This window comes from Beta vulgaris, chromosome 4 (assembly GCF_026745355.1).
Source record: "Beta vulgaris subsp. vulgaris cultivar EL10 chromosome 4, EL10.2, whole genome shotgun sequence".
NCBI lineage: Eukaryota > Viridiplantae > Streptophyta > Magnoliopsida > Caryophyllales > Amaranthaceae > Beta > Beta vulgaris.
Genome location: NC_079205.1, coordinates 51,169,126 through 51,241,214, shown reverse-complemented (window position 1 = coordinate 51,241,214; position 72,089 = coordinate 51,169,126). Strand labels below are relative to the sequence as shown.

At 38.3% G+C, this 72,089-nt stretch overlaps 3 protein-coding genes across 4 annotated transcripts; all 3 read left to right on the top strand.

Moving 5' to 3' along the window:
• The first annotated feature begins 8,166 nt into the window (after positions 1 to 8,166).
• Positions 8,167 to 17,727, top strand: LOC104891040 (receptor-like cytosolic serine/threonine-protein kinase RBK2). Of its 2 annotated transcripts, none has more exons than XM_010676682.4 (9): positions 8,167 to 8,557; positions 10,538 to 10,629; positions 10,728 to 11,084; positions 11,244 to 11,495; positions 11,574 to 11,731; positions 11,916 to 11,995; positions 12,067 to 12,202; positions 12,314 to 12,463; positions 17,323 to 17,727. In XM_010676682.4, exons 1-9 carry the CDS (start codon positions 8,529 to 8,531, stop codon positions 17,497 to 17,499), a joined length of 1,431 nt encoding a protein of 476 aa, XP_010674984.2. In that variant the 5' UTR covers positions 8,167 to 8,528; the 3' UTR covers positions 17,500 to 17,727. The 2 variants fall into 2 exon arrangements, with proteins under 2 accessions (XP_010674984.2, XP_010674985.2); XM_010676683.4 differs by having other exon boundaries at positions 8,168 to 8,557; positions 11,577 to 11,731.
• A 32,950-nt stretch (positions 17,728 to 50,677) lies between these two features.
• On the top strand, positions 50,678 to 60,716 carry LOC104891039 (autophagy-related protein 18h). The gene is made up of 9 exons (XM_010676681.4): positions 50,678 to 51,379; positions 53,636 to 54,094; positions 54,596 to 55,036; positions 55,138 to 55,383; positions 55,723 to 56,514; positions 56,619 to 56,797; positions 59,246 to 59,358; positions 59,436 to 59,969; positions 60,301 to 60,716. The coding sequence occupies exons 1-9, from the start codon at positions 51,215 to 51,217 to the stop codon at positions 60,303 to 60,305; spliced, it is 2,934 nt and encodes a 977-aa protein (XP_010674983.2). The 5' UTR covers positions 50,678 to 51,214; the 3' UTR covers positions 60,306 to 60,716.
• Positions 60,717 to 62,968: 2,252 nt separating this feature from the next.
• Positions 62,969 to 66,636, top strand: LOC104891038 (histidine-containing phosphotransfer protein 1). Its single transcript, XM_048643294.1, has 6 exons — positions 62,969 to 63,422; positions 63,512 to 63,642; positions 63,735 to 63,803; positions 65,749 to 65,820; positions 65,920 to 65,992; positions 66,179 to 66,636. Exons 1-6 carry the CDS (start codon positions 63,357 to 63,359, stop codon positions 66,239 to 66,241), a joined length of 474 nt encoding a protein of 157 aa, XP_048499251.1. The 5' UTR covers positions 62,969 to 63,356; the 3' UTR covers positions 66,242 to 66,636.
• Positions 66,637 to 72,089: the final 5,453 nt, after the last annotated feature.

Genomic DNA, 72,089 nt, shown 5'->3' with positions numbered 1-72,089 from the left:
AGCATAGAGGTAGGATTATAGGAACATGAAACCCAAAAAAGGCTCGAAATGGCTTAGTTTCTCTCATTTTCATTGGCTAAGTGTCTTAAACTTGCTTAGAATCATACAACCAAGTAGTAAAAAGTTTAAATGAGTATTCTAGGACTTGCATGATCCATTAGAACTTGAAATAGGCATAGAGGTAGGATTATAGGAACATGAAACCCAATAAACGGCTCGAAATGGCTTAGTTTCTCTCATTTTCATTGGCTAAGTGTCTTAAACTTGCTTAGAATCATACAACCAAGTAGTAGAAAGTTTAAATGAGTATTCTAGGACTTGCATGAGCCATTAGAACTTGTAATAGGCATAGAGGTATGATTATAGGAACATGAAACCCAAAAAAGTGCTCGAAATGGCTTAGTTTTTCTCATTTTCAATTGCTAAGTGTAGTAAACTTGCTTAATCCATTCTTGTAGGAAAGTTATGACTGAATGTGAAGAAAGAGGTGAAACCAAGGCCCCGAACCAGATTTTCTTTGAGACTGTTGGTGGCAGAAAGAAAGGGTGGGTTCCTGTTTTGGGGACGAGTGCAGACCTCTATTTTGAGAGGTCTTCGAGGGGAGGAGGTAGTTCGCCCTCCAGTTGCACTCCTTCCATGTTTTCTCAGTTGTCTGCGAAGTTCGAGGAAGAGAGAGCCGAGATGCAAAGAGAACGTGAGCAGATGCAGAAGGAGAGAGAAGAGGAACGCATCGCCAGGCAAAAGGAGAGAGAGGAGGATCGCAGGGTGTATGATGAGTATCTGGCGCAGATGAGGGCGACTATGGAGACATACAGCCAGATGATGAGCCAGTGTGGTGGTTCACTCCCTTCTACCGGGCCTAGAGACCCCCCACCGGCGGTGGTGATGCGTGTGCGACTTAGGATCCTACATTAGCTTACACTATCTATCTTGTTTATATTTCGGGACGTGAAAACATATAATTTAGTTAAAACCGTTAACTTATGTTTATGTATGAATGAATTTATATTAGTGTATTTATGAATTTATATTTAATGCAAACAGGTCATTAGTGCAGAATTCGGCGCATTAGCGGACAGCTTGAGTATATATTTTGTTGGAAACAAATAGGTTAAAAACTATTCAAATACAATTAGCATTGTAATTAAAAAAAAAAGGAAATTAGCGTCCGCCTATGAAGTTAACGTCCGCTAAAAGTAATTTGAACCATGAAAAGGTCGAGGAATTAGCGACCGATTTTTACAATTAGCGTCCGAAGAGACAGACGCCAACTAGCGTCCGTTTTGTGGGTGGACGCTAGTTAGCGTCCGCCATCAAAACGGATGCTAGTTGGCGTCAGGCGGCGGAGCAGACGCTAACTTTGTAAAGGCGGTCGCTATTGTTTAGCGTCCGTCAAGCAGACGCTAATCCAACCTTTAGCGACCAGGGGTTTTGCATCAGCTATTTAGCGTCCGTCCCCGCGTTTTTACTGTCCGATTTTGTCGGACGCTACACCTAACATTCTTGTTGTGTTTTGCGCCAATCTTATGTTCTTAACACGTGGCTTTTAATTTTCTATTATTTAATAACAACAAAATAACTTAAAATAATGATAGCAATGACGTTTAAAATGATAACAACGAGATTAATAATAATTATCAATATTAATAATTAATAAGTACAACAGAAACAATAATAATCCTTTTGAATAAATGTACTAATAAATAATAGTATTAATAGTAATAATGAGTTTTAAATATAAGCATGATCTGATCTGAACTGATCTGATGTGAACTTATTTTTTCTGATCTGATCTGATCTGAAACAAGCAAAAATAAGGTGAACTAAACATAGCCTTACTAGGTAAACTATCCATTAGAGATATGCTTTAATAACTAGTGGAGTCTAACTTAACATAATTATTTATTTTTTAATTATCTATTTCTAGTTGGTAGTCTACCCAGTGGGTAGATGTATCGATCTCCGATATAGAAGTTTTTACACAGGTTGTCGTTCGGTCGAAAATAACTGCACAGCGGACCACATTCACAGAAGTGTGGAAAAATCGGTGTTGTCTATAGAGGTCGGGTTAGTAAATAGGCATTTGTGTGGGGAGGGGGGGAGCAATGTGAGTTAGTGATGTTCTTATTGCGATGACAAAGTCCTTTGCCTCGTGTTATCCTAACATTTAAGCAAGTCGTATTTTCCTTGATGCTTAGGAGGTAGAGGATGTTCTTCAAAAATCAATCTCTATATGATAGGACATGGAGATCTTTCATGATTTTGATAATAATCCAAGTACATCAATCAAGAAATATTTTAATGCTAGTAAGATCATATTTATGAAACTAATTATATATTGACTTCTTTTTACATTGGTGAATCGTACAACTAAATTGAACATAAAGCAAGAAAACACAACTACGAGCTCTTTTGGCTCTTACAGGATTCTTACTTGGTTGCAAGGAAAAAATGATAGAGATAACTTTTGCTTATCACCTACCCAAACTTTGGAAGCAGATTAGTAAGACGATTTGTAGTAGAGCATCTTCTGCTTCATCATTGTTGGGTTAAACTTTCCAGGGGTTAGCATTCTCGGCAAAAAGAGTATTCGGCTCTACGAGCTTGAATAAAATTCAAAGGAGGCACCAATAGAGGACTGCTCCACCTAGTATTTTTAAGCATCCATGATTAACATTCCTAACATCACTTTTGTTTACTTCAACATCCATATTTTTATGGAATTCCAAGTCACTCTTCTCAATGTTTTGTTCCTCCGCAGTCCACACTATCCATTTAATCAACGACCATTTCCTTTGAGAATTTAAAATCATCATCATTATTATCATTTTTTTATGAACATTTCCTCTTTTATGGGTGGTGTTGCTATAACAACACCTTCAAGCACACAATTCATGTGACTCATTGTCCTAGATGAACTATACTCGTGATTATTAACTTCACCCTTTGGAGTCACAAGACTTATAGACATCTAAGCATATTCTTTTAGTTTATGAACCTTAACTGTTGGACCCCGTTTTTACAAAGTGGCGGTATTTGTTAATTTCTAATTTGAAAGAGGAAGATAAGAGGCTTGACTTATCCTAAGCATGTGATGTGTGTGTTGGGCCCTTGGCTTAAACTGCTTGAGGGAATAAAGGTGAGTTAGTTGAAAAGGAGGCGTGGAGATCCTACTTCTAATGGCACTATTAACGGCTATGAAAGTTACTTTTAGGAGATATATATTTGAGATGTCACTTAATTAATGCTCTCTCTCTAGCTACCTTGTACTTCCGTTACTCTTTTATACAGTCATATTCTCTCTCCATTAAGACTCTGCAAAGTGGTGTTGATAATCATTGTACTTGAACGCTGATATTGACGACGGCATCGTTATAGTGGGCTGGTGGTCAAGAGCATCACCCGCGGTTTTTGCCATCGTTTGAGTTTTCCGCGTCAACAATTGTTTGTCTCTTATTTCTTTCATTTATGTTTTTATTTAAAGTTAGTCATTATTCGTTGATTTCGGTATATTGTTCTTGTTGTTGGCTTCCCAATACCTTTTGCGTACTTGGTACAAAATCGGCATAACAATTTGGCACCCACAATGGGCCCTCAACAAGATCTTTGTACGTCTTTTAACGCTTTTTTTTTCTACTAGTTCGTCTGTGTCCTTTTCTTTTTTCTGTGTTTGAAACGGCAAGAGAATGGGTAACCACTCAAGAAGTGATCGATGAACTTAACCGTATCAAGGTTGCTATGGCCACGCTGAAGGAAAGCTACGTCGCGTCATGCATGGAGAATCATAGCCTAAAATCCGCCCCACAACACTCCAAAGGAGCCAGGCCTCGTAACATCGGCGGTACCCCTAAGATTCCCTATCTGGAAGGAGAAGGGTTCAAGATTCCACTGAACCGCCACGTTCCCAAGAACGGCAACGATTCGAACAATGATGCTGAGGGCGACGATGATGCCAACGTCAATCTCTAGGGAGGCCAAGCCCAGGCGCAACCACACACTTGCTCTGATGATCCCATCCAATAGTGCCTACAACAGCTAGAAGACATGATCGCTCGGATTCCTAACGTCCCTCTCCCCGTAGAGAAAGCGATGCCGAACAGCTACGCAGATTCACCTATTGCTGATCCTATCACCATGATCAAAGTGCCAAAGCGGTGTTCCATACCAACCATGAAGCTGTATGACGACACCAAAGATCCAAACGACCATGTCGCTCAATACAAGGAGAGGATGATCACCATCTCCATCCCTAAAAGTATGCATGAGACCTGCATGTGCAAAGGTTTCGGTTCAATGCTAACAGGGCCAACTCTGGAATGGTTTATCAATCTTGGTAACGACACTATCTCTTCCTTTGCACAATTAGTTACTGCTTTTAATTTGCAGTTGGCTAGTAGCCGTAAAATAGAAAAGCAGGCTAGTGACTTACATAGAATTGTGCAAAAATCTGATAAATCCTTGAAAGAATTTGTCAACAGGTTTACCATTGAAAAGGTCTCAATCCCGAATTGCGACGCCAAGACGCCCATTGAAGCCTTTCGGCGAGGGTTGGATGAAGAATCTGACCTATACAAGGAGCTCACCAAATACCCTTGTCCGACGTTCGAGGACGCTCAAGCAAAAGCCTTGGCCCAGAGCAGGTTGGAAGAATACATGCAGTCAAGGAAAGCATACAACAATGCCGACGGTAGAAAATCTGGGCTGGCCAAACAAAGTTTGTGGCGTCCAAAGCCTTACGATTGTCCACAATAGGTTCATAGTGTCCGTCATTCCGAATCTGCCATTGATTGGAAGAGTGACCCTAGTCTGCCGCCTAAGCTCACTGAATATGGATTCAGTGTCAGCGCCTTAAGTATCGTTAACACTTTACATTCTTTAGGTGATGTTGTCAAATGGCCATTTAGGAATGATAAAGCAGCACCCATGTGACGACACAAATCCAAGTGGTGCGAGTTCCACGGAGACCATGGACATGACACCGATGAGTGTGTTGCACTAAGGCGCGAAGTGGCGCACCTCCTCAAACAAGGTCACTTAAAAGATATGATGACTGAAAGAGGGAAAGAAATGTCCTCCAAATACGACAGACGACGGTAACCTCTCATGTAGGAATGGCAACGGGTCGGACTTGGACCGGATTATGCATAATCCGACTCCGACCCTACAGAAAGTCGGATTTTAAATCCTAGTCCGACTCCGACTCTGAGATCCGACTTTGAAAATCCGAATCCGACCCGACCTAAAATCCGAACATCCGACTCCGAGATCCGACCCGACTTAAAAGCCGGACATTCGACTTAAAATCCGAACATCCGACTCCGAACCTGATCCGACTTATTTTTCTTCCAATTTTTTAATTATTTTTTCTGTGGGAAAAGCCTATATAATACAACTGGCTAAAAGTCGAAGTTAGATTATACATAAATAATACATTACATAAATAAGAAAAAATGATTGATTGACTCAAAGTCGGAGTCGGATTCGGATGTCGGATTATTTTATGAGATCCGACTCCGACCCTCCTCCGACTCGGAGTCGGATTTTTTAAACGGAGTCGGAGTCGGATTACTTTTTTGTCGGAGTCAACTCGGATTTTTTCCTTCGGATCGGAGCGGACTAGGGTCGGATTCGGATTGGATTGCCATCCCTACTCTCATGCGTCGTTACATGTCAAGGTAATCAATGTCATTAGTGGTGGATCAGATATTTGTGGACTAACTTATTATGCAGCTAAACATCACGCGAGAGACGTCCCATATCAAGACATCGTCCCTAAAGATTTTCGTCATCCACGTGACTCTGAACTCGAAGCTATGACCATAACGTTCGATGACGACGATCTCGGTGACGAGCAAGACATTCATCATAACGGTCTGATAATTTATCTTACTGTTAGTAATTGTTTACTAAAACGTGTGCTAGTGGATAATGGCAACTCAGCCAACGTTATGAAAGACGCAGTAGAAGACATGGGCATTGACATGCGCGATATCATTTGGAAACCTACTGTCCTTATCGGATTCATTGGAGAAGCCAAACACACCATGGGAGAAGTGACGCTGCCCACCTATGCCAAAGGAGTGAACATGCCCACCAAGTTCTACGTCGTGGATTGTCCATCTTCATATAACGTGATCTTGGGCAGACCTTGGATCCAAAGCGTGAAGGATGTCTCGTCGTCATATCATCAATCACTGAAGTTACCTACCAAGTGGGGAGTGCAAGAGATCAAAAGGGACAGACGGATTGCCAAGGAGTGCTACAAAAAGTCTCTCAAGCCTCGCAAGGTGGAAGCATAGCAATTACAGATGCAGACGTTGGGGGAACAAGACTTCGATGAAGAACAAGTGGCTGAAATCATACCTGACGCCGGCAAACCAGAACAAATTGTCAAAATAGGAGCGTCATTAGCCCCCAACGTCCGAGAACAGGTAATCAAATTTCTTACAACTAACGTCGATTATTTTGCATGGTCGCATGAGGATGTAACAGGTATTTACCTTGATGTCATAACGCACAAACTCAACGTCGACCCTCACTACAAAACAGTAAAGCAAAGAAGACGCAAGTTTGCGGATGATCATCAGGAGATTTCTCAGTAGCGACTTTCATGAAACTAGCAGGCCTAACATGCGACTTAATCATATCGCGAGCGAAAACCTTTGCCGCTAGACTAAAGCCGCTAATGGGTCGGTGGCCCTCACGGTAATGAATAAACTCATGATTATGCATGTCACTTACCCCTGGATCTGCTTTGATCACCCATCCCGTTTGAACAGGGTAATTCAAAAACATTATCTTAATTCTCGCTCTACATCCACATGTTTTTGTTTTCGTAGCTACACGTTCTGCTACGCTAAGATCCATGCCTTCACCCCGGTTACATCTCATATACACATACTCTCGACCACTAGACTCGAGTATATGATTTGACGAAATTACCATCACAAACCAATTTCACGTGTCCTAGATTTAACCCAAGCTTGTACTTCCTTTTTCTCAGCCCAAATTGTTTCATATGTGATTAAAATCTATATAATCACCCCCAAAATCTGGCAAATAAACCTAAAATATTTAAACATTTAACTATTTAGACAACATATAATCACTATTGACATGTAATGATCATTAACTAAATTTTTTCACGCCGATTATAATTAATTCATACAGTACGAAAATATATTCATTTTGAATTTATAATTATACAACATTAACATATTTTCACAAAAAAAATCATAAAAACTTTTATTAATTATATTTTAGATAAGCGATTTACAATAATAAGTCTTTCATCTTGTTAAAGTGGGGGAGCATATAGCAGTTCAAAATAGCGTAGTAATAGGTGGGGAGCATAGCAGTTCAGCGTACTAACACACACCGAAACGAAAAAACACTTCGTTACCATGGTAAGAAGTGAAATTTCATTTCCTCCATGGAGGAAATGAAATTTCGTTTCGTTTTCTCCATGGAGGAAACGGAACAGATCTTCGTTTTCTCCATGGAGGAAACGGAAAATCACTTCGTTACCATGGTAACGAAGTGTTTTTTGGTTGGCAACGAAGTGTTTTTTGGTTGGAGGAAACCAAAAAAAAGTTTGTTTCCTCCACCGAGGAAACGGAATAGATCTACGTTTCCTCGGTGGAGGAAACAAACTTTTAAAATGTGACCATGCGTTGGAATTTAAAGACTAACCACATTACATCCCGATGATGCTGGCGGCTTTGACGGTTCTTCGCCGGACATTGTCATAGTGGTGGTTGGTCGCCAGTGATGGTGGTTCCGGTGATGGTGAAGTTGATCGCCGGTGGTGGTGGTGCTCAAGCTGGCCCCCTATGATGGTGGTGCTCTAGTTGGCCCTCGGTCGTGGTGGAGCTCAAGTCGATCCAGGTAATGGTGGTGGTGCTCAAGTTGGTGGTGGCTCTCAAGTTGGTGGTGGTGCTCAAGTTGGTCGCCGATGGTGGTGGTGGTCGGGCAAGTGAGAAATGGGTCACAAAGTAAGAGTGAGCGAGAGTAGATGAGAAGTGAGAGAGTAAGAGTGGACTGAAAGGGGAAGGGTATGGGGGAATATAAAGAGAAAAATACGGGCGATTTTTTAATAAATACGGACGGCAAATAACGATAGGATTACCAAAAGATATAGGGTACTTAAAAGAAAAAACCATTTGAAACGTCCTCCCTCCAGGCTCCACATGTCAGCCCCCCGGCTGCTTTGCGTCTCTGTTTGAGCTAAAGAGAGAGAAAAATAGGGGTTGTACTATGTTTTAATCGGATGAATAAGGGGATTAATGCCCAAAATTTCCAATTAAGGCAATGGATTCATCTTCAACCCTAACAATATTATTCATAATCACCCAATTTTGGAGCCAAAAAAATTGTGGGCAAATGCGTGAAATTTCTGGGTTTTTTCAACAACTCTTAAAAACAACAAACAAAATTGCATTAAAAGCACAAACGCCTTTGTCTTTCCCACTTCCTCTTTTTCTTCCTTTTCGTCTTCTTCTCATTCTTTGTTTTTCTTGTTGCTTTTAATGGAGGCTTCTAAAAATGCACATTCTGGGTATGTTTTTTTGACATTCTTATATCTATTTGTTCGTTTTGTTTGATGTTGTTGCAAATTTTGTGAATGATTTTGCTGAATTTCTGGATATAGTAGATTAAGGTTTCAGCTTTGCAGATTAATGGAGTTATCATCTGAATTTCTTGTTAGATTCTATAAAATGAGTGTTGTTTAGGTTAGCTTTCTATGGGGACTTAGTACATTTCTAATATATGTATATGTACATATGCAGAAGCGTAAGAGGTATCATCATTTTAATGACATGCACTGATGTTACATTTCTAAGATTTTTGCATATGTTGGTTGTTTAAGAAATCAGCTATGATCATCAATATCCATTATAAACTAGTCATGTGGGTCTTATTATATTCGTCTTATATGAATTTTCAAGACACCAACATTTTACTAATAGATAAGTAGAAATATTGATTTTAACAATTGTACATTAGAAAATGTGAAACCTCATATGATGCAAAACAGAGGTAGTGTTAATTAATATTAATCTCAAGTGAAATAGCTTCTTAAGGGTGGTTAGAGACTTAGCATTGTGTTGGGCTGATGCAAGGCTCTTACGAGAGGCATACTTTTGATGTGTGAGGCCTAGCAAATTATGGTTTCAAAATTGTTCCCACCAAACTCATGAGACGAAATTTAGCTAGCCGAATGGTCTCACTGTTGGCTGAGTTACAGTCTAGACATGGATGAGAGTATGAGACATATTGGTGGGGTTCTTAAATCATGACATGGTTGTTTCGACTATTAAGAGTACGTTCTCTTCACCTTGAAAAAATAAGTTTTAGGACTAATAATAAGTTCAGTTAAGTTTTAACCCCTTATAAAATGAACTTCAATAAATTCAAATCAATTCAGATTAGCTTATAAATTGATTTCAGATCCACTATGGTTTTGGTGGAGAGAACGCACCCTACATCATCATTCTTTTTCTTTGTTCCCTTTTTAAATTTAGAGCATGTGATTAGCTGAGAAGTTTCTTGATGTTGGTATCTGCTGGGCACTTGGAAGGGCACATACATGTGTTTTCTATTTGTCCCTACTGAGTATTACATAGTAAGCAGGTAATTGTAAATAAGTGTTAAGCTATGCTCTATTTACGTACCCGCTTTATGTTGTGAGAGGAGCAGCTCTTCATTCATCAATTTAGCGAAGCTCTTTGATCGAGAGAATTGATGTGGATTTATTATAAATTGTTAACTTTGTTTGGTGACCATTGCTTCATAGGGGTCAATATTGGTGAAAATCAGATTTTACTCTTACCTATTCTTTCTGATTGCAGGATGTGATTCTTGGACAAGTTTTCTTCTTCTTAACCCAGTTTGGTTAACAAATAGTCTAAATGGAAATTTTCATGAATTTCTTTTCTTGGCTGTAACTTGCTTTGAATGTCATTACGCCCAATCTATCACTTTGATGAAATCTTTGCAGCAGATAGTAGTTTGCGTCGGTAGTCATGTGCTAGTGAGTTCTGTTAGCCTGACTTCTACTAGCACATTTTGTGAATGTAGTTAGTAGACCACTCCCACCTTCTGATTTTGTCGAGTATGCAGGTAGACGAAAGGTGAACTTAGGAGTTACTTAGTTCAGTATTTGACCTTAGGTTCAGGGTACTTCTGTTTTGTTTTATTATGTTTATTTTAGTTCCCATTCTGCAATCTAGCTTAGGCTGTTTAATTGCTTACAATTTCTTATAATGTCAAATTTTCCAAATTCCAATACAACCTTCAACCTTGTCCTCTAAGATTCCAGGTTTTATACAGCACTTAACTTCACCTGTCCTTCGCAGATCTTAGATTCTTGTCTCTGAATCCATGTCACACAGCTTAGTCATTTGGGTTTATGCTATTGGATTTCATGTTTGCACTCTTTTATTTTTCCTCCTTGATCTATGTCTAAGAAGTTTGCAAGATTACCTTCTTGATTATTAATTGCTCTCTTCTCATCTTATATATTCGACATGTTTAGTTTGGCTGACAAGTTTGCTAGGAAAATACCAGCAGTGAAGCCTATAGTAAGAAGTAGGACCTTTGGATCCTTGTTTTCTTTAACTGCTCAAGGTAGCATCTATTCTTGCTTCTAATCTTCACATGATTTTTCTACTTCGTAAAATTCATATGTAATATCTTGTTGAATGTGGCTTTACTTTCAATTACAGACTTCCGATCCTTAAATATACAAAAGCATGTAAATGACAATAACTCGTCAAGAGGAGTAGCGGAAGTTTGCGGGAAACATGTAAATTCACAAAAAGAATCACAAGCAAAGGCTGCAACTATTTGTATTCCTTCCAAAACTCATTTTCGATGGAGAAAACTTTACAAAACATGGAAAAAGAAATCACTTAAACACCTATCAAGTTCAAGTTCTGTAAAAAAGATATGCAGTAAAGTGCTTCGAAGGGAAGATAATGTGCCGACCCCACATGTCGATGCTGGTTTGTGCCAAATGAAGGCTTCTTGGAAGATCTTCTCCTTTTCTGACCTTCAAAAGGCAACCAACAATTTTAGTGAAGGTTTTTGCCTTGTCCAAAACTTGAAATTCAATTTCAAAAAAAAAACACTTGGAAACTATTATTATTATTATAAAAGAAGTCTTGAGTTATAATACTTTGAGCAAGAAAAGCACTCGGAGCTAAATGTGTATTCCCTTGCATGTTCTTCCTACCATGCAGAGAACTTGATTGGAAAAGGTGGCTTTGCAGAAGTTCATAAAGGGTGTTTAAAAGGAGGACAGCTGGTGGCTGTCAAGCGCCTAACTATAGAAACACATGAAGAAAGGGCTACTAGCTTTCTTTCGGAGCTCGGTATCATTGCGCATGTAGATCATCCTAATACAGCTAAATTAATTGGCTATGGTGTAGAGAGGGGACTCTACATTGTTTTGGAATTGTCGTCTCTTGGGAGTCTGGGCACTCTTCTGAATGGTTTGTTGAGATTTTTTCTTTTCCAAAACGCAGTAATATAATATGGATTTCTCTACCTAGTTTCCTTTATTGATTTAGCAGGTTCAAAGGAAAACTTACAGTGGGGAATTAGGTATAAAATTGCATTAGGGACTGCTGATGGTCTCATGTATCTTCATGAGGAGTGTCAAAGGAGAATTATCCACAGAGACATCAAAGCTGATAATATATTGCTTACTGAGAACTATGAGCCTCAGGTATACTTGGGACTTCAAAGCTGAGATAAATGGTTGACATTATAGGCTTTACAGCCCCACTAATTTTCATCACCCCTTGCACTCAAATATGCTAATACTCCTTAGAGTTTATTGCATATTATTCTCTTTGTATTTGTAAAGATCAGTAAATGGATATATAAATGTATCATACACTTTTATCCAGATATGTGACTTTGGACTTGCAAAATGGTTACCAAGACAATGGACTCATCACAATATAACCAAATTTGAAGGCACTTTTGGGTATGTGAGATGATCAAGATCCTATATAACAATGTACATTTTTCACTTCTGATATATTCCTCTGATGGCAGTTATTTTGCTCCGGAGTACTTCATGCACGGCATAGTGGATGAGAAAACTGATGTCTATTCTTTTGGGGTGCTGCTTTTGGAGCTTATTACAGGACGCAGAGCTTTCAGCAATGAAAATCAAAGCATTCTGCTATGGGTTTGTTTCCCCTTTGCAACTTCTTTAGTCAATGCTTCATACCTTGTTAATTGTTATTGTGTTTTGTACTGTGGCGTATTTAACTTGGATGTTACAACTCTTTGTGATCAGGCCAAACCTTTTCTTGATGAACATGACCTGAAGCAGCTTGTTGATCCCATGCTTGGTGATGACTATGATGAAGAGGAGTTGGATCGCATGGTCTTGACTGCCGCCCTGTGTACACAACAAACTTCAGTTTTACGGCCCCGAATGAATCAGGTGAGTAATTTTTCCTCTAACTGCCTGGTGAACTGTGAAACGAGTGACTTGCGATCAGCGCGAGTGGTGCGCCCGCACCAAGTAAAGGTGTGCCCGCACCAGGTCAGGTGCGCCCGCACCAAGGAGGGGTGCGCCCGCACACTCGTCACGACGGATTTTCAGTTGTTGAGGCAGAAGCAAATGGTGCGCCCGCACATTTGTCTGGTGCGCCCGCACCAGAAGCCGGTGCGCCCGCACCAAAAGGTGGTGCGCCCGCACCTATCGGGAATTCGGCTTATTCCCGGTTTTCTGTTTCTCGTTTAATGAAGGGTATAAATAGTGCCCTAATTGTACGCTTAGAAAACAACCACAAATTAGAGAGAGAGATTAGAGAGAAACACAATAGAGGAGATTAGAGAGAGTCTTTGAGATTCAATTGAATTGAATCTTGCCTATTGTACTTGTAATCATCTCGTTCATAGTGAAACAATCTTTTCCCCTGCCTTGAGGACGTAGCTATCAAATTGATAGTGAACCTCGTTAAATCTTGTGTGTTCTTTATTCGCTTTCTTGAGTTTATTGCTTTGTTAATCGCTTCCGTTGCAACAAACTTGGTATCAGAGCTTGAGATTAAAATCAGCGTTAGGGTTTTGGGAAGATGAATACGTTGAACTCAAAGATTGATAAGTTTACGGGGAGGAACAGTTTTGGGCTATGGCAGATAAAGATGCGTGCTTTGTTGAAGCAACAAGGCATCTGGAAACCTCTTGTCAAGAGTGACAAGAGTGGAGCGGCTGGAGGCCCTAGCGAGGCCGAATTAGAGGCGATGGAGGAGAAGGCTCACTCCACGATTTTGCTGTGCTTGGCAGACGATGTGATCACAGAAGTTGCAGATGAGATCACTGCGGGCAGTCTGTGGGCGAAGTTGGAGAGTCTCTACATGACGAAGTCACTCACCAACAAGTTGCTTTTGAAGCAACGGCTGTTTGCCTTGCGTATGCAAGGAGGTACGTCTCTAAGAGATCATTTAGATCAACTTAATACTATTTTACTTGATTTGCGTAATATAGATGTTAAGATTGAGGATGAAGATGCTGCTTTGATTTTGCTTGTTTCACTTCCACATTCATATGAGAACTTTGTTGAGTCATTTGTTGTTGGGAGAGAGACTGTGACCCTAGAGGAGGTGAAGTCAGCACTTTTTACTAGGGAGTTGCGCCAGAAGGCGGCAACGACTGAGAGTGGTGGAGATTCAGGGGCTGGGTTGGTGGTGAACTCGGCTAAGGGGAAGGGTCCTAAGAAGAAGAAAAATTCTAAGGGTAAAGAGACCAATCCTAGGAATGTCTGTCACTATTGTAAAGAACCTGGCCATTGGAAGAATAAGTGTCCCAAGAATCCTAAAGCTTCCAATGCTAACATTGCACAACAGGATACGAAATATGACTCCGAAGAGGACCTAGCATTAGCTGCTGTTGATATGCCTAGTCCGTCTGATCGTTGGATTTTAGATTCGGGGTGTTCTTACCATATGTGTCCAAATCGTGATTGGTTTACTTCTTATGAGTCCTGTGATGGTGGTAATGTTACTATGGGTAATGATGCTGCTTGTAAGGTTGTAGGAAGGGGTTCCATCAAGATAAAGACTTTGGGGGTGAGATTCGTACATTGATGAATGTTAGACATGTTCCACAGTTAAAGAAAAATCTGATTTCTCTAGGTGTCTTAGATGAAGGAGGGTTTACTTTTTCTGGCTCGGATGGGGAACTATGTGTGTGGAAAGGTTCGAAGGTGGTGCTTAAGAGCACTAAGTTGGGTACTCTGTATGTTTACAAGGTACTACTCTGACTGGTTCTGCTAATGTTGCATCTACAAGTTCTGAGGAGATGACTAAGTTGTGGCATAGACGACTTGGGCATATGGGTGAGCGAGGGATGCAGATATTATCCAAGATGAACCTTCTTTGTGGCCACAAGGTGAAGAACCTGGAGTTTTGTGAGCACTGTGTGTTGGGTAAGCAACACAGGACTAAGTTTGGTAAGGGGCTGCACATAACTAAGGCGACGCTGGATTATATTCACTCAGATTGCTGGGGGCCTGCTCGGGTAGAAGGTATAGGAGGATTCAGTTATTTTGTGACTTTTATTGATGATTTCTCCAGGTACTGTTGGCTTTATTGTTTAAAGCATAAGGGAGAGGCCTTTAAGACTTTTGTGCAATGGAAAGTCTTAGTGGAAAATCAGACAGGAAAGAAGGTTAAGAGGCTACGTACGGATAATGGTTTAGAATTTGTTAATGATGAGTTCAATGAGCTTTGCAGGGACACAGGGATAGTGAGACATCGCACTGTCAGGAAAACACCACAGCAGAATGGTGTTGCAGAGCGCATGAACCAGACTTTGCTAGAGAGAGTTCGATGCATGCTTTCTAATGCAGGGTTGACTAGGAAGTACTGGAGTGAAGCCGTGAAAACGGCATGTTATCTGATAAACCGTGGTCCTCATACAGGTATTGACTGCAAGGTACCTTATGAGGTATGGTCTGGGAGAAGTGCTGAGTATTCTGGTTTGCGTGTTTTTGGTTGTATGGTCTATTATCATGTGAATGAGGGTAAACTTGAACCAAGGGCTAAGAAGGGTTGTTTTTTGGGATATGGAGATGGTGTGAAGGGTTACAGGATTTGGTCCCCATCAGAAGGGCGTATTATACTTAGTAGAGATGTTACTTTTGATGAAAACACTATGTTTGTATCTGCTAACAAACCTGCAGGTGATACTGATGAGAGCACAGATAAAGGATCTGAGCAAGTAGTTGCTCCAGATCCTACTCCACAGGTTCGAACTCAGGGGAAGGATAATGAGGCTCCAGTGAGTTCTCCCATTGTGGAGACTAGTCAGAGGGATGTAGCTGTTGTTGATGAAACAGCTGATGTTGAGTCTGATCATGAGGAAACTGTTGTTGAAGGTCAGAAACGACCTAGGAAAAAGCCGCAGAGACTGATTGAACAGATAGAGGGCAGGAATGTTCCTGGCCGAAACTGCTGTGTAGAGGAGATGATTGGTTATGCATTACATGTAGCTGAAGATATTGAGTCTCATTTATGGGAATGATACTGAGTGTTTGGTGACCGGATATTCTGATTCGGACTATGCGGGTGATATAGACACTAGAAGATCGATGACTGGGTATGTATACACTCTAGGAGGTTCTGTGGTTAGTTGGAAGGCTACTTTGCAGTCTTCAGTGACTTTGTCTACTACGGAGGCTGAGTACATGGCTTTGACTGCTGCAGCAAAGGAGGGTATATGGTTACGTGGTCTGGTTAGTGATCTGGGTCTTCACCATGATCGTGCTACTGTGTATTGTGATAGCTTGAGTGCTATTTGTCTTGCTAAGGATCAGGTGCACCATGATAGGACTAAACACATTGATGTAAGGTACCATTTCTGAGGAGTGAGAAGAGGATAGTGGTGAAGAAAGTTGGGACTGCAGACAATCCAGCTGATATGTTCACCAAGCCAGTTCCAGTTCGCAAGTTCAAACATTGCTTGGACTTGTTGAACGTTGATAGTCACATTTGATCTTGTGAGAGGTTGTGCCTCAAGGTGGAGGCAATCCCGGCCCCGGGATAAAGTGGGCAAGCCCGGCATCGGGTTAAAGATGCAATTGCAGGAGGGGAAAGAGTATCTCGAGTACTGTTGAAGAGATACATGTTTTGGTTGATTGTTTTGAGGTGGAGTTGTGTGGCAGATGCAAGTCAAGGTGGAGATTTGTGAAACGAGTGACTTGCGATCAGCGCGAGTGGTGCGCCCGCACCAAGTAAAGGTGTGCCCGCACCAGGTCAGGTGCGCCCGCACCAAGGAGGGGTGCGCCCGCACACTCGTCACGACGGATTTTCAGTTGTTGAGGCAGAAGCAAATGGTGCGCCCGCACATTTGTCTGGTGCGCCCGCACCAGAAGCCGGTGCGCCCGCACCAAAAGGTGGTGCGCCCGCACCTATCGGGAATTCGGCTTATTCCGGTTTTCTGTTCTCGTTTAATGAAGGGTATAAATAGTGCCCTAATTGTACGCTTAGAAAACAACCACAAATTAGAGAGAGAGATTAGAGAGAAACACAATAGAGGAGATTAGAGAGAGTCTTTGAGATTCAATTGAATTGAATCTTGCCTATTGTACTTGTAATCATCTCGTTCATAGTGAAACAATCTTTTCCCCTGCCTTGAGGACGTAGCTATCAAATTGATAGTGAACCTCGTTAAATCTTGTGTGTTCTTTATTCGCTTTCTTGAGTTTATTGCTTTGTTAATCGCTTCCGTTGCAACATGAACCATCACATTGGTTTGATATCCTTAACAGACCACAATCACCTAATGGGTATGTAGGACTATAACTAATTCAGGTATATATCACAAAGGACAAATTCACACCACCATGAAATTTCAACAATTCCCAATCTTCTTTAAATAGTTTCAACTATGGAATAACTCATAATAGTTCCTATTTATTATGAGTGTTTCCCATAGCATTGCGATATGATTTATAACTTATTGAACAGGTAAAAACATCTTTAATTTAGAGGATTATTGCTCCTCCCTCTCCTTTTTGGCTATCACTCCCTTTTTTTCCCTTATTCAACTAGTTATAAATCATGCGAGACTGTTTTAGGAAGGCATCCTCCAAAGTTGGAACTGTTCCATGTTAACCAATAGCTGACTTGGTTAAAAGAATAGAAGTAATAGCTTGGACTGATCATGTCAATTTTTCTTTTTGACAAATTACCTGCTCTTGTGCTGAAGATATCGGTTTAATGACAGCAGATGTGAGCTTGGCGTGTGTGGTTCTTCTGTCTTGGGCTGGCTCTCTAATATTTTCATTGAATGCAGGTCGTTATTCTGCTCAGAGGTGACGATCATGATCCCAAGAATGCGAACAGAACCCAAATCCAGAATCTTCGTAGAACATACTCAGAAGAGCTCTTGGATGCCAAAGAATACAACTCAACAAAGCAACTAAATGACCTTCGACGCATTAGACAGGTTGCCTTTGCTTCCATGGAGTGAATGAAACCTTTATCTAAGTAGTCTTCAGGTATTGCAGAGACAAAGTAGTCATGACCTCCCATTCGATTCTTTTTCTTGACAGTTATAGTTGTATAATGTATATGTTCACCTCAAAGTAACCGCAACAACGGGTGTGTATATATCACAGAATTGGCTTTGCATGTTCAGATTGGAAAGAGCATGAGCACATTACCGTTATAATTCCAAATTATGCCTCCATTTGATTAATTTTTCTTGCTCTATTAGTCACCAAACTTTCTCTTTTGCCAAAGCATATTTAGATTTTCTTCAAAGCTTTGCACCGGCTTCACCGCTGTAGTTTATAGACATATCCTTCTATATATCTAATTTAGTATGAGAACTTCTAGCATAATGAAAATGTAGCATGAGGGTGCGCAACTAGGTATTCCCATTCACACTCCCATTGTGTATCATGCATTATGCCAACTGCCAAGTATGCAAAAATACATGTCACATAAGATTAGACTAGCAAAATAAACCTGAATCAAACCCAAAAATGGCAACCCAAAGTTGACCGGAGACCCAAAAGGACACAACATGAACTCAACCCAAATTAGGCAAGTTAAATTTGACTAGATCCGAAATGATATGGCACAAAACGATTCAAACTATGAGACTCTAGTACAAAATGAATCAACTTGTAATTTTGGATTGTTTAAAATTCTGTTATTTACTCCCTTCCAAAAAAAAAATTGTTACTAAATTCAATATTATAACCTATTTGTTATTTGTAATTATCAACTTAAGATATATATTCTATTCAAATGTTACTAACCCATAACAGACCTACTCAAATTTGATCCAACTTGAAACCGTCTTAAAAATAAACAGATCTAAAACAAAACTCACCTAAAGTGACTAGCCCCATACTCGAATGATCTGTTTGCCCCTTCTATATAAGATGTCATTTATTAGTAGCTACAGTGCAACGTGAAAATAAGATGTCGCTTCTACATAAATGATACATAATAATATGAATCAATGTAAGATCATCATAATTTTTGAAATGCATATATAGTTAAAGTTATGATTATTATTGAAGTGTATTACAATAATCTCTTTTATTTTTCTAAAACTTCTAGTTATTCAATTTATGTTATACTGTACATGACGTCTATTTTGTGGTTATACTATAAAAAATATAATAATAAAATAAAAACTCAAGACGTCCATCACATTATCAAAAATGGTTAAACATTCTGAAACACTTTCTTGTACACTACATTAGTTGTGTTATTTGAACTTGCTCTGTCTTTATCACAAATCAATATTATCAAGCCCTTTTTACTTGTAACTCTTGATATTGCCACATGAAACTGTCCATGGTTAAAAACTGGTTGGGGCAGATATAAGCCTGTATGAGAGAGATTGCCTTTGGCTTTTATTTCTCATCATTGTAAAGCACACAACAAAGAGAACCACCTTCTTTAAATTTTTTAGGAAACCTTATTGAATCCTTTGTCGTAAGTGTCATTCGTGGAATAAACACTTTATCTCCAACATTACTCCTGTATAAGACCACAACTTCAAAGATGTGATTGCCAAGGTGCTTAATATTCCTTAGAAGCATAATCGATGCACCTACCTTTAATCTTATATTATGGTTTGGTAATCCAAAGCATCTAAATGTCTAATAGTGTTTAATAATTTAGTATACTTCCACCGTAATAAAATAGATGTTACACTTTTGATAACACATTTTTCTAGGCAATTTTGTGAAGATGATAGAGATAGAAAGAAAAAAAGAGACTCGTGTGATAGGAGAGAGATAGAGATAGATTGTTGCCTAAAAAGGGAGTGTAACATCTATATGTTTACAATCATATTTAGAAAGTGTAACATTTATTTTGTTACGGAAGAAGTAGTAGATATCATGGATTTCAAAATTTTCTTTCTCATTTGAAAGTGTATTTGAACTCAATTATGTTCTTTCTTTACCTGGCAATATGCGGCAGCACATGGTCATTAATCATCTCAGCAATATCATTAGTTGGAGCAAAAATAACTCTGTCTTGAAAATAAGTATCTTCTCATACATGATCCTCAAGGTCAAGATATTTGTTATCAACAATAGCAGCAATAGGGTCATCACCACTGTCTTCCAATGTTTCATCTGGAATTTCTACAACAACCTCCCGATCATTTGGTTCTCCCTCTTTTCCATCTCCAATATTCAATATCCATTCAAAAAAAAAAAATAATGTATTCTAGTATAAAGTAGAGGATCCTCTCATGAGGCGCTATTTTTCATCCTAGATAATCAATCTCGTCTTCATAAGGAATGCTTGATACCTTTGTAGCTTTGTCTTGATTTCAGCTAATGCATAGTTTGGCAATTGTTCAGCGCTTAGTTGGAAGGTTGTAAAACGTAACTGTTTGTTCAAAGTTTAAAACCTAAAATGAATCGAAAGAACATCACATTATGATTAAGAAATAACATTAAAAAATAGTAAATATACCTATGTCGTGCAGAAGGTCGTGTTATTTGTGAAGTATATCATCAGTATGAATATACCAAGTCTTTTGTCATGTTGTCTCAGGTTTTGAAAGACTGAAAGATAAGAGTAGCATGGTAAAAAGATTGCGAAGATATATTCGGGATTCTCTAAAACTCGTTTCTCTAATCGCATCAACATATTCGTTGTCATCATCTAAAAGACCTCTAGAATAACATTCTTCCTTGAAAGTGGGATGAAGTACACCGTCCACGCACAACACATATGTCTTCATAATATGTTGCATTTATGTTGCATCTTTAATGAAATTCAGCAAAGCCTTTGACATTTGTCTAGGTTTTGGACCCGTGACTAATGCACGGGAAGTTTTTAATTTATTAGGTCTACTAAAAAGTATTAATTGAATATTTTATTTATACAAATTCTTGAATGAGACTGGTATACAATAGATTATAATGAGACGGAGGAAATTTTTCGCTTTAAATAGAGTCTCTTATATATAGATTGACGGAGTGACCCCTTTAAAATATAAAGTTACTTGTTAGACGGATTGACGGAGTGATAGTAGATTGAGGAAATTTTCAATGGATATAATTATTTTGAAGTCATTATAATTACTCCTGAACTAAACCCTTTTAACTTTGATTAGTAATACAGAATATGTTAAAAAAATCAAAAATTTTGGTGGCAGTGAGTTATTTTAGGTCCATGTTTACTACTGCTCACCCAACCTTAATCTCCCAGTCACTTGCTGAGTTCGAGCCACGGGTTACGGAAGATAAGAACGCGGCTTAGAAAACCGTATATGGAGGAGGAGGTGAAAATAACGCTTAGTCAGAGACACCCTATTAAACCCCCTGGCCCAGATGGTATGTGCCCCTTATTTTTTCAGTCTTATCGGCATATTGTTGGCTTTGCTGTTACTACTTCTGTGTTGAACATTTTGAATGGCGACCCTATCCCCCCAGATTTGAATAAAACTTTCATTGCGCTTATTTCTAAAAAGAGAAAACCGGGTCAGATGCGGGATTTTAGGCCGATCTCTTTGTGTAATGTGGTTTATAAGTTGGCTTCAAAAGTCTTGACCAATAGATTGAAAGTCTTCTTGTCACAAATAATCTCAGTAAATCAGAGTGCATTTGTACCGGGTAGATTGATTACGGATAACGTTCTTGTGGCCTTTGAATTATTTCATTTTATGAAGAATTATAAGCAAGTGGGTGGATATATGGCTTTGAAGCTTGACATTTCTAAAGCTTATGATAGAGTTCGTTGAATGGGATTTTCTAGAGGCTACTTTGAGAAAGTTTGGTTTTGATGAAAACTGGTGTACCTATGTGATGAAGTGTGTCCATTCCGTCTCTTTTGCGGTGTTAGTTAATGGGAAGCCTACTGAGTTTTTTACCCTTGGGCAAGGGATTAGGCACGGAGATCCCTTATCTCCCTACCTTTTCGTTCTGTGTGCGGAGGTCTTCTCACATTTTTTTTATCAGGAAGGCTGAAGAGTCTCATAGGTTATGAGGTGTGACTATTACCCTGGGGGGTTATTGTCTCCCATTTGCTCTTTGCTGATGATTGTCTTATTTTTTTTCTAAAGCTTCTAATTCTGATGCAGATATTATAAAAGAAGTGCGTGATAAAATATGAAAAAGCATCAGGGCCAAAGGTGAACTTAGAGAAGACAAATGTGACCTTTAGTAGTGGGGTGAGCGAGAACTGGCGTGTGGAGATGGCCAGCAAGTTTGGGGTCCGAAAGGTGATATTCATGACAAATATCTTGGGCTTCCATCTGTTGTTGGGAGGTTTAAGAAGGTGACTACGCGAGGGTGAAGGAAATATTGTGGAAGAAATTACAAGGGTGGAAGGGGATGATACTTTCTAAGGCGAGTAGGGAGGTCCTGATAAAGGCAATTGTCCAATCTATCCCTACCTATGCGATGAGTATGTTCAAGTTTCCATCCTCTTTTGTGATGAAGTAAAATCCCTTGTTGCTCAATTTTGTTGAGGCCAAAAGAAGGGTGAGAGGAAGATTCATTGGTTAGCATGGAAGAAGTTATGTCGTCCAAAGGATGAAGGAGGTCTTGATTTCTGGAACTTTAAGATATTCAATTAGGCCCTTTTAGGAAAGCAAACATGTCCAATCCCGACTCTTAAGTGCATGCTCTACTAAAAGCTGGATACTTCCCAAACACTTTTGTTATGAATGCGGATCTTGGAAATAATCCTAGTTATACTTGGAGAGGCATTTGGGAAGCAAGATGGGTGGTGAAAAGAGGGCTATGTTGGAGAATTGGTAACGGGGAATCGGTGAGAATTTGGAAGGACCCATCGATCTCGGAATCGCACTCTCATAAGGTGATATCTCCTAGAGGGGAATTTGCGAAGAATTTAGATGTTTGCTCTCTTATTCACCCTATCTTTAGAGCATGGGACAGGGCCCTACTTTCGGAGATGTTTCTATCCTTCAAACAAGAGCGGATCCTTCGAATCCCCCTTAGCTCTAGGTTCCTGCCAGATAAGCTTTCTTGGTCTTTGGACAAGTTTGGTGAGTATACGGTGAAATCAGCCTACAAAATCATCTTCTTTGATGTTGCTCGCAATAATGATGCCTCATGCTCCTATACAAGTTCATTGTGGAATAAAGTGTGGAGTGCTCCCATGCTCCCTCGAGTAAAAGTTTTTGCTTAGAGGGTGTGTCACCAAGCTCTCCCCACGCGAAAAAATCTTAATCGTCGTGTGCCTAGTATAGTGGCTGAGTATGGGGTGTGCGGAAGTCAGGTGGAGGACGAAATGCATGCGTTATTGGGGTGCAAGCTGGTTGCGGCTATCTGGGACGAGAGTGTTTTTTCTCGTTTCGGAGCGAGTCGTTATGCCTCGATAGGGGATTGATGGGAAGTTGTTCTACGAGAAGGGGGTGAGGACGAGTGAGGTTGTTTTGTGACGCATGTGTGAGCTACTTGGGGGCGAGGAATAAGTGGATTATGGAGGGCGAGGTGAGTAGTGCTGAAGAGGTTTGTGGCTATGCCTTGCGGGTGCATGAGGAGCCTTGAGAGTAGAGATGAGACGGGGAAGAAAGGTGGTGGGGATGTGCAACAGGTGGCATGGCAGCCTCCGGACAAGGGTTGGGTGAAGGTGAACTCTGATGTTGGATGCAAGGATGGATAGGGAACGGGTTTGGGAGTGGTGATGCGTGATGATCAAGGTGAGGTGGTGAGGTGGTGGGTTGTGGGTCGTCTTTCTCTCTCTCTCGGTTTTGATGCTACGGCTGCCGAAGCTATGGCCCTTCGTTGGGGCCTCAACTTGCTCGCGCTCAAGGATTGTACAAGGTAATAGTGGAATGAGACAATTTGACTGTTATCTCAGTTTTAAAACAAAAGGCTTTTGGACTGAGCACTTTTTTCCTTATTATAGAGGACATTCTTGATTTAGTTTCTTGTTTTGATACTGTAGTATGGTCTTTTATCAAATGTTTAGGTAATAAAATGGCTCACTTGTTAGCCCATATATATTCAGCCTGTTGAGGTGGGTGAGCATTTTCGGGACCATGATTTTCCTGTTGGTGTTTTGCTTGGTGCTCGTTCTGATTTATTAAAATAGTTTCGCTCGACACGAATTCTCCTAAAAAAAAAAAATCAGAATTTTGCAAAAATAAAAAAATTAAAAAATAATTATTTGGTAAACATCATATCAACAAAATTGCTAGTGGACTAAGTCACTAACTTAGCTATTAAGATGCAATTCTAATAAAATTAGGTATAATAATATTCTTTTACGAAAATATTATTATTCTTAAAATTTTATTTGATATTACAATAATTTAACATTATCGAATTAATTAGGAAAAATTGAGACAACGAATCTCAACCAACCTTGATAGGTCCCAACTTTTGTTCATCTCAAGATCTTATCCCAAAATGATCCTCCAACTTAATTAACCCGCTAAATTGGTCAATGACACATTAGACTCTTCTATTGACTTTAATTACGTAAAAATGATTATCGGATGAGTTTCACGTGTGTCAATTAACTTATTCCACAATTTAATTAAGTAAATGACAGTTTTAGGAACAATCTCCTAAAAGTTGAGACTACTCTAAGATAGTCAAAATTTGGAATTGCTTCCAAAGCGAATAGCCTATAGTTAAAACTGACAATATCAATGGATAATGTAGATTCCTTTTGAAGAAAATCAAGTGTCCTGATTAAATTAGTTACAATAGCTATAGTAGAATTATAGCCATTATATAATCTTTTCACTTGATGACTTTCTATATCACACACGAATTAATGTGGTTCACTAGCTAATAATGTGTTAGCTATGTCCATAGGCGGCAGAGGATAAATATTTGAGTTTTTTTGTTAGAAGGACCCCGTTATAGTCGCTTTTTTGCGAAAAATAAGCTTTTAATTTATTTATTCTTTTTGCAACTTACAACCTTAAACAAAAAAAATTTTGCGAAACGAAACCTGTTTCTTTTTTCGGTCGTTGACTGTGAGTTGGTTTACCTCCATCTCTTTACATTTCATTTCCCTCTATTTTTTAGCTCTATTTCCCTCTCTTTTCTCTTATAAAACCCTTAGCTACCCAAATTATTTTTGCTCACCAAATCTGAAATCTCTCTTGCCCTTCAACATATTTAGGATGCTTGCTCAGCAAATCTGAAACCTCTCTTCCTCTTCAACAATAATGGTGAAATGTGAATCCAGTTTGAGGTGGCTACAAGGACTTTGGACACATGATAATCCCGGGAGAAAGTTTGTGGCTGTCAAATTTTATAATTCCTAAACTGGACAAAAAGGTTGCAATACCTTCAATGGCAGCTACAGAGGGACAATGATGATGCCCTAATCTCGCATAGGGTGGCATAGTAGAGTATTAATAGAGGGAAAGAGAGAGGGTACAAAAGGGATTTGTTTTGTTTAATTTAGGGTAGAAAAGGGAGAGAAATGAATTATAAAATAGATGGAAGTAAACCAACTCACAGTCACCGGCAAAAAGTTAACGGTTAATTACGGAAAAAATGGAAAAGGTTACATCTTGCAATCTTTTTTTTTTTGTTTAAGGTTGTAAGTTGCAAAAAAAAAAGGTTGTTTTTTTTGCAAAAAAGTGACTATAAAAAGTTGTTTCTGACAAAAAAACTCTAAATATGAGTATTATTATCTTGAGGAGAGATAATACATATTATAGAATAATGAGGCAGAGATTTAGGATGCGTTCTGTTCAACTTAAAAAATTAAGTTTCAGGTCCAATAAGTTCAGATAAGTTCAGATAAGTTCAGATAAGTTCAGATAAGTTGCAATAAGGTCTAATAAGTGCAATAAGTTCCAATAAGGTCTAATAAGGTCCAATAAAGTTCCAATCAGGTGCAATAAGTTCCAATCAGGTGCAATAAGTTCCAATCAGGTCTAATAAGGTCCAATAAGTTCCAATCAGATCTAATAAGGTCCAATAAGGTCCAAATAGTCAATGTTTAATAAACATTTGTATTATTGTCCACTATTTTGTTATTCATAATTTCATATCACTATTAGCAGATTATGTTATTATTAGAATTTTAATTAAAGTACCACAATGATTATATAGTATTATACTTGTATTAGTGTCTATTATTTTATTATTTATTTGTATTATGTCTATTATTTTATTATTTATTTGTATTATGTCTATTATTTTATTATTCATATTACTATTAGCTGATTATGTTATTATTAGAATTTTTTATTAAAGTATCACAATGTATAGTATTATACTTGTATTATTGTCTATTATTTGATTATTCATATTGCTATTGAATAATATTATAATCATGGTCAAATAATTAAGGTTAACAATAATAATAATAATTATTATAATTACAAATATTTGAGAGGTGTTGAAGCTACTGTGTTGAGAAGAAAGGAGAACAAAGGAGAAGTAATGAGAAGAAATCTGAGAGGTGTTGAAGCTACTGTGACTTTGAACATTTTTTTCTCCTTCTTCTAGTAACATTCAAATAAACGAAAGGAGAAGAAAGCTGAAGAAATGAATGAAGGAGTTGTTGTTAGCAATAAATGTTCAGCTTATTTTCATTGATTAGGAAAAGGAGAATCAGACCCATAATCAAGCCCTTTACAATGAAAGTTCACTGCCTTTTGCTCAGCTTAGATTAGTAACTACTAGTATTTTAAAAATTAATTTTTTGATTTTCTACAAGTGTTTATAAAATTAAAACAACAATATTAGATATATTAGTGATGAAAGTTATGTATAGGCAAATATATAAATAGTAATTTTTTTGTTAAATTAATTATCATAAGAGATAATTAATAATCATTATTTTTTAAAGGACGAATTATAATAATTATTATTCCATAAAAAATTTTGAGGGGTAGTATTTACGTTAGTGGTAATATTTATGTTATTCATGGTCAATGTTTTTGTCTAATAAGGTCAAATAAGTTTCAATCAGGTTCAATAAGGTCTAATAAATTTCAATCAGGTCCAATAAGGTCTAATAAGTTTCAATCAGGGTCAATAAGTTCCAATAAGGTCCAATAAGGTCAATCAGGTTCAATCAGGTCCAATAAGTTCCAATCAGGTTCAATCAGGTCCAATAAGTTGAATCAGGTCCAATCAGGTCCAATCAGGTTTAATAAGTTCCAATAAGTTCAGTTCAGGTTCAATAAGTTCAGTTCAGATAAGTTCCAATAAGTTCAGGTCCAATAAGTTGAATAGAACGCACCCTAAGAAGATAATTTATATAAGGAAAATGATAAATACAACCCTAAGGGCTGCACTTAAGAACCTAAAAGAGGAAATTTTAAGTAATATTCAAACATTAATTACATCAATTGACGCGTGATTGTGACATATATTCACAACTTAATACCATTTTAGGAAATATATTTAATGCTTATATACAACCCTAAGAGACGGTCTAATTTTAATATAAAATTAAACTTAGTCAATAAATAGATTAAACTAGTCACCGAAAGAAATTAACCTATTTACTATTGGGCTAATTCTCTTTTTAATATTGGACTTACTATTGCCTAATTTTAATTTAAAAGTAGGCGGTCTCTTACAAGACTAACTCATGTATCAATACCCTTTATATAATACTCTTCTAATTAATTATCTAAAACAAATTTGGGCCTAAAATCAAGACTGAAAGAGAAACAGTTTATGTACTTGGATAAATCTGACGATAGATAATTCAAGTCACATTTCAACACAAAATTTCTCATAAGCGTCTGCTTCACATATTATGCTCAAAAGAAAATATTCGAACTTGAAGCATACAAAAATGATAAGCGTATGCCTCATATGAAATGATGAAAATGCTAAAAAGATCTTACAATTGTGGTTGGTTTCAAAAGACAAAATATGTGTGTTGGTGGTGTTGCTTGTGAATGTGGAGCCTTTGGACCGAGACATGCAACTTTGTAGTCTTCCCACAAAAGCGATGGCTGTAATTGCAAAGTGCAAACTCGAGTTGTCCTTTTGTTTGGGTTCTTTGAGACCCCAAATTAATGCCTGAAGAGAGGTTAATTAGAGTCCAGAGGTTAATTAGCCATGACTTTTGAACCCAATTAGAAGCTTATTTGGATCGTTTTGGACACATTATTAGGCCCAAGGCTTTTTAATTGAAGTTATCCCAATTTAGGAATAAAATACAAATGGTCATATCTTGATTCTCGGATATATTTAGTTATGGGAAATTCTCACTAGTACCATCCAACTATCGACTTTTCTCAATGGTAGACATTTTTTTATTATCTTCCCAATAATACCACTATATTTATGACTTTTTATTTAAAGTGCTTTATTGTTAACAGAAATTAGGCTAAACTTTAACTGTAACTAATAAATATTAAAAAAAGAGAATATTTACCCTAATCTAATACATGGCTGCCATACGCACTACCCAACACCAAAAATTCATCCTCATCAAAATTGAACCTTCCTCTGTTAATTTGATGAATCGTTGGGATGTTGAATTATAGGAGGAAAAGTTAAGACAATGGGTAGGATTGTATTTCTACTTTATAGCCATTAATAATTTTAACTTATTTTTAATAAAAAAATCAATTTAATTAAGAAGTCATAAACATAGTGTTACCATTGGGAAGGTAAAAGAATAATGCCTACCATTGAGAAAAGTCGATAGTTAGATGGTACCAGTGAGAATTTCCCTTTAATTATTTAGTGATTGTTTAATTTTGTATTGGGAGTTGAGATTTTTATGGGAATTCATAAAAAGATTGTGGGATGAAAGATCATGAATTTGAGATATGAAACGCCGGAACCATACTAAATCGTGAGAGACTTCTCTAGCGAACAATTGTTGCCTTCTCTCGTCAATTTGGGACACTTAGTAGAGAAATAAATAAATAATTGATGTGTATAATGCAAAAGTCACAAGGGAAGGGGAAGAATTCACATTCTTAGATAATGGAGAAAGTAATTCATGTCGTATAATTTACTAAATGTTTTTCTTAATTGGATATATCCCATTAATCTAAGATCACCTATATAATTCACATTCTCTTAATTTGATATATCTCATTTTTACGATAATTAAGGTAAGTAAAACATGAATGACAAACAATCAATGTTGTGGGAAAAAAAAGCTAATTTTAGGAGAGAGAATGGTGAATAATGGGTAAAAGAGCATTAAATATATAACTAATTCAACCCTTAAGTTCAATAAACAAAGAAAAAAACTATTTTCATGGAGCAAATAAACGATGGTTACATGTTTTTTAGGCAAATCAAGGAAAATTGTGGAATTAAAAAATAGAAACAAGAACAATATTTTGGGATACCCAAAATGGAATACAAGCACTATGAACGGAGGGAGTAATAATAGATAAGCTCCAAATGAGATTCTTTTTTTTTTGAGGATCCAAATGAGATTCTTACCAAACGGACCGTAAATGTGATTCTTAAGTTATGTATGATTTCAAAACATATGAATATTTATTATTATTTTGGCATCAAAGAATGCAACTATTATCCAAGTGGATAATTTTTGAACATTATTTGAGTTTTACTCTCCAACCAGGTAGGCACCGCATATGGGATATGGCGTATAGAATATTGTACTTGAGATGGTAGTATATTTATAGATTTAAGTATATAAGTAAACTATAGAATATAGATAATGTAGAATGAGATTACTAGTTTGCTAGCTGGTGGTACACGACAATCGAGGCCCAAAAGAGTAAATTACTCCTGCGGCAGTACATTACAAATTTATAATCTCTGTGCCGTTTGCTTCAGCATCTTTATTTAAGATATTCTCATTCACTAATGTGACGTAACTATCTTTTTCTTTTCTCTTTTTTCCTTTTCTTTTCTCATCACGGGATAAGGGATTGTCTTGCTCGCTACGGCTACGAGTCCGTCCATCTCGCCCAAATTCTTGAATCAATGCCATTCTTAAAGTACCCTCTAGATATATTTAGAAATATATTTACCCAAGACTAATTGATGAAGAAGAAATAGGAAAAGTTAGGGTTTTAGAGAGAAAAAGGAGAGAGATGAGACTAGGGTTTTTTTACGTGTTATTCTGATTAAGTACTTTTTCCGCCCAAGAGTTTTTAATTATCTTAGGAAATTACTTCTTTGTTATAATTTTTGTGAAATAAATAAGCTTCGGAATTATTATTATTTTTAGAGTCTGTTTTTGGAGTGACGGTCTCATGTTAGTGTTAACGTGAGACCGCTGATGTCATGCTGACATTACGCGCATGCATCAAATCAGCAGTAGAATTAGTTAAGCACTTGCACCTATTAGTTATGCTAGCCTTAAATTGATTCTGGATGAATTAGTTAAGCGTTGAAGTATATTAGTTAGTCGTTAGGGTATATTAGTTAGTCGCTGGAGTATATTAATTAAATGCTAAAGTATATTAGTTAAGCGCTGAAGTTATATTAGTTAAGCGCTGAAGTATATTAGGTGTATCATAAAAATCAAATTATAATGCATTTTATTGGCCATAACTTCAATATCACGCATAAATAAGTATGTCTTTCTCAAAAAAACTAATACACTAATTTTATCATAAACCCTCCAAAACAAACCCATCATGCTCTTCTTCAATAAGTCAGACAACAAAGAATTGCAACAAACCAAACTAGGGCAAAAAACACCATCTTTAACACACAAAAACACATTAGCAATTTCAATCAAGAAATCCTTTTTCTTACAAACATTAATCATTATATCAAAGAAGAACAACCAAAATTGAGAAAGAAAACAAATATTGATGAATACCGAATTGAGAATGTGACCAGTTGAAGAAACCTAGAAGTTTAGTTGGATCAAAAAATTGATTATGATGAAAAACATATTGAATAATATATGGGTTTAGCTATTTAGTGATGTTTGAAGAACCTATTAAAATTTCCCATTTGTTGTGTTTGAGAAGTATTGAAATTTCTTCAACATTTTCGCCATTGGAGAGATTCAAGGTAGTGAAATTGCAGGAGATAATCTGAGTTTTGTGCGTTTTCTGTGTAAAAAAACAATAATAACTAAATACCCAAATATCATAACTATTTATCAGAAAATAGTAACTAATAGCTAGAATCACAATTATCAACCATAAAACCATAAAATGAAGGCTGAGGCTAAGAATTGGAGGAAAAAAAGACTCTTCTCGTGTTAGTTTTAACGTGAGACGGTCTTTTATAAGACTTTGCGTTATTTTTATGAGGAAAGATAATTGATCTGAATACTTGTTATGCTATTAGCCTGCGGGGCACACCAATTCAAAAGTTGGGTCTAATAAGGCTAAACAGCCCAAAAGTAAATTCCCCAACATATTATCGGGATGATGATTTGAATCCTTGGCAATGTTGGTACTCCACTAAGCTACTACCTCTCTGGCTCTCCCTCCACTAGAATGGTTTTTGAGTCAACGCCATACTCTGTCCCTTTTTTTAAAGTTACATTGTATTTTAGATAATATTTTAGGCAATTCTACTATTAAACTTTTTGAAGGGTACTTTTATTTTACCCATTTAATTCGTTTTCCTTGGACACACATGCCAATGAACTAATTTAAACTTTTATATCTCTAATTATTAATAAGAAAAAAATTTAAAAAATTAATATTATGAAAATATACATTTAGACGAATCTAACAAGATCTCACATGACTATATTTTTCCTTAAGTATAAATCACAAAAATACTCAAAGTTACACACGTTAATAATGTCAAAAGTCAAAACATGTCATGTAAAAAACGGAGGAAGTATAAGATAAGGGGGAAGGTGAAATAAGTACTTTTTTTGAGGAAAAAATGAAACAAAAAATACTTTTTGATGAGTCAAATACTTCAAATAAGAAAATTTAAATAATGTAGCAATTAAAAAGATACAACTATCTCAGAAAAATGAAATAATTAAACAAACGAGGGGAGTATATAACATTCTTTTAGTACACATTGGCAAAAAAAAAGAAGTCAAACTTTAATTCATTGATCTTTCAGTTTTCCCTCTCACTTTGCATGTCAGACTTTGGCCAAAAAGATTATGTAAAGGAACATATAACTAGGGTAGAAACAGATGCTAAGGTAGGTATTTTGATTAAAAAGGGAAAAAAAAAAGTCGGTTTCGAAAATATTATATAATGCTTTTTCCTACAAATATTTTAGCTAGTAAGGTATTTTCTGATAAAATTATATTTATATTAAGTAGTTGTATATTACTTTGTTATTTTTTTTATCAATATTAACAAAGTTATGCTCATTTACTTATGTAGTGAAGGGAAACTTTTGCATAAAATAAGCATATAGAAGTATTATTGATCATTGATCATCTAATATTTGAGGATGATAGAATATTACCGTACTAGCCTTCATATGCACGCGATGCGTGCGTTAATGTCAAAATTTGTTATTCTATTAGATACTCCATTCGTACTTTATTTATGATTAAACTTAAATGTGAAAAATTCAACAGTTAGATGAATTTAGATATATTAATTCGCTAATGTAAAAAAAATAAAAAGGTTGTGAGTGATTGTTAACATTAATTTTTTGTGAATGAATATTGAACATAAAAAACAAAAATAATGAGTTGGTTTAACTGAATTAAAGAATATCAAAGGTAGTGAATGTTCAGACTTTTCATGTGCACGTTATGTATGCCATCTTTTTTTATAAGGTATAAATATTTTGTCCATTTAATTTTTGATTGAAGTATTTGATGCATATACCATTTTAAACTTGTTTTAAATGGCAAGTTGGAATGAGAATTTTTAAATGATTTGTTTTTGTAATTTTTTTCTTTCCATTAATTAGATCATTAAGGGTATTTTAGTCACTTCAAAAGAGGACACCACACCTCCTCTCTTGGCTTATATAATAGAGATAATATTCTTTGATGTACATAAGTCAAGGATATTGTAATCATTGATTATCTCTTGTAATTAGGTTAGTTAGGGAAGTTGTTATTTGTTTCCTACTTTGTAGCACAGCCTTGTATGTCTTGTAACAATTGTGAATGAGAAAGGTTAAGAATAACATTCATAATATCAGAGCTTGGCCTTGTCCAATTCTTGGTCTATTCACCAACTTGATGTGAAAAACGCATATGGTGATCTCAAAGAGACTGCTAATATGCATCAACCTATGAATTTTCGGGATCCTGATCAACCTAAGCATATTTGTCTCTTGAAGAAATCCTTATATGGTCTTAAGCAAGAACCCCCAGGCATGGTCTATGCACTTTGTCGATTTTGTTTCCACACTTGGGTCTACTCATAGTAAGTTTGATCACACTTTGTTTATCTATCGGCATGGTTCTGATATGGTCTATCTTTTGTTATATGTTGATGATATCATTCTCAGTGCTCCATCTGATGCTTTACTAAAGCCTATCATGGCCCGACTTAGTTCGGAATTTTCTATGAAAGACCTTGGGCCATTGAGTTATTTTTTGGGAATTGTCGTAGCTCGTCATGGAGGTGGTTTATTCTTATGTCAGTATAAGTATGCTCTTGAGATTATTGAGCTTGCTGACATGTCTTCTTGTAAACCCTCCCCTCCTCTAGTGGATACAAAGCCCAAGATGAGTGCTCATGCTAGCACACTGTATAAGGATCCATCTCATTATCGTAATCTTGCAGGGGCACTTAAGTATCTTACCTTCACCAGATCGACCTGATATTTCTTATGCACTGCAGCAGTTCTGTTTATTCATGCATGATTCGCGTAATGAGCATATGTATGCTTTCAAGCGCATTGTGCGTTATATTCAGGGTACCATTAATCATGGCTTGCACTAGTATCCCTCTTTGACTTTCACTCTTGTTTCTTATACAGATGCAAATTGGGGTGGTTGTCCTCATACTCGTCACTCTACTTCCGACTATTGTGTCTTTATTGGTGACAACTTGGTTTCTTGGTCCGCAAAACGCCAAGCCACCTTGTCTCGTTCTAGTGCTGAAGCTGAGTATCGTGGTGTGGTTAATGATGTCTATGAACCGTGTTGGTTAAATAGTCTTCTTCTAAAGCTTCATTATCCTATTCAGGAAGCTACTTTGTTTTATTGTGACAATGTTAGTGTAATATCTATCTGGCAATCCTGTACATCATTAGCATATTGAGCTTGATATTCATTTTGTCCGTGAAAAGCTAGCCCGTGGCCAGGTACGTGTACTACATGTTCCATATCGTCAACAGCTTGTTGATATATTTACAAAAGGTCTTCCTTTGATCCTTTTTGAAATTTTTCTTGACAGTCTCAGTGATCGAGAACCTCCCAGCTTCAACTGCGGGATGTGATAGTGTATAATTTTATAAGTCAAGGATATTGTAATCCTTGATTATCTCTTGTAATTAGGTTAGTTAGAAAAATTGTTATCTGTTTCCTATTTTATGACCTAGCTTTATATATATATATCTTGTAACAATTGTGAATGAGAAAGGTGAAGGAAAATTTTCGGAGTATACATTAGTGGAGAATATAACTAAAAGTCTAACAGACGAACTCTCAAATGAATTCCTACACTTTTTTTTTTTTTCAATTGTCACCACTCACCACCATCCCATTGAGTAAATGAGTAGTCGTAGTGGATCTCGAGTATCCCTTTTAGACTTCCACTAGTGTTTAGGCCCGGACGATGTCCCAGGGTTTTTCCGTGCTACAATTTAGCAGTAGTTAAATAAGTCATCTCATACTCATTTAAAAAGCTATGTTATTCATTATATGGATTTCGAAGGTTCTATTTTCATACATCATCATTAATATTGATTAAATAAGCAATAATAGTATAGTGGAGTGATGGTTGTATCTCTTTCTTTCATACTTGAGGTTGTGGGTTCGAATGTTCACGTATGTTTTTTTTTTTACTATATGAGAAAGATGTGGATAGAATATTACTCAATAAGGGATGGTGACACATGGCACATATACGTTCTAAGGAATGCTTCTCAATATATTAGACGTGGATGCGGCCTAGACCCATATTTAATACAGACTTATGATCAAATTTTGTTTATAGTATTACGGTATATATAAGGGTAATCTGTAGTGGTCAATACTGCTCTTCAAATGGTATCATGCATACATAATTAATTTTAATGAACATGTAAAATTATTTATTTTTAAGGATGCAAGGGATATGTTTAATAACATAAACTAATTACAACACATATTTGTAATTTTGTGGAAACATGGATCACTAAGAGATGTTAGATCAGATGGTGATTCTATGAAAACCCTTACATAAGGTCAGGGGTTTGAGCCTAGGCTTTAGCATATTTGTTTTTTAAATAATGACCACTTGACTTTGTTGGTTAACAGACACATGGCAAAATTCTGGTGGCAGGAGGAGGATGTCACGTGACGCATCGACGTTGTTACGCACGCCTTTTAATATATTTGTATAGATAGATATGTGTACTTTGAATCAGTCACCCTCACCTCTAAGTACATTTTTGTTTGCACTAAAATAATACTGTAAAAATAAAAGTAAGTCTTATGTTGTCATCTCAACGACTAAGATTTAAGGATCAAATGGTTTCGGTTTTATAAACCAAATTTTGTTCGCATCAAAATTGGGTTGTGAATTATGATACCATTTACTCATTAAGTTCTTTTAGAGGAAAAAATGATATTCACCACGAAGATTAGAAAGGTAAGGAGCATGCATTTTTCTTTCAAAGGATCTCATGTGATAGGAAAGAGATAGAGAGAAGTTATTACTCAAAATGAAAGTGTCACAATTAAATTAAAACTTCCTAAAATAAAAAGTGTCACAACTAAATTGAAAAGGAGGAAGTACAACAATTTCGGACCTGTTTGGCACTAGCGTTTGAGGTAGCAGTTAGCGGTTGGACAAGATTGAAACGCTACTTAAGAAAATTATGAGTGTTTGGTAAGGTAGTGGTTGTAGTAGCGGGTAGCAGTTGGAGTAGATTATGAGTAGCGGTTGTGGAACGTTGCTACAAGTAACGTTTGAGATTTAGAGGTAATGGTCTAGCAAATAAACACTATATAATAGCATAAGGTAGAATTATTAACCAATGTTTTTTATTTTTTTCTTTTACTATTTATCTATACTAATATATTAAAAGGCGTTTCGTAAGAACGTACATGTGCCACGTGTCACCCTCCCTCATTTAATAACATTCTATCCACGTCTTTCTCATATAGTAAACAAAAAAAAGAATTGTTACGTAAAGATTCGAACCCACAACCTCAAGTATGAAAGTAAGAAATCTAACCATTACTCCACCATACCATTATTGATTTTGTAATCAAAATTAATGATGACATATGAATGAAAAATGTTTGAAATACATATAATGAGTAAGATGACTTTTTAAAATAAGTATGACAATACTTATTTAACTACTAATAATAAATTGTAGCAAAGAGAAAATCCGGGACATCGCCCGGGCCTAAATACTAGTTAGTTGTTTTATTTTATGGCAATTCAATGTTTGTTTTGCAATAACAGAGATGTAATTTAAATATTTATTTTAAAGATAATATATTTTACAAGTATTTTATTTAAAACTGGTAATATAAAATTTTTGAGGGTTGAATATTTTCTTAGATTTATACATTTCTTTGAGCAGCTAAGAAGTCGTATACTCTTTTTTGTGTAACTTCTTTGAAAAAATAAATATTGAATATAACTATTGAACAAACATATGAAATTGTTTTAGTTCATTTCATATTAGAATAAATGTCATTTATTGTCTTTTACAATTCCAACAGCTACTTTTGCCAAACACTTCTAATTAAACAACTAATTTAATCGCTGACCGCTGACAGCTACTAGTAGACAGCTAACAGCTACCCCCAACAGCTACCGCTACTACAACCGCTAACAACTACTAAAACCGTTAGTTTTGCCAAACATGCTCTTCATATGTTCGTTCAATAGTTAAATTCAAGATTTATTTTTTCAAAAAAGTTACACAAAAAAGAGTATACGACTTTTTAGCTGCTAAAAAAATGTATAAATCTAAGAAAATATTGCACTCTCGAAAAATTTATATTACCAATTTTACTAAAATACTTGTAAAGTATCTTATCTTTAAAATAAATATTTAAATTACATTTCTGCTATTGTAAAATAAATACTGAATTGCCATAAAAGAAAACAATTAATAGACAATAAAAGTAAAAAGAAATAAAAAACATTGATTAATAATTCTACCTTATATTATATAGTGTTTATTTGCTAGATCGAGACCTCTAAATCTCAAACGTTACTTGTATACGTAGTAACGTTCCACAACCACTACTCATAATCTACTCCAACTGCTACCCGCTACTACTACATCCACTACCTTACCAAGCACTCATAATTTTCTTAAGTAATGTTTTAATCTTGTCAAACCGCTAACCGCTAACTCAAACGCTAGTGCCAAACAGGGCCTAAGTGAAGGTTAATATTAGTGATACTTATACTAAACATGTCAATTTTGAAACTAACAATAGAATACTGGAAACTACCGTTTATTATAGTTTTTTTTTTCTAATATCCTTTTTTTCTTTGTTTTTGAAACCAAAACAAAAATATGACAAACAACAAAGAATAGTTTTCAATTTTTTGTCATAATTTTCAAAAATTTTATATGTTTTATAAGTGTGAATAATTTTAAGTACATTATACCTCTTACAGTAAATTATATAATTTTTACATTCATAACTCTAGAAACTAAATATTGTCAATAATCCTGAACGACACATTTTTTGGCGTTAGTTTCCAAAAAAAAATGTGGAATAAAAAACGATAACAAACAGACTTTATAGTATCTGGTTTCCATATTTTTGTTCTCACAAAAAAGGATTACGAACAGCTCGTGAGTTTCGATTATCTCTACGACTTTCAAAAAAATTGAAATGTGCGGTAGCATCTTACGTAGACGGTACCCAAAGAATGACATCTGAAAGTAGGGCAACATAAGAAATTTTATTTCCTCGCAATACTTTTGGGAGAAAATAAGGTGTATTACTAGATAATGTCTTGGTAGCTCAGGAAATAATCCACTTTTTAGAAAGAATAGAGGAGGAGATATACGTCAATAAAACTTGATATCAGCAAGGCCTATGATTAAGTTGAATGAAGCTTCCTATAGCATGTTATATCGCTATGACAAGCAAGGAGTTGAGAAAGGGATTTGTCAACATGGTGAAATGCATGAGATGTGTTTTTTTTTTTTACAATGATTCAAACAATATTATTAATTGAAAATTAAAATACAAGCTAAGACACTATACCCATTGAATCTTACTGTAACCTTGATCCTGGGTGTTACAAATTTTTACTAGCTGTTTGGGCTTATTTCCTGGGTTAGGCCTGCCAGAGATAATTAAGCCCAATAAAGCCTTAAACCTCCAGAGGGACCCACCTGTGATAGTGCTTTCCAGCTGTCAGTTCCCTCCAGCTGGCCTACAGTTGGGATATCCCCAGCACTATAAATACTCAACCCCCTCATCAATGAGAAGGTATTGAATTCTTACCTAACAAACCAGAGCATCTCTCTCTAGACTTTATCTCTCTAAGCTTGATACTGACTTGAGCGTCGGAGAGGCGATCCCGGAACAACCCCCGGGGCAGTCTAACCATTACTTTTGCAGGATTCCGGCGTACGGACTTTGGACTCAGGACATTCAATCTGACCCGGTATTCCCTAAGCAAAGGAATCAGAACCCTTAATTTCTAGACAGAAACAGTTTGGCGCCGTCTGTGGGGATAGTACAAAAAGTTACTTCGCCACCACTCACTCAGATTTACTCACTCAGCTACTCAGCTCAGAACGCCAATTGACAATGGCACCAACTAAGAACACTCGCGCAAGCAAGCCTCTGACCAGTCGTCGGCCAGAAGAGGCCACTCCCCGCGCACAATAGGGAACCCCAATCCTCGGCCGGAGCGAGGTCACTCACCTGCGACATAACGGGAGGCCGAGCGACCCCTCACCGGCTCGGAGGTCACCTACCGTCCAAACTCTGGACCCTCGGTCGGTATCCCAGCATATTCAGCATGTGGAGCCTCAGCCGCTCTTTGCGTCTGACCTGGCCCTTATCACGGCTCAGCTCCAGGAAACTTTCCAAAAGGGCATGATGGACATGATGGCCATGCTCCAACAGAGGCAGCCGCAACAAGTCGTCCCGCTCAATCAGCATGAGCCCAGAGAGCGCACATCGTCGCGCTCCCAAGGGACCATCTCGTTCTAATCGGATCCGCAGCCTAGCCGGCCACGGTCCGATGCGAGAGACCCAGCCACCGGGAAAGAGAAAAGTCAGCGCGACAGGGGTCGGCCCGTCTGCATGCAGAAACCCATATATCTAAATCCCCAAGGGGGGGTGGGTCGGAAACCCCAAGATGCCCGAGAATTCCTTAACAACAAGAAGCGCCTCAGCCAAGGCTATGACGCTCGGGATTCCTCAAGAAAAGCAAATGACCGAGAGGGCCAAGGGGACTCGGCTCATTCTCAGCTCCTAGGCTAACTGGAGGGGGCTCAAGTTCTTGATCCCCTTCAGCCAAGAAATCCTAGGGACCCAACCCCGGGAAAATCAAAACCCCCTGATCGAGCCATTTGCGGGCCTAACCGACCCAGATGATCATATGGCTAGTTACAAGGCTCAAATGAGCGTCAGACAAGTTGCGAGGCCACTTGGTGCGCTTCTTCCCCACCACCCTCAAAGGTCTGGCCCTCAATTGGTTCCAAGAACTCCCGGCGGGGGTCATCACTGACTTCGCCATACTGGAACACCTCTTCATCCACCAGTTCGTAGCTGGAAAGAGGCAAAGAAAAACCAGCCTTCATCTCATGGGGGTGAAGCAAGACAAGAATGAATCCTTGTCGGACTATATAAAGAGGTTCAAGAGGATCTCTCAAAATAACCGACCTACAGGACGCGTAGCCTTCGCTGCCCTATGTCCGGGTCCAACCGGGTCGGCTCAGATGGTCATTGGCCGAGAATGAAGTAAAACTTACTCGGAAGCCATGGCTCGGGCCCAAAGATTCATCCAGGCAACGGATATCTGCCGTTACTCGGATGAGGGTGGCAAGAAGAGAAAGATGAAGGGAGTCACTGGGTCAGCCTAACATCAAAGAACGGGGGGCCGAGGGGATCGGCTCACCGATAATGGCAACGACCCCGATTCAATAAAAACCGGAAGAGATCTACTTTGACATCCGGAACAAAAATTGGCTTCCCAGGCCAACGCCCATCCGGACATCATCGTCTCGGAGGGATAAAAGCTTATGGTGTGACTACCACAAGGAATGTGGACACACCACCAAGGACTGTCGAGAGCTCAAGAAATCCTTGGACGGTTTGGCCGACCAGGGCAAGCTCAACCACTACCTAAAGCGCTCGAGCGAAGAAAAGGGGAAGCAAAAGGTGGGTCAGTCGAACAGCGGGGACACGGAAGGATTCATTGGTGTCATCGCTGGAGGATTCGCGTCGGGAGGCCTAACCGGCCGAGCACGCAAGGCTCACCTCCAAAACCTCAAACATCAGGTACTTGATGTCCAGCTCCCCCGAGCTAGTGGCCCCGTCATGACCTTCGGGGAACCCAGTCGGACGTTGCACGTTCCGCACGACGACCCCCTAGTCATCGAGCTCAAGGTAGCAATACAAAGGTGAAGAGGGTATTGGTGGATAGTGGGTCATCCGCTGATATAATCACCCTCGACTGCCTCAAAAAGTTGAAGTACACCGAGCGGGATGTTACCCCATGGCTCAGCCGCTCATAGGCTTCGGGGGAAACTCTGTCCCCGGTCGGATCAATAAAATTACCCACTCGGATGGGTGAAAAGGGTAAGGGGAGAAGCCTACCGATCGACTTCTTGGTGGTAGACATCCCTTTGCCTTACAACATAATAATGGGGAGGCCCATGCTAAACAAAGCCAAGGCCGCCATCTCCACCTACCAACTCCTCTTGCAGTTTGAGACTGATGACGGGAAGGTAGGAAAAATTCAAGGCGACCAACAGGCGCAAGAGAGTGCTATGTGAATAGCCTCAAAAATAACGACGTCCAAAAGGACTCGGACAACGACGTCCAAAAGGACTCGAAAAAAAGAAAATACGAAGGGGGTCAGCCCTCAACCAGCCTCGGGGTGTACATAACTGAAAACCCCAAGCAATACGAACGCCCTCAGCCAGCCGAGGATGACGAAGAAGTCGCGATCGGCCAGGACCCCGGTCGGACTGTCAGGGTAGGCAAGGCCATGGACCCCAAACAAGGCAAGATATCATCCAAGTGCTCACGGAGTACCAAGATGTCTTCGCCTATGAGGCCGCAGAAATGCCGGGCTCGACCCGAAAATCATGTGTCATGAGCTTAACATCAAAGAGGGGTTCAGACCAATCAAGCAAAAGCTCAGACACCAAGGTCCGGAAAGAAATGCCGCAGCAGCCGCAGAGGTCAAGAAGCTGCTCGAAGCGGGTTTCATAGAAGAATGTCAATACTCGGAGTGGCTGGCCAACGTGGTATTGGTCAAAAAGCCGAGTGGGGCATGGCGAATGTGTGTCGATTTCACCGACTTAAACAAAGCCTGCCCAAAAGACAATCACCCTCTGCCAAAGATCGATAGGCTGGTCGATTCAAGGCAGGGCACGCCCTTCTCAGCTTCATGGATGCAAATGCGGCTATCATCAAATTCCCATGGCCGAGAAGGATAGGGTTCATACGCATTCATCACTCCTCAGGGGTCTACTGCTACAAATGATGCCGTTCGGCCTCAAAAATGCCGGGGCACATATCAGCGAACCGTCAACAAAATCTTCAGCGACCAATTGGGTCGGAACATTGAGTATACGTTGACGATATGATAGTCAAAAGCAAGGCCCAGTCGGATCACCCTGCAGATCTGAAAGAAACGCTGAGCACCCTAAGGAAATACCGAATGATGCTCAACCCAAAAAAGTGCTTTCGGAGTTAAAGGGGGAAAGTGCCTCGGATTTCTAGTGATGAGAGAGGATAGAAGCCAACCCGGACAAAATCAAAGCGGTCTAGAAATGAAATCCCTCGGAACGTTCGGGAAGTACAGCGCCTAACCGGCTGCTTAGCGGCGCTCGGTCGTTCCTCTCCCGGTCGGCGATAAGAGCTTGTTGTTCTTCAAGGCCCTGAAGCGAAAAGAGTTCGCATGGGATGACGAAGCCGAGCAAGCCTTCCTGCCTCAAGAATCACTTGGCATCTTTGCCCAAACTGATCTCCCCCTTGCCGGGGAACCCCTGTTTATCTACTTGGCTGTCTCGGACTACGCTCTTAGCGCGTCCTAATAGCCGAGCGAGAAGGAAAGCAACATCCTGTTTCTTCATCAGCCACGCCTATAGGGGGCCGAGGCGAAGTACAGCGATGTTGAGAAAATGGTCTTTGCCTTGTAATGGCGAGCCGGAAGCTCAAGCCCTATTTCCAAGCACATCCCATCAAAGTCCTAACCGGACAACCGCTCCGGAAGCTATTGAGAATAGAAACACTCGAGTCGGATGAGCGATTGGGCAGACCAGTTAGCAGATTTGGGCTCGAATTCGAGCCCGAAGGCCATCAAGGCCCAAGCACTCGCTGACTTCATCACTGAATGCGCAACTCGACCCCCGGTCGGTTCGCAAGAGGAGTGGGAGTTGCTTGTTGATGGGTCATCCACAAAGAGTGGTTGTGGAGCAGGGCTGGTCATCAAACCCCGGTCGGAGAAAAAATTGAATATGCTGTTAAGTTCGATTTCTCGGATCTAACAATGAAGCCGAGTATGAGGCCCTATCCTCGGATACAGCTATGCATCCTAGCTGGGCAACATCATCATAGCCAAGTCCGACTCACAACTCATAGTGGGTCAGATTTCGGAGACTATGAGGCCAAGGAGGACAACATGAGATGTACTTGGCCAAAGCCCGAGCTGTCATTGGAAGGTTGTCCGGATTCCGGATTACCCACATTCCTCGCTCGGAAAATCAGCAAGCTGATGCACTGGCTCGGATGGCTAGTTCTGCTGAAGGGTCGGCCCCAGAACCATAACTTGGGAAGTATTGAAGGAGCCTAGCATAAATGCCAAAGAGCAGCTCGTACTCAATCGTCCTCAAACTGGATGAGCGAAATTGTGGAGTACTTGCGAGACGGGACCTTACCCAGCGATCCTAAAGAAGCCGACCGGATTAAGCATAAATCAGGTTAGTTCCTTTGGCACGAAAGGCAGCTCTATAAAAAGTCCTTCATCATCCCCTCCTCAATGTATAACCCCGAGGAAGGAAATTATGTCCTCCGGGAAATACACCAAGGAGCTGCGGAAGCCATCAAGGGGGCGAACGATAGCCGGAAAGGCCTAAGGGCAGGATACTATTGGCCTACTTTAAAGCTGACGCCTCGGACTTAGTCCGGCGGTGTCCCTCCTGCCAGATTCACTCGGACATACCAAGGCGCCTGCCACTCCCCTCACCACCATTCAAGCAGTTCTGCCTTCGACAAGTGGGGCATGGACTTGCTCGGACCTTTTCCCCCAGCTTCCGGGCAAAGGAAGTTCCTAATTGTGGCTATTGATTACTTCACCAAGTGGACCGAAGCCGAGCCACTGGCGTCAATTACTGACAAGCAGGTCCAGCTGTTCATATGGAGGAATATCATACCCGGTTCGGAATTCCAAGAGCCTTGGTTCGGACAATGGCCGACAGTTCAACAGCGGGCCGACTCGAGAGTATTGTGCCCGGTTCGGCATTCAAACAAGGTTTCTCAGCGTCTCCCGCCCTCAGACCAACGGGCAAGCCGAGTCAGCCAATAAAATTGTCCTAAAGGGATCAAGAAATCCCTTGATGCAGCTAAAGGGGCATGGGTAGACGACCTACCCGGAGTATCTGGTCGGCTCGAACAACAGTGAAAGAAGCCACGGGGCACTCCCCTTTCGGCTTGGTCTATGGAGCGAAGCTGTCCTTCCGGTCGAGGTGGGAATCCCCTTCCCTCGGATGACATTCTATGAGTTTGACCAAAACGAAGAAGAAAAACCCGTCAACTTAGACCTGTTGCCAGAAAACCGAGGCAATGCTTTGCTACAAGCCATCCGGTACAAGCAAAAATCACAAGGCACTTTAAAGGCGAGTAAAGCCTCGGCCAATCGCCTGGGCGACTGGGTCGTCCGAAAGGTGAAGCCACCGGACTCTTCCCATCTCAAAGGGAAGTTGGGGGCAAATTGGGATGGCCCTTACAAGGTTACAGAGGTCATCAAGCCAGGGACATTCCGACTCGAATCTCCCGAAGGGGTTCCCCTGGCTCGACCTTGGAACTTAGACAATCTCAAAAGATTCTATGTTTAAACTTTTTTCGTTACTTGCATAGGGGCATGTTGTAAGGCCAGCACTACCTGGTCGGTTTAGCAACAAATTAATTGTAACTCGGACTTAACCAGTCCATGTATCAAGTCGGGTTTCTACCCCGAAATAAAAAGACTTAGCCAGTCTATTATTTTGATCAAAAAGGCAAAAGACTTAACCAGTTTATTGTCTATTAAATGTATATACTGCAAATAACGAAAAAGTGCGACACAAGGCAAGTTGCAAAATAGTAGTTGTATTCCAATTGATCAAAAGTTGCAAAATACAACCAAAAGTTTACAAAAATACAGGTCGAAAGCGATGCAAAAATTAAAGCAAAAAGCCAACAGGCAAAAGCTAGAAAAATCCTAAGGCAGCTGGGGAGTGGGTCGGCAGCAGGATCGGCAGCAGGGTTCTCAGCATCAGGTTGCTCGGCAGCGTTCCCTGGAGGCGGCTCGGTGCTAGCAGCGCCTTCGTCATCATCATCCTCGTCATCCGAGCTCATTTCCTCGGCCATTTTTGCCTTATTGACGGCTGCTTCAGCATCGACTATCTCCTGGTAGCGCGACCAGACAGAATTCCAGTCGGCTTCTGGGCAAGAGTCGGCCAGGGCCTCCCTGAGCTTGCCGAGGGCCTCATCCTCGCCCATCTTATGGGAAGACTGGCCAACCTCGGCGCAAAATTCAGTACAATCGTCCGAAGCCTGCCAAGCCTTGAACCACTCCTCCTGGGAGCGGGCAACAGCCGCTTGAGCCTCCTTCAGTTGAGCCTCGGCCGTGGAGAGTTTGAACTTGAGTCTCTCCAAGTCGCCCTCGGCCCGAGCCTGGGCGGACTCGGCCGTTGCCTTGGCAGACTCGGCATTCTCCTTAGCCAAGGAGAGGTTGGCCCTCTCCACCTTCCAATCCTCCCGCTCCTGCTTCCAAGTCGCCTCGCCCTTATCGATCTTGGAGTTGGCCTCCTCCAGACGAAGCTCGGCCAAACGCCTGGCCTCCTTGGCCTGGTACAGCTCATCGAAGTGCGACCGAGCCGCCTCCTTAAGATCCGAGACCTCTTGGACCAGAGCGAGCCGGTCCTCGGCCACCTTGGTCATTCGGGTGGAAAACTGCCAGAGTAATAAACAATCAGTTAAAAATTGGCTAATAAAAGGCAAGTAAAGGGCAAAGAAAAGTTCACTTACGTCCATCCAAGAGCGGAAGAGCTCGCTCGACTCATTCCTCCCATTGACCTCATTAATATGGTCCCGGTCGGTCTGAGTGCATAGGATCTCCAGTGCGTCGGAAATCCTCTTCTTCTTGTCCGTTTTGGACATTTGGGTAAAGGGGACGGGCGCCTCGGACAAAGAGCGCTCGGCCAAAGAAGGGTTGGAGGTCCCCCATGTCCCGGACTCCGGACGGCTCGAAGTCCGAGGGTGAACCGAAATGTGGGTGTCCCCCCTCCAGAGTCAGGTCGGGGACTGTTCACCTCAACCGAAGGCTCCTTCCGAGCCTTTTTCGCTGAGGCCTCCTTCTCAGCTCGAGCTTTGGCCAGAGCCTTTTCTGTCAGCTCGACCCTCTCCTCGGCCCTCTCCTTGCGTTTCCTCGGTTTGGGGTTGGAGGGATCCTATAAAAACCAAGGAGTTAGCAAGATACGCGAATGGAATTTAAACCAGGTCGGATGGAAAAATTGTTTACCTTCGGCTTGGAGGGCTTGTTGATCTTATTGGCCTTCATCTCGGCCCTGATCCGAGCGGCCTTGAGAGCAGCGGAAGTCAGTCGCTCGACCATTTCTTGATCGGTTTCCTTTAAAAAGGACAAAGAAGCTTCTGCAAAGGGAAAAAAACACATTAGCAAAAGCAAAAGTAAAGCAACACAAACAAGTCAACCGGACCCCCTCTTGCCGAATTACCCTTGGGAAAGGCCGGACTCAGGCCGAACGCGGCGAGAAAGTGTTCATTCTTGAATAGCTTACAGCTCGAGAGCCAATTCCCCGCTACAAAAACCTCACCGCCATCCACTATCTTTGCCTCCAATTGCATGTAGATGGCGGCCACTGCTTCATCTTCCGATAGCTCGGGTACTTTAAAGTTGAGGCAGTGGTTGGGGTCGGCAGACGGAGGTACGATGGGGATGCCCCATTCTCCCCCATAGTAAACAAAGGCAAACCCTCGACGAAAACCCTTTTACGAAGTGGGTAGGTCGAGGACGGTTCGGTAGCCTCGCCGAGCCTGGAAGCACCGCCAACCAGGTCCATGATCCCCGACGGGCATCTCGAACAGCTTGTACAAGTGGCACCAAAGGGTGAGGGTCGGTTTAACCCCGATGATATCGCATATCACCTGAACCGCCAATATGCCGCCCCAAGAGTTCGGAGACAGCTGACCCAGGCACAGGTTGTATGCATTCAGTATATCCTTCTCAAACTGGGTCAGCGGAAACCTCAAGCCCATCTCCATGGCCTTGTAATAAAAGGCGGTGCATCCAGGGGGTGGGCTCAGAATGGTGTGGCTGGCATCGGTCGGACCAGCAAATAGGGGTCCTTTATTTGGAACTTTGCTGCTTGGCCTCGGGCATCCTCCAGTAAGGCCTTTATTAGAGAAGGAAGAGGAAATTTTGCTCCCGGACCGCCTTTGGGGTCGATCTCAGGGTACGCGAGCCGACCGGATGTAGAAGCTTCGCCTTCTTCTCCGGTATAGCTATCCTAACTACACCATCAGACAAATATTTGTCTAAGTAACTCCTCGAAGAGGGATAGGCCAGGGACACCTCCCAGGGTAGGGGGATGGCACCCTCGGCCTCCTCCTCCTCGGCTTGCGAAGGAGTACTCGGGAGGGAAAGCGCCTCAGGCACAGTCGAGGGATCCGGGCAACTTATTAAAGTTGACACCAATACCATTCCCATACCTCTCACTTCCTCGGCTAAATTATAAGGAGGTGAGGGAGGGGGTGTCACTGACTCGGACGAGCTCCCCATTATTTATCAACAGAAGGGGGTCGGCCGATTTTATTAAAAGAAAGAGAAGAAAAACTTAGTGAAAAAGTAAAACAAGTGCGTACCTGGTCGGACGAAGATGGAACCCGGACTTAGAGAGAGAAGGAACTCTAAAAGTAGAGAGAGAAGGAGCAGAAATCTCAAATTTAGAGAGAGAGAGAGAATTGTAAAAGTGACAAAATCTCTCCCCTCTTTCCCTACTTATAGGCAAAATCCTCGGTGTTCGTGTCCCGCGTCGCATCTCGGACCGGGCCCCGTGTTTTCGCCACCTTAATGGGCCTCCCAAACGCCCAAAACTGTTCAAAAGACACAGCTCCCAGGAATGTCAATCGTCACAAAAGCCATAAATGACCAGAAGTTGAATCGCCACCATGTTTTCAAGCACCCCAATAATCCCCCATTGCCACGTGGCGTTTGGGTCTTCAAGAAACTATTAAGTTCACCAGCTCAAGATTGCTAGTTCATCAGCTCAAGACTACCAGCTCGGTCACTTAGCCAGTGGTCCAAAGCCTTAGGCACCGGCTCGGACAAGCATGGGGCTCATTGGCCCCTCATCCGAGCCGCGTCCAACCAGCTCGGCCCAAGGAGGCTCTCCTCTTTGGTTGAGTAAGTCTCCTAAGTCCCATATAGACTTAGCGAGAGCAGGCACCGGCTCGGACAAGCATGGGGCTCATTGGCCCCTCATCCGAGCCGCGTCCAACCAGCTCGGCCCAAGGAGGCTCTCCTCTTTGGTTGAGTAAGTCTCCTAAGTCCCAGATAGACTTAGCGAGAGCAGGCACCGGCTCGGACAAGCATGGGGCTCATTGGCCCCTCATCCGAGCCGCGTCCAACCAGCTCGGCCCAAGGAGGCTCTCCTCTTTGGTTGAGTAAGTCTCCTAAGTCCCAAATAGACTTAGCGAGAGCAGGCACCGGCTCGGACAAGCATGGGGCTCATTGGCCCCTCATCCGAGCCGCGTCCAACCAGCTCGGCCCAAGGAGGCTCTCCTCTTTGGTTGAGTAATCTCCTAAGTCCCAGATTGACTTAGCGAGAGCATGCACCGGCTCGGACAAGCATGGGGCTCATTGGCCCCTTATCCGAGCTGCGTCCAACCAGCTCGGCCCAACGAGGCTCTCTCCTATGAGACCGGGTCGGCACGCAAGCCTCCCCTCTCTCCTATGAGACCGGGTCGGCACGCAAGCCTCCCCTCTCTTCTATGAGACCGGGTCGGCACCTAAGATTCCCCTCTCTTCTATGAGACCGGGTCGGCACGCCAGCTTCCCCTCTCTCCCACAAGACCGAGTCGGCGCGCCAGCTTCCTCTCTCTCCCTCGAGACCGGGTCGACACATCCTTTCTCTCCTCTAAGGAACTGGGTTGGCATGTGCCACCCCCCCTCCTTGAGGAGAGCGGGTCGGCACTAGCCACCCCTCTCCTTGAGGAGACCGGGTCGGCACTAGCCACCACTCTCCTTGAGGAGACCGGGTCGGCACATGCCGCCCTTCTCTCCAAGGAGACCGGGTCGGCACTCGCCACCCCCCTCCTTGAGAAGACTGGGTCGGCACGTGCCCCCTTTTCCTCTAGAAGATCTGGTCAGCCTGGGCTCAGGACTGTCTGGGTTCCGCCACGAACGGGAGACACTTCAGCAAGGCCTCGATGTTTCCCATTCCTGGCGTGGGGCTAATTGTTTGGGCTTATTTCCTGGGTTAGGCCTGCCAGAGATAATTAAGCCCAATAAAGCCTTAAACCTCCAGAGGGCCCCACCTGTGATAGTGCTTTCCAGCTGTCAGTGCCCTCCAGCTGGCCTACAGTTGGGATATCCCAGCACTATAAATACTCAACCCCCTCATCAATGAGAAGGTATTGAATTCTTACCTAACAAACCAGAGCATCTCTCTCTAGACTTTATCTCTCTAAGCTTGATTACTGACTTGAGCGTCGGAGAGGCGATCCCGGAACAACCCCCGGGGCAGTCTAACCATTACTTTTGCAGGATTCCGGCGTACGGACTTTGGACTTAGGACATTCAAATCTGACCCGGTATTCCCTAAGCAAAGGAATCAGAACCCTTAATTTCTAGACAGAAACACTAGCTTTAATTTATCATAGCATAAGACTAAGAAACATAAATAATAGAGACCCATACCCACTTACAACTATAACCACGTTCAAGCAATTGATAAACTCCAAGGCTAGAAGGGAGCCACTATAAGCTAAAAAACCACACAACACTAAATTACATACTAAGTTGCCTTTTACTGTAGCGAAATTACGAACTTAGACAAACTATAGTCCTAATTAGGGGTGTTCATAGATGGTTAACCGTCCCGAAATAATATTTCGGTTCGGTAATCGTAAGTTTCGGTTCGCTCTCTTTACGAACCGTAACTGTTTGGACTAGTTACCGCTTAAGCGGTTAACCATTTTTTCGGTGCGATTTTTCGGTTAATCATTAACCTTTATTTAATCTATACTACTATGTTTTACTTAATGTACTATATATTTTCATTTTTTTTGTGTATATATTTTAATATTATATATATACACTCTAATATAAAAATGTTTAATAAAGTGGATAATAAATCCATTGAAGAATAAAACTAACACTAATAATTCACTTCATTTCATAATCATACTGATTATATTAGTACTAGAGTTTTCAAGTAATTACATACTTTCCCTAGTTGTTGTAACTTAGGAACAAATATTAGAATTAATGTAATTGTTTGAAAATGTTTCACAATAATTAAATAGAGAAAAATAATATTTCGGTTAACCATTCACTCAAAAATCACAACCGTCACCGTACCATTATTTAATCATCAATTTTATTGGTTTGGTAACCGTACCGTTGAAATTTTTTTTATCGTTACGGTAACCACCCATTTAGACCGGTTTTTCAATATTTCGGTACGATCTTTCGATTTCAGTTTTTTATGAACACCCATATTCCTAACTAGATAGATCAGGATTAGAAATAAGGGTTTTGGGGTCGTTGTCGTCCGATATCGAGTACCTGAGCCGATGAGCCCTTAGTTGGGGTTTTACCTCAATGTGCTAAATCAATTATCCTCAAGGACTTTCCCACTATATCTACATTTTTTTTTTGGGCTAGGAGAAACCTTGGAAAATTTGAGAGAACAAAGGAAATCCCAATTATAAAGGGTGAAAATCATTCATAAACTCTCTTGAAATCAATAACTACCCCTTAAGCTAAGCTAAATTGAACATACCACATATTTGATATCTTGTTCTACCAAGATACCTAATTTTAATAAACTTATTCATATTTTTCCTTAATTATGCAAGATCAGTTAGTAATTGTAAATGCTACATGATAAAAATTATTAAGAATCTTAGAAGTCCATTCAAAATATCATCTTCAAACTTTTATGGATAACATTATATAATTAATTAACTCAGATGCTATCATATTTTCAAATATTGATATATCTAACGAAAAGCTAACAGGACTGCATATTTTATTTCAAAAACTCGGATATCTCTTTTGTGCTTTCCTTAATTCACTAGGCTACATTCTAACAAAGAAGAAGCTCTAATTATTTTTTACCGATGTACATCTTTGTTCTAAAAATAAAAATCACCAACGCACATAAGAATTATTGATAGTAACTATTAACTCCTATTCATAAATTTAAAATCTACCCATTCGAAAAATAAAACCTTATTTATAACAAGTTGTGACTTGCGAGCAAGCATGTTTCAACTACTTGAATTTAGATGACAAATGATTTCTTCACAAAATCTCTATCTCCCCAAGAGATAAGATATACTCCTAACTACTTTTTTTTGTTCAAAGGATATACTCCTATTTCTTCTCAAATAAAAGAATATACACCTAGTTTAATTTTTTTTTTTTTGAAAAAAAACATGTTGCCAATGCGTTAATGAAACACCAATGGGACCATATGTAAGTTTACCATAAATTTATGTCATCATGGTTTCATAGATTGGGCACATTTCCAAAACTTGATAATTCCGCAATTAACATTAACTTGCACTACAAATCAAAACTTCTTAGAGAAGAAGAAGAGCCATAAACATAAACAACATCCCAAAAAAAACAAATTTTTTTTACAAGATTCAAGGAAATAACAAAAAAAAAAGAAAAAAAAAAGAATTAGTCCCCCAAAATTTTATCAAAATAAAAACTAACAATTTTCTAGAGAGAGAAAATATAGGAAGCTAGAGAGACAAAGAGATAGTGTATGAAGTTATGAACCCTCTTCTTCTTCTCTTCCCATTTAAACAAACAGGTCAAACCCAACAAACAACAAGAAACACCAACACACCCCAAAAAACAACAACCCATCATTTTCTCTCTCCTCTTTCTTCATCACCCACCTCTCTAATCATCATAACCTTCCACCGCCGGTAACTTTTCCGGTGACTTATGTGATTTTTACTCTGGTTTCCGGTAAATACCCGGTAATCGGTGAAAAGGGTTTCGTTTATTTTCTTCTTTTAGTAGAACTATATTTAGTTAGTTTTTTTTTTTTTATTAAATGAAACATCAGCAAACAAAGGGTATTAATAAAAACAATGGATTTACCCGTAATTCTTTCAAGTTTATTTCATCTTGTATTAAGACTGTTTCTTCCGGTGTCCGGTCAGCCGGTGCTTCTGTTGCCGCTTCCATTACTTCTGATTCAAATGACATCAAAGACCAGGTTTTTATTATTATTATTGTTGTTATTGTATGATTTTGTTATGGAATTGATTTGGGTTTTTATTTATTTGTGTGATTAAATTGTTGATTTTGTAGTTGATTGAATTTATGGGTTTGAAGAAAATGTGGTGATTGAAACTTTGATTGTGATGATGGGTTTGTTTGAGTTGTTGTTTTTGGTTGGACTTGAGTTATTAAATTTGACTGACAGTGATTTACGCTAGGACTTTATTACTCACATTTATTATTTAGGTTGGAGATGATCAAATTGTGTTTTTGGATGTTAAATGATGACCCATTTAGGAAATTGAAGAAATTGGGTTGTAAAATTTAGGTTTGAGAGCAATCAATGAGATGATTTTGAGCTTTTTGAGAGGAATATGATCTAATGATTGATCGAGCGGGTTGCAAATAGGGAAATCATATGTGGGTTTTGGTTTCTAGTGTTTGTTAGATGTGGAGTTTGATGATGTAGTTGGTTAATGTTAAGTGAAAGCAATCATTGAAAGGTTTGAAAGCTAGTGCGTTTTTGGTGTTTAATGTTGGGCTCATGTTACATTGCTTGCTTTGAGTTTCTATTGGATGAAAGAGTGGTGTTGATACGATTTGGTACATTGCTGGGAATGTCTGCTTTTGAGGTTTCCTTTGCTGATTTTATCTAATTTTAGGCTGGTCTTCTCCATGTTATCAGTTGTCTTCCTCGTTCTTTGGTTTCCTTGGCCTCTTCCATCTGCTTATGGTCCTTTCAAGGAGCTTTTTGAATGATATATGATGTGAATTGCTCTTCCGGTCATTCGTTAGAAGTTGAGCACCACATCTGGGATCTGTAAGGGTGTGAGTAATTGGTACTATATAATACTTTGAAAGTTCTTGCCAATGTGGGGAATTTGTTTATCCTTTTATCACTTTTAGTCAGGTGTTGTTATTGTTTTTGTATTTCAAAGTCTCTCTTTAATTGATATGAGACATGGCTCCAAACTAAAATTTTTTGGTCATGATAATTTGTTGGCTAAGACAATATTTTTAATCCAGTTGAGAAAATGCAACATAGGATACCCTATGTAACCTATCAGCTTTAGTTTATCTATGTTCATGAATTTTATAATCATTTTAAATCCTGAGAGACAAAGTAGTGACAGACTAATTTTTGCTGTCAAGTGTACGAATTTTCATTGATATTAAGCCTGCTTAGGTGAACCTTTATAGGCTGGAAACTGATAGTATGGGTGAGACATCTAGTTTCGAACATGGTTATATGGATGAGGAAGTAGTGGAATGACCCTGTTGCTTGGTATTATAATGTCATAGAGCAGTAATTCTACATTATGGTAAATTTTGGGTACATTCCTTCATTCCTTGTACTGACTGGTTGATATTTTAGTACATTAGGACCCTAATTTGTGCAGGTGAATCTTAATTGTTTGTGTTAATAGTTATTACAGTCTCTACAGATGGTAATATAACAATTGTGTCATAGTTGTAAATATGATAAGGTTTTTTTTATCACTTCGTTAGATTAAAGGTTGTTGGGTCAGCCCTGCACAAGATCTGCAGAAACGTTAGATTAAAGGTTGTTGGGTCAGCCCTGCACAAGATCTGCAGAAAGAATCTGAGTCTGATTTTCATATCTTCCACCTTTTAGTTTACTTGTTGAATTTCACGATCCATATAATAGGAGCAATAGTTGGTGAGTGGATGTTGTCTTGTATATTAGGTGCTATATTATCTAAAGTCAGAAGAAGTATGCTATGCTGATTGCTGATACATATTTTCATCAAGACTTTTGCATGACTTTTAACCTAAACTGTTTAAATGGGTATGTTGATATGAAGAGTCTATGTTTCACAAATGTATACTCCAAGATAGGAGCAATATTTAGTGACTGGTGTTGTCTTGTATACTAGGTGCTATATTACTTGAAGTCAGCAGAAGTATGTTATGTGATGCATAATTTCGATCAAGACTTATGCATAATATTTAACCTAGATCATTTGAAATGTGTATGATGGTGTGTAGAGTCTGTGTAACACAAATGTAGACTCTATAGAGTGATACCATTGCTGTATATCCCAAGAAAGACTTAGGTGAGCAATTATGAGAGAGGAAAACAGGGACGATATTTGGCTTTCCAGTTGCTGTCTCTCTCTCTTTTTTCCTACTTGTTTTTTTAATTGTTTTTTCCCCATGGATTTTGCTTTTGTGATGATTCCTTTGGCATGATGAATGATAAGGTTTTTAATTTATCATGGTAAAACAGGTGCTATGGGCTTGCTTTGATAAGATAGAACTCAGTCCATCTAGCTTCAAGCGTGTTCTGTTACTTGGTTATACCAATGGCTTCCAAGTATTGGATGTTGATGATGCCTCAATTGTTACTGAGCTGGTGTCAAGGCGGGATGGAGCATGTACTTTTTTGCAAATCCAGCCTCTCCCTGCTAACTCCGAAGGTGGTGAAGGATTCAGGGCATCACATCCTTTACTTCTGGTTGCTGCAGGAGATGAAACCAAGGGTCCCGATCCCACTCAGAGGAGGAGAGATGGGTTGGTTAGAGATGGCTATATTGAATCCCAAACTGGGAATGTGGTCCATTCTCCAACCGCTGTTCGCTTTTATTCGTTGAGGTCTCACAACTATGTTCACGTTTTGAGATTTCGTTCTGCTGTCTATACAGTTAGATGTTGTCCTCGCATTGTTGCTGTGGGCCTTGCTTCGCAAGTGAGCATTTGCTTATCTTAGATCCTTTGTCGAATGTTGATGATATATTTCTATTTTGTGCTGCTAGTCTGAGAAATATTACTCTCTGAACAATGTTTTTGATGACCCTGTGAATGCGTCATCTGCATTTGCATTCTAAGCATTTTTGTCTGTTTTACCTTGCATGATATTTGAAATGGTAACAAGGTTCATGCAATTGCTAGGCGCTAGCCTGGAATGAGTCCTACTAAGTATAACCAAAAGTGTTGTGGATTTTTTTTAATGATTAATTATTTATCCAAGCATTTAATATGTTAAAGTTGCAATCATTATTACACTTCAATTAAGATACATTATTGTAAAGCTGCTACAGTCCATGGGTTGGTGACCGTTGTTTCCTTGTCAATTTTGTCAAGCAAGATTTTCTTAGCAAGTCTTTCCCAGGAATAGAAGGGAAGAGATAAGAAAAGGAAATTATGCAGATGTGTACTTTGAATGACAACTTTTTGTATCTACATGCAGATATATTGCTTCGATGCTCTTACTCTCGAGAACAAATTCAGTGTTTTGACTTATCCGGTCCCTCAAATGCCTGGCATGGGATTGGTTGGTATCAATGTTGGTTATGGTCCTATGGATGTTGGTCCAAGATGGTTGGCATATGCTTCTAATAACCCCTTGTTGACTAATACAGGGCGGTTAAGTCCTCAAAGTCTTACACCTTCTCCTGGTGTGAGCCCGTCCACATCTCCTAGTGGTGGGAGTATGGTGGCTAGGTATGCTATGGAGTCGAGCAAGCAGTTGGCTTCTGGGCTGATTAGTCTTGGTGACATGGGCTATAAGACATTCTCCAAGTACTGTCATGAGCTTCTTCCTGATGGTTCTAGCTCTCCTGTAACTGCCAGTTCTGGCTGGAGAGTTAACAAAACTTCTGCTAATTCACCTGAGGAGATTGCTGGGATGGTGAGTTTCTTGATACTTGAATGGGAGAATGCAAAATCTTGCATTTCCCATGCTTTGGCTCATGGTTTATGCATTTAAATGTTTGTGTTGATTTGTTGCAGGTTATTGTTAAAGATTTTGTTTCCAGAGCTGTTATAGCACACTTTAGGGCTCATACAAGTCCAATTTCTGCGCTGTGTTTTGATCCTAGTGGGACACTTTTGGTGACTGCATCAATACATGGTAATAATATAAACATCTTCCGGATAATGCCATCATGCTCAAAGAATGGAGCAGGCAGTCAAAACTACAATTGGACATCATCTCATGTGCACTTATACAAGCTTCATCGTGGCATCACATCAGCTGTATGTTCAGAATTTGCCTTCTTCCTTTATTACTCTTTCTTCCTTTCTAAGCTCTTTTCCCCCCCTTCATGGTATACAATATCTGGAGCTCTACAATTCTAATAAGGAAGTTAGAACACATTTACTATCTTGCCTTATGTTACAGAATGCTTTACTTTTTTTCATTTTTGCTGCATATTTATCTATTAAACTGACCCTGACCTTATTGATATATAAATACCTTTTTTAATCATACATCTAGACAACATGTAATTTAGGGATGGAGGGATATTAAAGTTGTAGTGATTGGACTTCGTCAAGGTCTTTCCCTCATGTCAACTTATGGGCTTTAATTCTCAGGTCATTCAAGATATCTGTTTCAGCCAATATAGCCAGTGGGTAGCTATAATCTCATCAAAAGGAACTTGCCACATATATGTTCTGTCTCCCTATGGCGGGGAGTGCGGGCTTCAAGTTCAGAATTCTCATGTTGATGGACCTACTCTTGTTCCCGTCTTATCTTTGCCATGGTGGTCTACTTCATCTTTTACTGTGAATCAGCAGGCCTTTTCTGCTCCGCCGCCACCTCCAGTAACACTTTCTGTGGTTAGTAGAATAAGAACTGGTAATTCCGGGTGGCTCAACACAGTAAGCAGTGCTGCATCTTCTGCAGCCGGAATGGGCTCTGTGCAACCTTCTGCTGTTTCGGCTGTTTTTCATTGCTCAATGCCAATTGGATCGCTGCCTGGACGCTCGAATTCCTTGGAGCACCTTTTGGTTTACTCTCCTTGTGGTCATCTTATCCAATATGGACTTCTCCCTTCTATGGGGACGGAGACTGCTGATACTGCTTCAAGAACTGGGTCAGGGTCACTGGTGCAGATGCAGGATGAGGACTTAAGGGTGAAGTCTGAAGTCGTTCATTGGTGGGATGTTTGCCGAAGAGCAGATTGGCCAGAAAGGGAGGAGTGCATCAAGGGGATTGTTTTTGGTAGAAAAGGTTCTTCAGAAATGATGTTGGAGACATCTGACTCTGAAGATAATGACAATGGTGGAAAGGCAGAAGAGCTGCATGAACATTCCACCTTATATCTATCCAATGCAGAAGTTCAAATGAATTATGGCAGGATACCGACATGGCAAAATTCTAAGGTACGCCTTTGCTTGCTTTGACATATTATGTAATCTTATGAATATATAGGAGGTGTAACTCTGTTGGATATTTTAATATTCTAACTTCATTATCTGGCTTGTAGGTACACTTCTTCGCTATGAGTTCTGTGATCCCTGACAGACAAAAATGTTCTGTTGATGATGATCTTGGTGGAGAAATTGAAATTGAGAAGCTCCCTCACCTAGAGATTGAAATAAAGCGGAAGGATTTGTTGCCTGTTTTTGAACACTTCCACAAAGTGAATTCTGATTGGAGCAACAGGTATGTGAACATCCTTGCAATGTATTTCTCTTCTGGCTCTTACTCTATTTTATTACACTATTATCCTCCCTTTTTAGTAGTTAACTGTCACAATTACCTCGTCATATTGGTTTCAACAACTTGATATGTTGGAAAATTTGATACGTTAGGCAGCTTCTTGGTATCATGATTTAAGTTTGTGACCCATTCCACACTCGCGGGTACGGGTATAACACTTGGAGTATTTGACGAAGCTTTTAACTGTTAGTAGAGTGTGGGTTATATATCCACAGTAGACACTGGCGGATCCAAGATTTATATATGCGGTGGGCCAAACTCAACGTGTTAATTTTCTTATAAATTTTATTTAGATCTTGCATATATATTGGTTTCATTTTAATTTACATAATATTCTCTGTGTCTCAAAGATAGATGAGATGGAGAAGTGAGGTAAATTTAAGTGTAAATAGCAGTTTGAGATAGATAAAAAATAGTTGTAAATAGTAATATAGGACATATAAAGTGTTAAAAAATAGTATTTATTCTATCTTTTTTATAGTTTGAACTTTATAATTAAACCATACGATTGTAACAATATACAAGACAAGAAAGCAAATATATAAACGAAAAGACACAAAGAGTGTTGAATATATATATTTTTTAATTTTTAAGAAACAATGTTCAGGATTAGAAAAATAGAAAATTATAATATTTAATTATGAAGCGAGATACTAGTATTAAAATTTTGAAAGAAGTAGAGTAATCAAGTTTGATAACCCTAATCGAAGATGAACATGATAAAAATAAAAGAATCAAGTCACCTTCAAATAAAATACTAGAAAAGAAAAAAGGGTTGACTGAAATGACATAAAAAACAGAAGACCAGATACATCATAGTGATCATACATAATGGATAAGGAAATGAGTCAAATGACAAACAACAACAACAACAAAGCCTTAGTCCTAAAATGATTTGGGGTCGACTAACATGAATGTCATTGAAAATCGTCATCGTGACCAATGAAATAAGAAAAGAATGTGAAGTTAAAAAGGATAAACAAGGAAGAGGGAGAAAGTGAAATAAATAAGTTTAAGAAGGAAAAATGTAAGGATGGATAAATAAAATAAATACATTTGAAAAAATCATATAGAAGAGAGCTAAGAAAAGATGGAGAGAGAAATAACAACTTTGTAAGGAAAATTAATGAAAAGTTTATAGAAAACCTTAAGCAAGGAAAATAAATGCCAACACATTGTATTTAACACACGCATCTCCACCACATTCATCTTATGCATTGAACAATGTTTCAGTGCCATCATTTCGTGTTGTACAACAATGCCGGTCTAATTGTCGCGCGGTAGAATTTTCCCTTCAATCTTTGAGGCATGCTTAAATCACATAGGAACACCCGTGGCACTCTTCTACTTCAACCAACCTGCTTTGATTCTAAGAGCCACATCGCCATCTAATTCCCCATCCTTTTGGATAATAGATCCTAAATAGCGGAAGATTCAGAACCTTGGACAATCTTCCCATCTAAGTAATCACCCATGCCTCTCGGTTTTGGACCGCACTATTCTTACACTCCAAATATTGCGTCTTGTTTCTACTCACCCTAAAGCCTCAAGATTCCAAAATGTCTCCATAATCCCAACTTACTTTCCACTCCTTTTGTTTTATAAATCAACAAACTATCATCTGCAAACATCATGCACCAAGATATATCATCTTGAATTGACCACGTCATTTCGTCCATGATTATAGCAAAAAGAAACTGGCTAAGTGCCAAAACTTGATGTACTCTAATCGTAATGGGGAACTCTTTCGTCTTTCCAACACTAGTTCGCACACTCGTGCTAACTCCCTCATACATGTCCTTTATGATATCAATATACTTCAGCGAAATTCCTTTCCTACTTAAAGCCCACCAAAGAAGTTCCCTCGGTATCTTATCATATGCCTTCTCCGAAGCAATGAAAAAAATAGACCAACTACATAATGGAGAAGTAAAACACCAAAGCTACAATTGCTAGGCCTAGGAGTCGAATACGCTTAGGTAATAATGCTTGCCCTGCACCAATTCTAACAGGAGATATTTGTTTTACTCCTTCAGAACAGGGCACTTATATTTGGTTTTGATCATGGGGTGGGACGTGGCCCGGGTAGCCCATCCCCTAGATCCCGCCCCTGGTGGTAGATACTCATAGCCAAATTCATATAAGTTGAAGCAGAAAATTCAAAAAGATTATATTGCCTCTGCTCACATGTTTAATTGATATTGATTTCCAGTGATTACATACCTTAATGGGCATGTTGTTTTGTCTGGCATTGAAGTAAGACTTAAGCAGACTCTCCTGAGTAGCCCTTAAAACACAGTAATGGCCTGATACTTGATGAGTAGAACTGACTTTTTTTTTTGCACTTTCATTTCTTCAAGTGTCATCCTTGAATTTTATGCTGTATTTTAGGGGTGCAATTGGGGATATGTATTCTACTTCCACAGCTGAAGCTCGTTTGGCTGAAGATAAGTACCCATCTCCTGCTGTTGTCCAATCTCAACCTGTACATAACTCACAGTTTGGTAAGAAAAATTGTTGAGCTAGTTCCGTTGTCTCTATTTGATTCTCTCCTCTAAATTTTCCTCTGCACTTCTGTCAGGACCCTTTGAATCGGCTGCACAGATGGACATATACAAGTCTTATCTGGGAATTGCTCAAAATCAGATTGTCAACAATGGGATAAAAGTTCCTACTACCTTTCCTTTGCCTTTACTGACCCAAACCTCACTAAAAACTGACACTTCCATTATGGAAATCTCTCCACCTGAAAACAGTTGCCTTGTAAATAGTCCATCCCCTGTAAAAAATGCATCACTTTCAGCTGAAAGAGCTAACCCAAAGGAAGTCCAATCGTCCAGCAGTGTTGGAGGTAGTGAAGCCTCAAATGTTAGTTCTAACCGTTCTGATTTTAGTATGAACGTTGCTGAAGAAAGCTCTGTCCAAGACCCATTAGATTATGGGGGTTATTTCGAAGAGGAATATTGTAAAGCTGCACCTCTTGATGAAAGCCATGAGCTGTCTGAAGTTGTTACTGATGTAGATAGCAGCAGTAGCCCCCGTGAGAAAGCGAAGTCTGAAGAAGATGGCGAGAGTGATGAATTGCTTGGAGGTGTTTTTGCCTTTTCTGAAGAAGGTATCAACTTGTACCTTTACCTAATTATACATGCTTGTTTGTTTGACATATAAATGCATGGGAAGTACAAACTCGTGGGAAGTGGAACGATATATAGTTTGGTTGAGAAAAACATAAGAAATCAGACTTTTTAGGAGGTTGTACTTCTCACAAAATGCAGGAAGTTGTTTACGGGAGGGTTTTACTTCTGATGGAAAGTTTTACTTCTCATAATCACCCAAGTAACTTTCCTTGGAAATAATATTTCTAATTTCTATGTGTAATAACACGATAACTTAGTCTTCAATTTTCATCTAATTTTAAAATTTGACATGTTCATGCCTTCTTGTAGGATGAAAAGCAAATCTCAGCCGGCTCTCTTTGTGCTGGACTTGCTGTCAAGTATAGTAAAATTATAGTCAGAGGTCCACCAAATCGAGGGTGATGATTCAAGTGATTTAAGGTTCTGTCCATCATAGCCATTTGATATTGAATCTATGGAATAGACTCGTTCTCTCGGGGGTTACGATGTATATTTTTTTCTTCTTTTGTTGTTCCTCTTTTGTGTCATTGCTACCAAAGCAAGTGCTTCTGGTTTTCCATTCTTCTAGTTTACATGTACATGTTGTAGATTGAATAGTGCAAATGATTTCTGTGATCATATGTTCTTTTAATGCTCTGTAACATTAAATTCTTCAAGGAAAGAAAAAAAAAAGAGAAAATTTAGAAATAAGAAAAAGGAAAGAAAAAAAACTTGGATGATTGTTAGTTGTGCTGTACAGTATTTTCTCCTGGCAAGAAAGTTTTATCATTGCCACTTCAGATGGTGAATGTTGTATGCTGATGGATAGTATCATGGTGGCCTTGTAGTGAGCGGTGAATTCATTGTTGCCAAAAACACTGTTTAGGGGTGAAGATGCCTATCTGCTTGGAGTACATCAAATGTTAGTTGTCCTGAATAAGTTATTTGATTATTTCTAAGCTATTAAGAGGTTAACAGCCAACATTTGGCAAAATTACATGAAACTAGGTGTTGTATAGATATTCATCACTATTACAATTTATTTTTAACAGTGTTAAGGAGAAACACACTATTAAAAGTTGAAGTTTTTAGAGATTCTCTTTCTCTTCATATTCAAAATTACCATAAATTGTATTAAGATGGTGTTACATATTTTGTAAATATTAATATCAGTGTTACAATTTATTTTTAACAGTGTCAAGGAGGAACACACTATTGATTGACAAATTCGTTCATCTTTTTTTTATTAGACCTTCTAGAATTTACCCCTTGGAAATCTTTAATGAAGTTGAATTCTACGATCTTAAGAGCATGGTCACTCATGTTCCAAAAAAGCATGTCGTACATCTCTGTCATCAACTTTCTCTCTCATCTATTCATCTTACAATTGCATGGAGGTGTTTTTTCCTTCTCGGACGAAAGGTTACAACTTGCAAGGAAAAACCTCTTACCAGTACCTAGTCTCGGTCATTATTACTCTCATTTTTTTTACGACCTATGGCTTTAACGGCATTTTTTACCACCTATAGCCTTGACAGGCAACATTTGTGAAATATTGAAATGTATTCAAGTTGAGTACTTTCGTAGGTCTTAGTGTCTTACTAGTTACATATTGGATTTTTGCCAATAATTTTCTCATCTGATTTGTGTTGGTGTCCCCTACTTGAGATGCTTATCAATCCTTCATATTCGTCACTCGTATATACCACTGTAAATAATAGAGTGGTCCATGCCCTACTAATTCATCATTAATGTTGGGTGACATTCTACTTCGTTGATTTAGAGCAATGTAGATAACTATCATGTCCTGTTAGAACTGCAAGTTGTTAACAATGTAGCAAAACCTGTTTCGTTTTAAGATTCATATAATCATATGTTCATTTCTTATCCAAAAAATCTTTGTTTTCTAGCTACTTAGATAGAATTGCCAGAGAGATCCTAGGTAAATGTATAATATGATGTTTGGCTAAGGCTAATCTATGATTACTTCAAGAATGATTATTCAGTGACTATTAGTTACAATCATGGATCACAAATTAAAGTGGCTTTAGCAATTAATGCAATCATATCTTGCTACATGAACTTGTTTAGCTCCTTTAACATCATCAGCACTAAAAAGATACATAAAAAAATAACAAGTTTTCATTGAAAGATGACGGTATAAATTATTGAAGTACGCTTAATATGAGCTTAAAGAGACGATTGGATGATTGGGGAGGGGAAATAGTTGTCGATTTGCAGCTTAAAGAGACGATAAACTAAAAAATAGATAGTCTAGTGTAAATTAAGGTTTTTTTGTTTGTTTGAAGGTAGTATAAAAATTAGTTTGATAAGTTTCAATGTCATATTACTAATAGGTAGTTAGGTACTACTACTACTAGTTTTTGTTCTCAGAATCACCTCTACCTCACCCCATTGCTCCTCGCTCTACTTTGATGAGCACAACAAATTTAGTTACTCTACTTTGTCAATTTTATGAAGAGTGACAAAGGGAACATCACACCTTGCTATTCAGATTTTGGGACAAGCAACTTCGAGATTCTGAAGCGATGGCTTGTCGACAACCAAAGGAGCTAGAACTAGAGCTAGGCTTGGTAGGTACATTTTATCTTAGAGTGGAGGGCTTTGCTTGAGGATACTAAGACAAATGCCAAGTTAATAACCCAACTAGAGATGGACATTGTAGTTCTCATATTACATTGGGTCAGGTCTAAAACGGGGAAGGAAAAATCGTGTCGTGTCAAGCCAAAGTTGTCATCATGACACTATACATGTACAACTCTAAATTCAATGAGCGCACATAAAGATAATGACCGAAATTGCCATCATATTTATCTAGAGGTAGGTGTTTCCCGAAATATATTAGAAAAAGCCGGATAAAACTTAAAAGTGATCCCCACATTGGTGGGGACCGGACCTACTTCCTCGCATGATAATATACAGTAAGGCTCCTGTTAATCGCGCAATATATCAATCTTCATAAGCATGTGCACAATGCTACTCCAAAATTGCACATTAGCATAAAGGAAGATGACTATGTACTATTTACAGCTATATAATTGCAGTATTATGGGATATAAATATGTGAAAATGGGTTTTGTTCCAAATACCATATAACATGATTATCTTATGCTTAGTCTAAGGGTGCAAAAAACTAACAATCATCATCTAAACAGTTTTTTATTAAGAAAACTCATTATTTAATCATCAGATCTTCTCTCTGACTTAGTTATTCATATTATATCACTATATATATAAATCCCAGATAAACAAATTCCAGATTACACTTAAAACTTTTTTTAAAGACTTTATTTTTCATTGGAAAACACAAGTTTTCATCCTTCTTCTTTGAGTTTTTAGAGAGAGAAAGTCGTTGGAAAAAAAAAATGGGTAGTGGAACTGCTCAGTTGCAAAAAGAGTTAGTTGATTATACTACTTCCTTGTTTGATCAGGTACTAATTTCTCTCTTTCTCTCTCTAATTATCTTTCTCTCTCTCATTAAGCTTCATAATCTTCTCTTTCTCTCTCTAATTAAAAACAGGGGATTCTCAATGATCAATTTACTCAGCTTCAATTACTGCAAGATGAAAGTAACCCAGAATTTGTTCTTGAAGTTGTTAATCTTTTCTTTGAAGATTCTCAAAGATTACTTAATGAATTGGCTAAATCTTTGTTAGTTTTTTCTCTCTAATTTTTTTTTTTGTGTATTTATTAAATATGTATGTCTAAAACAAATGAGTTAATATATTAATTTAATGATGCAGAGAACAAGAAAATGTGGACTTCAAGAAGCTTGATACTTATCTTCACCAATTGAAAGGCAGCAGTTCCAGGTTATTATTTTTTCTCATACTCTTATGGTTGTTACGACTTTTTCTTTAGAATATAATTAAAGATTGTATTGAATAACTAAATTCGTATGTTATTGCACCATAAACTGTAAATTTATATTGGATATGTACGTTATTTTACATATATTAGTCGTAATCTTATATTTTTGTGAAAAATTAACCTTTTAATCTTCTTGAATTGACCAAAAACTCGATAGTTCTTTCAAATATTAATAAATTATAAAATTATATTGAATACGTATATTATTTGTATATGTTGGTCACAGTTTTTTAATTTTATGCAAGTAAGTTTGCAATCTACCTTCTTGTTTTCTTGACAATACCAAAAAAACTTGGTAATTTCCTTAAGTATTACTACTAATATTAATATATGCGCTATTTGCTTGTATTATCGGATTTTTTTAGGGGTTATCGGAATTTTATTTACGAAAATATCAAAATTAAAATAAGTAAAGCTCGTTATTATAACGATAAAGAAAAGAAGTTCTACCTACCAATAAATATCGTATCATCTGACAATATTGAAGGAATCTGGCAAATTAAACATCATTATCTCGTTAGAGTGAAATAATAGCTTTTTATAGTACAAACTTTTGTTTGGTTAAAGCTTAAAGGAATATTTACATTGAGGAGTTCATTTTTTTATGGTACAAACTTTTGTTTGGTGAAAAGATTAGAGTTCGTCCCGATATTTTATGACAATTTGGCTAAAAGTTTTAACAAAAATTATTAAGAGAGATGGTCTAATTTTAATATAAAAGTAAACCTAATAACTAAATGGATTATATTAGTCACCGAAAGAAATTAACCTAACAACTATTAGGTTAATTCTCTTTTTAATATTGGGCTTACTATTGCCTAATTTTATTTTAAAAGTAGGTGGTCTCTTACCATACAAATTCAAGTTTTAACACTCCTTCCGTCTTATAATATACTGTTTATTTTTTATTTTTTTTTAACAAGAATTAAGGTAAGTAGAACCTGAAAAACAAACAATTTATATTATGGAAAAAAAAATTAATTTTAGGAGAGATAAATGGTGAATAATGGGTGAAAGAGAACCAAATATATGACTAATACAACCCTCATGTTCAATAAACAAAGAAAAAAACTCTTTTCAATGAGCAAATAAATGATGGTTGCATGGTTTTTTAGGCAAATTAAGGCGAATTGTAGAATTGAAAAATAAAAACAAAAACAATATTTTGAGACATCCAAAATAACATGTAAGCACGATAGTATAAGACGGAGGGAGGGAGTAGTATTTTAGTTTTTTTGGGCCCAAAGGAGTTCTTGTTATTTGGGAATATCAAAATGACTTTGATAGAGGATACTCGTTATTATAGGCGCACTAACACATTAAAATTACAGTCTTCTCGCCACGTAATTTCGTTTGTTTAATGGTGTTTATTGAATCACTATTATGAGATTTATGACCCCAAGTAAAACTGATCTGCGAGAAAAGTTCTAATCTTTTTTTGCCTTTCCGTGTTTTCTTTGAGAGTAACAATAATACTTTTCAATTCCTAAGAAATTATACTTTCGTTTATTTTTTAGAATGTATTCATTTTTTATTGTGAGCTTGGGGTCTAATTGTTAGAGTCTTTTAAGAACTTCAAAATATGAATATCGATTGAAGTTTTATGTTGATGTTAAATTAATACAAATTTTATCATACATTCGGATGTATCGTGAACACGGTATACTCAAGGTTATTTTAATACCAAGTTGTTACGAAAGAACTTGATACCAAATTACCAATATATTCAACCCAACCTACAACCAAATGACATGTACGTGAATACAACCTGATTAAAAATAAGCAAAGAAAACCTCATCTAGCGTCTAGGCTTCTACTATAATGGGTGTGTTCCTTGATTTTTGGGATTTAGCTAACGATCTTTTTTGGGGCAACTAAATGATGCAGCATCGGTGCACAAAGAGTGCTAAATGCATGCATTGCATTTCGAAGTTGTTGTAATGAGAAGAACATTGAAGGGTATGTTTATTTTACTCTACAATCTGCATATGGAAGTAATATTATATAGTACCAAAAACTTTTGATGAAGTTTGTTGTATATGTACTTTTATTTCACAGGTGCTTAAACTATTTGCAACAAGTAAGGAATGAGTACATCCTAGTGAAAAAGAAACTAGAAAGTTTACTTCAGGTGAGCAAAACTTGCATAATTCCCAGGTTAAATTTAGTTTGTTGGTTAATTTAACAAGCTGCATGATCTTGTGATCAAGTAATCAAGTAAAACTACTATTTGCTCAATTAAATAGTAACTTAAAGACGCAAGTATATATGCTGATTATGTGTACTATTATTCATGTCATGCCATGTTATGTTGTAGTTGGAGCAACAAATTGTAGCAGCCGGTGGATCAATTCCTAAGGTGGTCGGAGATACTAAATAAATAACAAATTTTCAGAGTAACTACATGATGGGGGCATGGGACCACCAGATATTCGAATATTAGAGATACATTGTCTATTTTAACAAAAAAAAAAAAAAACTCGTCCTCTTTTTTATTTGCTTCATTTTTCTTTTGAGGATGTCCAAAAAAAATTGCCCTATATCAAAAATAAGTGTGGAGAACAGTCAATTATTCTCAGAGATTCGTTATATTTGGTCCTACTGTTTTTGGTTTCATCAAACCTACCCAACCAGAATTATAAGTACATTGTTCATATGTTTCTTTTTAGTTTTTTGTAACTTTGTATGACTTATCTACTCTTTTGCAAATTGTCGCGTTCATAGTTGTTCTATTTTTTTCTTTATAATATTAAATGGTGAATATTATTGACTAAATTAAGTTTTTCAATAGTGTTATTAGAATAATAACAAATTTCAGGTATTGTTCAATATTGAACAAGCAGTCTGTAATAATAAATTTCAGGTAGTGCTGGAAAAACTTAATTCCACTTTGACGCTGCGAGGTTTGATTTGATATAATTGATAATTCCACTTTGGTACATTATGGTTTCACAAATTTTATTTTGGTGCCATAAGCTTAAACCTTTTTTTTCCATCTTGGTATCGCGTGGTTCTCTAATTCTACGTTCATTATGTTCTAAGAATTAATATACTAATATTTACTTTTTTTTAAAAAAGAAGTTTCAAAGGACATTATATTTTATTAACTAAAGCTATACTATATTTATAATTGACAATTAACAATATTGAAAACAGATTGAAATATTTACTTTCTAGTAATATTTCATTTTGATGCCTTGAAATTACAATAAATTAAAAAAATCTAAACACTGTGACTCTGTATGTTTTACCCTTACTAAATGTGAAACATCAACTACAATAGTACTATTTAATGCGAAAAAACTTTCAATTCAAAATGCTGAAAAATGCCATGTATTTCTTCATTTTTTATTATTTCAAATCATATTTTCTACTAACTTGCTCCACACTTTGTATATATAGTCCCAGTATTTTCAAAAAAAAAGTTTTCAAAAAAGTAGGGGAAATTTGGCGATTGGTGGGACTATTGAAATGACCTATATGAATTAATAGCAATACAAATGTTTGTTAATACATAATTATATGTATCAATCAACGATAATACGACTAGACGTTTGACAATCAATATCATGACGCCCCCTCCTGTCGGCTTGTGTTATACCATTGAACTCGATTAGTATATCATACTTTGACGTACCAAATTGAAATTGTGTTGAATCGTGCCATGTTTGAAGTCAGACAATGCCAACCTGAGTGGTTTTAAAATGTGATATACTAAGGACTCTACGGTGTAAGAGGTGTGGGAATATTCCAGAATGCTATACAAAATACCATTTACTAAATAATATTTTGGCTTAGTTTTTTTTTTTTTCCTTAAGGCCTTATACTTTGCTCTCTACCACTCAATAGAGTATATTCTTGATTCTTAGGGTAACCCAACCCTCAATTTCAATGCACAATTAATAATGTATTAGTGCTTGCTTCAAAAATCGCATATTCACCATTAAAAAAAACATCCTCTAGAATTCAACGTTTTCGAGTGAGACTTTGAGCTACAAAGGAAACGCTATCGACTGAAATGGTCGACCGTTGGTACATGCATGATTGATGAACATGACAACCACCTTCGGACCTCCTTTCCTCTTTAGTGCTTAGGTTGCTCAACTTTAAAGAATACTGTCAAGTGTCATTCTTAATATATGTATTAAATAAGCTTTGAATCAAAAATATGCATTTGATCATACATTTAGAAATAGATTGGGTTTTGTCATATTAGAATTGTTAGATTTACTCAACGATCATGGTTTTGTCATATTAGAATTGTATTTATTTCATTTTGATATGTATTTGTTTAGTTTCTACTTCTATTGTAGATGTCGTTTGACTTTGAATCAATAAATTAATGTTAATTTAAAAAAAATTAATAAATTGGGAGCAATTAACATGCTTACATTTATCCCAAAAAGTACATGCACTCCAAAGTACATTTTGCTTTGCTCTCACAGTCTCACTTAACTTTTTAAGATATGCTCTAGTACCTCTGCATGCAAGGTTTTGTGCGAAATCTTATAGTCAATCACTTGATGTTCTATTTATGAAATTATTTTTAGAATTTTTTGATTTTTATCACCTTATAAATAATTTATTTTACGCTTTATTACCTTTTGTTTTTTCTTCAATTTCACCACCTTAAAGTTTCCAACTCGATAAAAATTACCACCTTGACCCAAGTCCGACAAAGAATCCGGCGAAGGCCCCAAATAAATATTTTCATTTTACTTTTCCCTCATTTTTTCTCCTTTACCCTCGATTTTTCATTTCCTCTTCATTAAAATCCAATTTTGTCTTTCAATCAATCTAAAAAACCCAAACTTCTTGATGGAATCCTAAATCAAGTTAGGGCATATATTTTTTTGACAAATTTGACCTCAATCAAAGGAAAAATTGGAGATTCCACTACCATTATAGGTATGATTTCTCAAGCAAATTTAATATGTTAGGGTTCTTCTTCCATTTTGGACATTTATTTTTCTTTGAGTTTATTGGTACATTGGGTCTGAATTAGGACATCAATGGTGTTCTTAGCTTGATTTTTGGGTGAAATGGAGGAGATAGAGTGTAGAAGAATCTTTGTAAAAATCAAAGAGGAACTGATGATTCTTATAGAGAGGTTGTTGGAGGAAATTGAAGGTAAGAATGTGAATAGTTTAAGGGGATTAAAGGTAAGATAGGAAAAGTAGAATCGGGAAGGAAGAACAACAAAGAAATCAAGGGAAGAGAGAGTAAAAAAGGGGGGGGGGATTTTTTAATCCCAAATGTGTGCCTTCCTCACCAAATTCTTGGTCTAAGCCTAATTTAGGTGTTAGTCTTTAGTGAGTTGGAAAGTTTAAGGTGGTAAAATTGAAAAAAAAAAACCCCGAAAGGTGGTAAAGCGTAAAACAACCTACTTATAAGATGGTAATTAAAATAAAAAAAATTCTTATTTTTATTAGGAAGTATTACTATTTATCTAATAAAAAACTCAATCGCTAAAGATATCTTATTATAATTATTTTGTTGATTGTCTTAATATATCTTATTTTTCTATATACTTTTTTTTTTATATAAAGGTAAGGAAAAGAAGGTTAGGAGACCCTCCGCACGAGGGGAGCTCCAACCTTATCATTTACAAGGATGGAAAGAAGAGCTGAATGAGTACAATTTTCAATACAAAAACTATAATTTATGAGGTGTCCAACATTGCCAATCCAATCTGCTGCTTTGTTTGCCTCCCGAAAGACATGTCGAATAGTCCAAGAAGAAAAGGAGTGGAGAGAAGTCTGAATATCCTGAATGATGTGGGCGATCTACTAAGGAGGGGACCAGATGCCTTTGATAGAGTTGATAACCATGAGGTTATCTCCATCGATGTGAAGATGAGTAATAGCATTTTGAATAGCTAGCCTAACGCCATGCTGAAGGGTTGTAGCTTCTGCCACCGAAACTGAAGATGTACCAAGGTTTAAGGCTGCTGCTTTGAGTAGGTTGGCGTCAGAGTCTCTGATGATAAAACCTGTTGCTGCTGAAGAATCACGAACAGAACCGTCGAAGTTGAGTTTGAAAAATGGAGATGATGGAGGCTCCCAAGCCATCAGGATTGAAGAAGGGTACTTGGGAGTGGAGGGATGGAGAGAAGAGTGAAAAATCGGGGAGCCAGAGGAATTGCAATAGTCTACTGCATTTCGAAGACTCCATTCCGTGAATTTTTTTTTCCTTATGAAGAATCTTATAAATATTAAGCGATTGGTTATGAAATATGATATTGTTTCTTTCTTTCCAAATACTCCAAATTAGGAAGACAAATTTAGAAGCGTAGTTTTTATTCTTTTTAATATTAGAAAAAGTATCAAAAAAAGTGGCATGATGAGTTGAGGAATGGGGCAACCAATCGTTAAGTTCTTTAAGCTGCCAAAGGGGGAGGAGCTTGGAACAATGGCCAAAGATATGATCTATGAATTCCTCATGGGTGACACAAAGGCCGCAGTGACTAAAAGGGATGATATTTCTTTTTGCAACGGTTACACGAACCCCAAGACTATTATGACAGCTCTGCCATAGAAAAATCTTTAGCTTTGGCGGGATATCGAGATTCCAAATCCAACGGTGGGACCATTTTTCCTTGCTAGGTGGGAGGTTATGGGCCAGCCAAGTAGCATACTTAACTGTGAATAGGCCTGAAAGACTAAGGCCCCAAATAGGTTCATCAGAAAGGGAGGCAGACGGTAACGGAATGCCTTTAATGCATTTGATGATATGGTCCGGGAGAAGAGTTTTTAATTTGAGAAGATCCTAAGATTTATCTGGTAAAATGAAATCTTTTAATAGCAGGTTAACATCAACTTGGTTTTCATTTAACTTTAAGATGGTCATTAAGTTATCATCGAGGCACCAGTTATGGAGCCAAAAAAGAATTTGAGAACCATCTCCGATTTTCCAACGAATGCCTTTATGGAGTAATGGGCGTTGAAGTAAAAAAAATTTCCAAATGGGGGAGTCATTTTGCTTAGCTTTGCAGTTAAAAGACGATTGATTCTGAAGATATTTTTCAGAAATGAGTTTAACTCAAAAATTATTAGGTTTGGTGAGGATTTTCCAACCAAGTTTTGCAATAAAGGCTTTATTCATTAGCAAAGTTTTTCTAAGGCTTAAACCCCCTTGGGATTTTGGTCTGCAGATTTTATCCCATGCGATTAGTTGGGTTGCATTTCTTTACTTATTTTGCCGCTAGAAAAACTTCCTGTGAAGAGAATCAATAGAGGTAGTAATGTCAGGTGTCAACATAGTGGAGGCGCATGTATATGCTGGTAAAGCTTCGAGGTTCGCCTGGATCATAGTTGATCTCCCTGCTTTGGAGAGGAAGCCAGATTCCCACAAATTAATTCTTTGCTCTATTTTTTGGACAATATGGGCGAGATCTGCTTTAGAAGGATGGTGGGAACTGAAGAAAACTCCAAGATATCTAACTAGAGACGAATTAGGGAGCATGTTATAATGGCTAGCTAACGCCACTTTACGAGGCTGATTGACCCGTTTGGAGAAGATGATCGATGATTTGTGGAAATTTATTAATTATTGACCAGAGATGATACAGAAGTCATCGAGCACTTTTTTTAGATTGGTACAAGCGGATGAGGTAGCTTTGCAAAAGAGTAGGCTGTCATCCACGAAAAGGAGACAGGGAATGTTAGCAGTTTGCGGAAGTAGTTTAAAGCCAATGCCGGAATTGAGGACTTGGCTTTGGATAGTCAACTTCCTTATGAGCACTTCCATGCAGATAATGAACAGGTAGGGCGATAGCGAGTCACCCTGACGAAGGCCCCTAAAGGGGCGGAACCAGTACTCACTAATAAATTGATAGTGTATTTACTTATTATTTGTCTCCTTTTATTATAGTGGATATTATCAGATCATTAAGCATGACAATTGATATATTTTTTCCCTAACATGTAAATGAATCTCATAATTATTAAGTAATCAATCTAAATAATGTAAATTTTTATAACATTATATCTTTCCATTGGTCTAATCTATTACCTTAGTTAGTCACTGTCACTAAATCTGTCATTCCTTAAGTATAATTCATTTCCAAAATTATGTATATTTTTTTCACTTCATTTTTTCTTGTTCGATGGATTCTACCTATTTGTGATCTCTATTATATAAGGGAAGGGGGAGCAACAGTGTCCTCTTTTGAAACGCCTATTTTGCCCCCCTTCCCTTTCTAAATTACAAAAGGAATGTCAAATCAC

What these genes read in the sequence shown, in the direction of transcription:
- LOC104891040 (XM_010676682.4), top strand. Translation starts at nt 8,529, where the DNA reads ATGGAGGCTTCTAAAAATGCACATTCTGG. An exon ending in TCTAAAAATGCACATTCTGG is followed by an intron (nt 8,558 to 10,537) that starts GTATGTTTTTTT and finishes CGACATGTTTAG; the next exon opens with TTTGGCTGACAAGTTTGCTA. An exon ending in AAATTTGAAGGCACTTTTGG is followed by an intron (nt 11,996 to 12,066) that starts GTATGTGAGATG and finishes CTCTGATGGCAG; the next exon opens with TTATTTTGCTCCGGAGTACT.
- LOC104891039 (XM_010676681.4), top strand. Translation starts at nt 51,215, where the DNA reads ATGAAACATCAGCAAACAAAGGGTATTAATAAAAACAATGGATTTACC. An exon ending in CTGAGGAGATTGCTGGGATG is followed by an intron (nt 55,037 to 55,137) that starts GTGAGTTTCTTG and finishes GATTTGTTGCAG; the next exon opens with GTTATTGTTAAAGATTTTGT. An exon ending in TGTACATAACTCACAGTTTG is followed by an intron (nt 59,359 to 59,435) that starts GTAAGAAAAATT and finishes CACTTCTGTCAG; the next exon opens with GACCCTTTGAATCGGCTGCA.
- LOC104891038 (XM_048643294.1), top strand. Translation starts at nt 63,357, where the DNA reads ATGGGTAGTGGAACTGCTCAGTTGCAAAAAGAGTTAGTTGATTATACT. An exon ending in CTACTTCCTTGTTTGATCAG is followed by an intron (nt 63,423 to 63,511) that starts GTACTAATTTCT and finishes AATTAAAAACAG; the next exon opens with GGGATTCTCAATGATCAATT. An exon ending in TTGAAAGGCAGCAGTTCCAG is followed by an intron (nt 63,804 to 65,748) that starts GTTATTATTTTT and finishes TAAATGATGCAG; the next exon opens with CATCGGTGCACAAAGAGTGC.